Raw genomic sequence first — 70,537 nt, 5'->3', positions numbered from 1 at the left:
ATTCCTACGCGTTCCCTGGCCTGCAGGGACCCTATTTCTAAGACCATGTCCTTCCCACGAAGGACACCTCCATTTATACGCGTTGATTGGCCTCTCGATGACCATGAGACCTAGTGACTGTCATGAACGGTCACTCCACGCCTGCATCTACGCACTCCCTAGCCTGTAGGGAGTTTCCTTTTATATCTTTGTACTCTTACAACTATGTGTCCTTCCCACGAAGGACATCTTCGTTTACGCACGTCAATTGGCCTCTCGATGGCCATGCGATCTAGTGACTGTCTTGAACGGTCACCTCGTGCCTACATCTACGCATTCCCCTATAGGGATTCTAATTCCAAAATTGTGTCCTTCCCACGAAGGACATCTTCGTTTACGCACGTCACTTGGCCTCTCGATGGCCATGAGATCTAATGACTGTCTCGAACGGTCACCCCGTGCTTACGCCTACGTACTCCCTAGCTTATAGGGATTTTCTTTTGTTTTTACAACAACGTGTATTTCCCTTGAAGGACGTCCTCATTAACGCACGTCGATTGGCCTCTCGATGGCCACGAAACTTGGTGACTGTCTTGAACGGTCACCAGCCGCTACCTTCTGCATACTCCCGAATCTAAGTGATTTCCATTGGCATGTCATAACGTCTATCTTGCAAGGATTTCACTAGGGTCAAATGTCATCCCTAAACCCACATAGGCTATCCTTAAGGTTATATCTGTCACGCGTCTACATTGCATACAAGAAGTTATAATACAAGGAGTCTCTCGCATATCCATGCATTCACATTTTCATGCCGTCATACATTTTCATCTACATTTGCATCTTCGCCCGCATCCACACTTACCGTGCTAGCCGATTTCCCGAGACACACAAAAAAAATCAAAAGGATCGTAGACTATGGAGAAAGGACGATAAATTATCGAGAACGAACTTGGTCTCACAAGGAGGAAAAAGGATGCCTTTCGTCATGCCACATGTCCATGCCTTGTCGTAACAGGATCATAAATACAACAAAGGTTATCATCGAGCAAGGATTAGTTCAACAAAAGAGTTCCCTCATAGATGCACTCAAGGGGTATCTAGTCATAAAGGGGTTCGTTTTAGAACATATCAAATTTACAAGGATGCTCTACGATAACCTGGGGGCAAGGATTAGTCCAACTGGGGCAAAATCCTGAACAAAAATACATAACTACGATGGAGAGAAGGCGACGTGTGTTAACTCCACACCAAGGGGCAAAAGGGCCATAGGTTCTCTCTATCAATCTACAAATTCTGAAGGTTACGAATGGTGTGATACTATCCTTATGAAAAGCAAAAGAGGTTCAGTCAAAGGAAACTCATGAAGTTCCGATACGACGAAAACCCACCGCTAACAATTCATTCCCGACAAGGTTTGACGTGCCCAAGGAAAATTCGAGGTTACCCTTACTTCTACAAGTCCATGAACTAGGGAGTGAAACAAGGTCAATGGATCTACAAAGGAGATTGACCCTAGGATCAATAGGTGTTTATCACGCTCAGAATTTCAATCCCTACGATCGCTAAGTGTTACTCAAGATAAAAGTTGTACCTTCGGATTAACAATTTTAATGGGATGACTACACAGGTTTTGGAATCGATTCACTCGCACGCTTCTATTCTATTCTATTTCAAATTTAGGGTTATTAACAAACTTAAGGGAGAATGACGAATGCAAATAACTATATCCAGCTAAACATATGCTTTCAAGGTAAGACCGAACCGACGATGTACAAGCATTATTTCAAATCCCAAACAGTGGAGATATAAAGATGTTAATCCCTCGTCACCCCCTCGAGCCAGGAGTTGGAGTTTTGTTTCTACTTTTTCAAATCAACCTTGATTTCAACCAGGGGCAGGGTAGATTTCGACTAATTCAATGGTGTTTTTTGGTTGTATAGAGAATCAGTCAATCCAAGCAAGGTTCAAGCACATCTTCTTCTTCGCGTTCATCCAAGAATGAGGGAGCAGTGGAGATAACATTCTCAGCAATCTTCTTCCTCATTACATCATTCAAGATCGAGGAAGTGTCAAAGTTAAAAATCAACATGGCAGTCACAACATTCAATATCCAAGGATCAATATCTCAAAAAGAGCTTTCAAAAGAAAAACGCCCGCTAAGTCAAAATGGAAAATTTCATGAAAGAAAGCAAATGACTTAGGCAAAATTTAGGGCATCCCGATGGATCAAATTCGAAGGAATTGGTTCATGCAAAAATAAGGGATAAAGACAAAGGCGGAAAAATACGAAGGATAATCTTGTGAATGCCAAATCATCGAAGCTTCTCATCAATGCTTGGATCTTTACAACATTTTTCATCAGTGCTTGGATCTCTACTAAGGCTTCTGCTCAACATTAAAACTGGAGCGATTCTCTTGCAAACCAAGCACATTCATTGGATTAAGCGAATTTTTAGGATTTGGAGAACATCAAGGAGAAAGGGGTGGGTTAAATAAATTTTGAGCCTTATATCTGTTGTTTCTTAAACCCTGAACCAAGACCAAGTTACAACATTTAAAAGTCCTAATTGAGGCAAGGTTAACTACGAAGGCATATTAAGCAGGATTTTGTTATATTGACTCCTAAAGTTTGTTAAAACTATTTCTAACCACCGCGCTTCTTCAAACATCCATTTCTAATCATCCAGTCCTAATTCATAACGGACATCTATTCCAAAACTTGCATACGCATTGCGTTGGAGTTACTTCTCAAAGGGTACAACACCATCTACGAACATACACTTAGCATCAAGAAGATCTCGAAATTGGTTAATCAAAGGCGATCATTTCTAATAAAGACTCTGGAATAGGGGAACCACATCTAGGGGGTTCCCCTAAACAGGGGCAAAATTTCAAGGGTTACAGGGGCATACAAGCAAAAATCCTATTAACGGGGGCATTCTTCCTAAGTTTCAATCGACTTGGGGCACGTCTCAAAGAAACAGCAAGCAGGGGCATGTCAAACATGGGAAGAATTCAAAAGGATAGAACACTATGGATAGCCCTCCATATCCTGGAGATCAAGTGCACACCCTTCAACCTAAACGTCGAAGCATATGACAAGGTTATTCCTCGGGGCACCTCCTTCTAGCTTGGAGACCATAGGCACCTTTTTCCAATAAACATTGGGGCATTGGATATCAAATCCATAAGGTAAACAATTCAAAAGGTTAAAGGTGTGGAGAACCTCGAAAGGTTAAAAGCGTGGAGAACCTCGAAAGGTTAAAGGCGTGGAGAACCTCAAAAGGTTAAAGGCGTGGAGTAATTCAAAAGCCCAAACTGGGCAAGGCGCACAACATAAGGAAAAGGCGTTCTCACACTTTACAACATCGAACAAATATTCCTCCTAACTACGATCTTCAAAAACAGGTATCGGGGAATCGCACTAGCATCCAACAACCTTACAACACTAGCAAGATGTATACGCTTCGGTTATCAACAACCTATCATTGAAGCATCATGCAAATACACATAAGTCATGCATTACATACATTGGTTGATACATTACACCATACTTTTTTAATCTTTTCTAAGACATTCATCATCCTTTCTAGGAACCTCTTCGGGTAGTCTTCTTTAAGACAAATCTCACGATCCTTTCTAGGAGCCTCCTCAAGCAGTCTTATTCAAGACGAATTGTCATCCTTTCCAGGAACCTCTTCAGGTAGTCTTCTTTAAGATATTATTTTTCTAAAAACCTTTCTAGGTAGTCTTTTCTAAGACATACATCGATCTTTCCAAAAAAAACCTTTTTTAGGTAGTCTTTTTAAGACATCTTTCAGCCTTTTCAGGTAGTCTTCTCTAAGACAAATCGCACGATCCTTTCTAGGAATCTTCTCAGGTGGTCTTCTTTAAGACAAATTGCCATCCTTTTTAGGAACCTATTCAGGTAGTCTTCTTTAAGACATTCTAAGAACCTCTCTAGGTAGTCTTTTTAAGACATCTTTTCAACCTTTGCAGATAGTCTTCTCTAAGACAAATTTTATCCTTTCTAAGAACCTCTTCAGGTAGTCTTCTTTAAGACAAATGTTCGTATCCATTCCGGAAACCTTTTCAGGTAGTCTTATAGAAGACATCACTTCGTTCCACTCGTTACATCAATCAACATAAGCATAAGCATTACCCACATACATAAACATTGCCAAGCCAGCATAAGCATAGTCATGGTGTAGGTGCAAACATGGTTTAAACAAATTCAATAAGGAGATAAAACCTTGGGATTGACATCAGCATCAACATACATTCATACACATTAGCATATGCATATCATCTATTGCATTCACATATTACAAAAGCCTAGTTTCCGACCCTCGAGTCATGAGTTTCTAACTCTCGTGTTGTGATAGGTGTATTTTCCGACCCACGTGTCGTGAGTTTCCAACCCTCGTGTTGTGACAGGTGTGTTTTCCGACCCTCGAGTCGTGAATATTTGGCATGCTATTTTCTCCGACCCTCGAGTCGTGAGTTTCCAAACAGGTGAATCTTTTTCATGCAGGTACGCTTGTCAGAATCATGGCAGGCAACTCCTTTGATACAGGTAAGTTTGCTAGAACTATAGCAAATGATCTCTTCTTATGCAGGTACGCTTGTCAAAACCATGGCAGGTAATTCCTGTGGTGCAGGTAAACTTGTCCAAACAAGGGCAAGTGACTCCAAATGGTGCAGGTGAAATTTGTCTGAACCAGGACAAATGATCCAAACGGTGTAGGTGAAATTTGTCCGAACCAGGGCAAATGATCCAAATGGTGTAGGTGAAATTTGTCCGAACCAGGGCAAATGATCCAAATGGTGCAGGTGAAATTTGTCCAAACCAGGGCAAATGATCCAAATGGTGCAGGTGAAATTTGTCCGAACTAGGGCAAATGATCCAAATGGTGTAGGTGAAATTTGTCCGAGCCAAGGCAAATGATCCAAATGGTGCAGGTGAAATTTGTCCGAGCCAAGGCAAATGATCCGAATGGTGCAGGTGAAATTTGTCCGAGCCAGGGCAAATGATCCGAATGGTGCAGGTGAAATTTGTCCGAACCAGGGCAAATGATCCAAATGGTGCAGGTGAAATTTGTCCGAGCCAGGGCAAATGATCCGAATGGTGCAGGTGAAATTTGTCCGAACAAGGGCAGATGATCCAAATGGTGCAGGTGAGCTTGTCAGAGCTATGATAAGTAATTCTATTGGTGCAGGTAAGCTTGCTAGAGCTATAGCAAGTGATCCTTTTGGGGTTCACAAACTACGGAAACATACTAGAACTATAGTAAGTGGGATCACAAATTGCGAGTCGTCGCTACTGATCGTTACGTTTACCGATCATGTTAGTCCCTCGGCAATGATCAAAGGGTTTTACAAGGGTTCTTCAATGGGGTTTATCATGTTAGTCCCTCGGCAGTGATCTACTTTGAAAGAACAAAGGGGCTTTACAAAGGGGTTTTACAAAGGGTTTCTTCAATGGGTTTTATCACGTTAGTCCCTCGGCAGTGATCTACTTCGGAAAAACAAATGGGTTTTACAAAGGGTTTTACAACATGGTTTTACAAAGGGTTCCGCAATTGGGTTTATCACGTTAGTCCCTCGGCAGTGATCTTCTCCAGAACATCACCAATAACAAGCAAAGGTTTTATCTTTCTTTTTCAAAGTTACTAACATACTTCAACTAACAATCATGCATCATTCAACTAACATACCTCATTCATTCATAATGCATATACATACATCGCTCTCATTTATTTTGAGAAGCTCGCTGCATCATACATCGCATGAATCATAACATCGCATGAATCATACAACCAAAATAAGTGGTTCCTTTCGAAAGCGTCTGCTTAACATTTTAAAAAAAAGGAGGGGTATTTAGCTTAGGTGGCATCTGTAAGCCCATCTCCCGCAGAACTTCTTCCCGACAAATGCAAATTTCAGGGCATTCTCAGTGTTCAATCATCTTCTACCTTTAGATCACGATAGGCAGACGTGCCTATCTGACTCTTCAGGTTTAAAAAGATTGAACAGGGGCAGCTGTCATACCCCAAAATTTGTCCGTCTTATTTCATCTTCAAGGGTTCAAGGCTCAATGGTTAAATTCAAGCAACATTCTCCTAATCAAAGGTTCAAATCAGGGTTTTGTAACTAAAAAGTAAACTTAACTTTGACTGGTCATAACTCTCACATGGTTTGTCAGAAATTGTCCAACCAAAGCCTATTCTCAAGGAAATTTCATTCTCTACAACTTTGATGTTGGGCCCAAAATCAAGAAATGCACCATTTGGGAGATATGGACAAAAACATTACAGGTTCTTTTGAAAGTCAATGAAAAACACCTTTTAGGTCAAAGCTCATAACTTGAGCATGGAAGCTTCAATTGAGATGAAACCAAAAATGTCATTTAGAGGACTCTTTGAGCTTTCTAAAAAGTCCTAGAATGCATTCATATGATTAAAATGGAGGGAGATACGAGGCGTGCAAGTTTATCGATTTTCAAGAGAACCATAAAACCCTAATTGATGAAATTGGGGATTTTGAGTAATGGGCTTATGACTATGGATTAGGGACGTGATTACAAGCATAAAAGAGGCCCATAAACCAATTCTTATATATTTTATGATTTTTATTTTATTTAAATTTGATTTTAACCATTTAATTTCAAATAAAATCATGAAATAATTATGTGATTATTGTTCTAATTTTTTTTCCTTTTGATTTAATCAAATCCCAACTTGATCTAAGGGCCAAGAAAGAATTGGAAAAATGCATAAAATAGATTAAGCTCAAAATAGAAAGTTTTGAAGCAAAAATTCAAATCAAATGTTCTAATCAAGTCACTTGATTATTTCCCATGTTAGGAGACCTAATCTCACTCCATATATAAGGATAAAAATTCCTGCAGCAAATGGGGACGAATTTGGGACAAAAGAACTAGGGTTTGCAAGCTACCAAAACTTAAGGAATTAGGGCAATTGGAGAAAGAGATTTGCAGTCATTTTCAAGACATCCCAAGCACCCAGTCGAGTTTCTGAGTATTCTCAAAGCCCAGACAAGTATTTACGTGATCCCAAAATGTCGCAAGAATCTCCATCTCAAGGCCATCGGAGGTAAGGTTTGAACGATTCGAATTCATTAATTTAAGTGTTGATGATCAATTTGGGGTGCATAATCGTGTTCAGGGTGTTAAAAGGAACGAGTCCAACGTATCACATGCGAAGTTTTCGCCTTGAATCAATAAACACCATTGTTAGGGTTTACAAATGGTGAGGTCTCGTTATAATAGTTAGAGGCGTTATTAAGCAAAACTAACCGTACCAATGGATTCGTAGCACTCAGATTAGTGGATATGGGCTATTTGTTTGTCTTTTTTGGTTAATTTTCGCAGATTTCTGATTAGAGGTTCGCTGGAGAAGATGAGCAAATCTGGCGCCGGCGGTGAGTTCCAGAGTCGTGGCTGGGTCAGAGCTTGCGTGGCGCTTCTTGGGTTTCTGGTTGGACAGTCATTGACGGCAGTTCTCTCTCTTCGTGCGTGTCGCGACATCATTGGGAGTCAAAAAGTCTGAGCAATCTCCCCCAATTTCATTGGTTCTCTTTGCCAAGGGTGGGCCCCGAACGGACCACTCGGTTGACTCTTCCACATGGTTAGTTTGTTTTATATGTAATATTTTCGTTTGTGAACAAAATCAAAAAACGTGCATTGCTCCCTTGGTTAGGAGAATCATCTTGTAGCCTCATACACCTGGGTTCGATCCTCAGGATTGACAACTCTTTTTTTAGAAATAGTAAAACACAGATTCGGTACATACATCTGCACACGTATACGACGCACCCTCATTCAGGCACCACAGGATCATGCCATGTCCAGATCGAAGGCATCAAAGGCTTAGAGACCACCATAGACCTTCAAAAGCTCACCACACATGATCAGTATCCAGGTTTTATTATTCTTTTATCTTTATTTTATATATTATTTATATTAGTTAATAATTAAAACTTAATATTTTTAATATGATTTAATTTTAAAATTACATTAATAATATAATAAAATTAGGATTAGGGTTAGGATTATATTAAGTTTTAGGATTTATTTCCCCGATTATTTCAATCACTCGATTTAATTCATTTTAATCTAACCTTAATTATAAAAATCATTAAAACCCTAGAAAGATTATATGCATTAGGGTTTGCCCCCAATCCTACTATTCTTTGGCAAAAACATTAATCCCCAATCAATTCTCTCCTCGACCCGACTAAAGTTATTAGTCGCATTAGACGAGAGATAAAAAAATATATAATTTAAAATACATTTAATTTGCTGCCCGCGACGATCGAATCTATCGATCTGAGTAACCAGCAATGCCCTATTAATCCGTTAGCTATACTGATCAAATCTATTGATCATCGCATCTAACGGTGACATATCAAATTAAGGTTGTACGCCCATAACCTTCAAAACACACTAAACCACGACACTACAGATTTTCATCTCCTCAATACTGCGATGTTCAAACTACGATAAGGTAATTCAAAATACCTTGCGAACATTTGCATTTCAAAAAACTACGACAAGGTCATTCAAAAAGCCTTCAAACACCTCCATAATCAAATTCAAAGGCGTACAACCTTGTGCCCGAACTACGTTGACTCTGATTCTCCCCAAGGAGATACGTAGGCACTTGGATAACCAAGGCGAGTCCCCCTCCCTAAAATCTCAATTCACTTAAGATCTCAATTTTGCCCTTTTCACTTCTTTAGCTATTATCCTAAATATTTTTGCCATAAGCCTTAACCTTAGATTCAAAGTCATAGGAAAGGGTTGAGGGTGCCTATCACCTTCCCTCAACCTGATTATAATAACTTACCCCGAATCTCTTAACTGCGTAGGGTTTCCTATTCGCCCTTCAGAATAGGTGGCGACTCTAAAAAGCTTTATTTTTAAGGCAGGTTGCTACAGCTGGCGACTCTGCTGGGGATACACTTAATGGTGAACTATTATGCTCCTATAGGTTTTGGCAAGGTTTAGGTTTGGCAAATTATTTAGGTTTGTGGCTAGCTATTAGGGTTTGGCTAATTTGCCTAAATTAGAGTTTGGATTAGGATTTAGGTTTTTTATTATATTAAATATTTAAATTTTTATTTATCTATTTATTTACAATATCTTGGATTCAGGTTTTTTTTATATTTAAATATTTAAATTTTATTTATTTATTTATTTATCAGCAATTTCATTTATTTACAGCAATTTAACTAAATATTTGTTTGTTTGAATATTTGTTATTTTACTGTATTTTTATGGGTTGTATATAAATTGTTGTTAAACCTAAGCGTGGGAATTATATTTAAGACCAGAGAGGAATTACATCGCCTACGAGTCTTATTATAATTCCACCCAGAGTGGGTTAAATATCCAGAAAGGTCTGATATGAGGGTTGACCTTGTTGAGGGCTGGACTTGGTATTTGGCTGATCTCTCTTGGAACCTACCCCTAAAACTCGAACCTCATGGATAAATGAGTTGTTCTAAAATCCAAAGAGACAAAAAGTCTCGGCGGCTACGAACGACCCCATGAGACCTTCTAGAACATACCAATGGGAAGGGTGGGCACCCTAAGCCGTTACGTCGAACCTATGAACCTAGAGCTTATGTGCTTATATGCTTATTATGTGGTTGCAATTTATACTGCGAATGTCTTGCGTTTTGATGTTGCAGGTATTCCTACGTGTTCCCTAGCCTGCAGGGACCCTATTTCTAAGACCATGTCCTTCCCACGAAGGACACCTCCATTTATACGCGTTGATTGGCCTCTCGATGGCCATGAGACCTAGTGACTGTCATGAACGGTCACTCCACGCCTGCATCTACGCACTCCCTAGCCTGTAGGGAGTTTCCTTTTATATCTTTGTACTCTTACAACTATGTGTCCTTCCCACGAAGGACATCTTCGTTTACGTACGTCAATTGGCCTCTTGATGGCCATGCGATCTAGTGACTGTCTTGAACGGTCACCTCGTGCCTACATCTACGCATTCCCTAGCCTTGGTTAAAAGAAGGCGACAAAAATCTAGTTTTTTTCATAAGTCTTTGAAAGATAGGAGAAGGAGGAACGCTATCACAATTGTTGTCGATTCTAGGGGTAGTGTGGAGGGTGTTGATGAAGTTAAAGTTGCTGTGAAAACTCATTTTGAGGATTTTTTCAAGGAAAGGAACCGGCTCAGACCTATACCGGAAGGCTTGGATTTTAAGAATTAAAATGAGGAGGATAGAACCTGGTTAGAGAGACCGTTTGTGGAAGATGAAGTGAAGACAACAGTGTGGGCTTGTAACGGTAATAGAAGTGTGGGATTGGACGATTATTCATTAGAATTTTTTAAGCAATGCTGAATGTTTATAAAGAAGGATGTGATAAGGTTTATGGAGGACTTTATAAAGATGCAAAGTTAACTAAAGCGTGTAATTCTTCGTTTTTAACCTTAACTCCGAAGATCAAAAACCCGCAATTGTTGAGGGAGTATAAGCCAATATGTCTCGTAGGAAGCTTATACAAGATTTTATCTAAGCTGATGTCGGCCAGACTAAAAAGTGTGTTAGGAAAACTGGTTTCAAGCTGCAAAACAACCTTTGTTCCTGGCAAAAGTATATCAAATGGGGTGTTGCTGATAAATGAAGTTTTGGATATGGAAAATAAGGAGAAAAGGAGTTGTATGGCTTTGAAGTGGACTTTGAAAAGGCCTACGACTATGTTAGCTGGGACTTTTTGAGGATAATGTTACAATTATTCGTATTCGGGGACCGCTGGATAAAATGGATGGATGGCTGTATTTTCAATAGTCATTTTTCTATTCTCATAAATAGTAGTACTGCAAAGGATTTTAAGGCGGAAAGAGGCCTTCATAAATGATATCATATCTCTCCTTTCTTATTTGTTTTGGTGGCGGAAGCACTTTCGGGACTAATGAAGAAGGCAGTAGAAACGGGAGAATACGGAGACTTTAAGTTTAACGAAGACGTAGAAGTCAACCTTGTGTAGTTTGCGGATGATACTATCTTGGTGGCGGAGGGAAGCAATGATAATATTTGGGTGATGAAATCCATTCTTAGGGGGTTTGAGATGATGTCGGCCTGAGAATTAATTTTCATAAGATCAGAATTTATGGAATCCATATCGGTGATTGGATGTTGGAAGCGGCATCTAACTTTTTATCGTGTGATATTGATCATCTACCTTTTAAATACATTTGAGTAAAAGTAGGGAAGATTCCTAGAAAGCTATCTATGTGGAAAGATCTTATCAACCAATTGAAGTCAAAGTTAACAGTGGGGAAAGGTAGGTATCTCAACATGGCTGGTTGTGTGGTTTTGATTAACGCGATGCTAAACGCTATTCCTATATACACGTTATCTTTCTATAAAGCTATGTCCAAAGTGATAAAAGAGATTCGTCATATTCAAAGTACCTTTCTATGGCAATGCCAGGGAGATAGTCACACTACTCATTGGATTAGTTGGAATATTGTTTGTCTACCGAAGGAGAAGGGAGGCTTAGGAGTCAAATATGTGAAGATTATGAATTTGGCATTGTTTAAAAAATGGAAATGGAGGATAATTAATGAGAAAGAGGCAGTTTGGAGCAGCATTCTAAGACAAATATATGTTAATCCGTAGTTGAAAGTTCTTGTTGGAGATAGTAGTGTGCTGAGCAACAAGGATTCCATATGGTGGCATGATTTGATTCTGTCTGATAATTCTATTGATTCCAAAGATCGTTTTACAGGTGTTATTCTGAGAAAGGTGGCAAACGGTAGGGGAACCTCGTTCTGGAATTCAAAATGGTTAGGCCATCAATCTTTGAAGGATGCTTATCCGGAGGTTTTCGCCGAAGCAATAAACAAGGGTTGTACTGTTGATGATGCTGGTTTATGGCAGGGCAATGATTGGCATTGGAATATTGCAAGAATAATGGAGAATCATAATGTTGAAGTTTAGAATTATTGTGTTGAAATATCATAATTATTGGATGAAGTTAATATGAACAAGGAAGCAGAATATATATTCGTTTGGTTGAAGCAAGACGAAGGTTTGTTTATTGTCAAATCTTGTTACTCTTTGTTTGTTTCGGATAATGCAACAACTGTCATATCAAGTGGAGTTCTCAGTTCCATTAATCATTTGTGGAACTCTGAAGCTCCTAATAAATTGCAACACTTCGTGTGGAGACTGCTTCACGACAGGATACCTTCCAAAGATCAACTCTTCAAGCATGATATTTTAACGAATGTTACCTAACTCAGGTGCGTATTTTGTCCGAATGACGAGACCATTATGCATTTGTTTGAAACGTTCCCTTTTGCAGATAATATTTGGAGAAAAGTCTATGATTGGATTGGTACCCTCAGAGAGATGAGATTGGAGGAGTTCAAGTCATTCTTTTTTAACTATGAGAAAGTAATGAATAAGTTGAAGCGAAGAATGGTGTCTGTTATTTGGTTAGTTTCGGTTTGTGGTATTTAGTTAATGAGGAATAATGTTATTTTTAACAACGTCAATCCGAGATTTGATGAATGTATGTCAGCCATAGTGTATAGATCTTGGATTTAGCTTTCCTCTAGTTGTAAACTTGTTGATTGTAGTAACTTCTATACTTGGAACACTCTTCCTCTCTATTGTTTTGAGAAGTAAGAGCTATTTCCGCGTTGTATTGTCGGGCGGAGTACCCTTTTGCTCCCTTTAATAGATTTCTTGCTATCATACCCCAAAATTTTCCCACACATTTTGAGATAATTTACTTCAAGATCTTCTCAAACTCATAAGTTTATTGGTGGCTCAAGACTACACGTGAATTGGGCACACTTGCTTTTCTCCTAAACAAAGACCTCTGAGTTAGGGTTTTGTTTCTCATCAAGGATATGCAACTTCTAAGATCTCAAGTGGACTTCTTGGCTTCCTATATTCTTCAAAGAATCCCCATACCAAGTTTCAAGCTCTGATTCACACGATTGCCCAAACAACTGCTCAATTGATCAATAGTCGACTATGTTGACCTAAAAGTCAACTATGGTCAAATTATAGTTAAAACTCTTGATTTTTGGTCAACATTCACATTTTGAGGTGATATTCATCATTTGATCAAGGTTTGATAATGATTCATCAAGAGAAGTTCAGAAATCAACAAAACTCATAGTTTCTAAATTAGGGTTTTGTAGGTGAAAGTCAACTAAACTTTGACTGGGTATAACTCTCACATGGTTCATTAGAAATTGTCCAACCAAAAATCATTCTCAAGGAAATTAAATTCTCTACAACTTTGATGTTGTGCCCAAGACCAAGAAATGCATCATTTGAGAGATATGAGCCAAAACATTACAGGTCCTTTTAAAAGTTCACAAAAAGCTGTTTTTTGTCAAGGCAAATGTCATCAAGATAAAATCTCCAAATGCAAAAAAAGTTCCAAAGTGGGTTGTAAAGGACATCTTGAGCTTTCTAAAAAGTATAAGAACATTTTCATGGTATAAAAATTAAGTGAGTTATGATTGTCAGAAGTTGAGAAAAATTTGGAAAAGTACAAAAACCCTAAATGGCCAAATTTAAAGTTTTAAGTAATGGGCTTCTAATTTTGGACTTCCCACGTGATATTAAGCTTATAAGTGGCCCATAAATCATTTTTTATCTATTTTATGGTTTTTATTTCTTTTATTTTTTAATTTATCCATTTAAATTAAATAAAATCATAATTAAAATGGAAGAAGATTTTACGAATCATTCACCAATATTTAATTAGCTCATAATCATCATCCAATGGCCAAGAACCCTTGGAAAATATACAAGAAATAGAGTTGGACTTAAAAATAGAAAGATTTGGTGCAAGAATCAAATTTATTTTCCTCAATCAAAGACATGGTTTCTTTCCAAACTTATAAACCCTAATATGCTCTTCTATATATTCACACATATTGTAGCCTCTATGATCATGAAACCCTAGCCCTTGAAGTGCCTCTCAAATCTCAAAAAAACTAAAAAAAAGTCAATTTTCGTTTTCATACTTGGAGCCCTTCTCAAACCAAACAGATCGTTCTAAGTTACTCACCAAGTGCCAAAGAATAGGTAAGAACCAAAGAACTGGTCCCATGCCATGTAAATACACACATCTCATTACTCATACTATTTATGTTTTAATTTTCGTTTTGCATGTAATGTTATTTTTTAACGTGTTTTGATGTTTGGTTTAAGTTTATGGCTTATAATAGAAGAGATTTGAACCCTAAAATTGAAACTTGGACGTACATGTCGTGACCTACCATTGTTAGGGCAAAAGATACAAGAGCTTCGGTTCCATCGATGCAAGCTACTATAGCCTAAACTACTGCCACCATTGAGTTCGCAATGTCCCGTTCAGGGGATCTGGGTGGCCTTTGTGCGTGTTCATGACGTTTTTCGCAGGTTCTAAAGATGGCAGAATGAGCATAGTAAAATTCGCAGGTATAAGCGCAGCGAAATCCGTGGCTATTTCCGCATGTATAAAGGAAGGGGACGATGAATAGTAGTCGTGCCTTGTGGACTCCACGCGTTTCAACGTTAGTGGGTGGTCAACGAAAGTTGTCTCTCTCCCTCTTCACGATTGGCCAATCAAGGTGTTGGTGGGGCCCGCACGTGGAAAATTGAATTCAAATCACATTTAAATTTTGTCTTATTATATATTTGTTGGTTTTGATTCATTATCAACAAACGCACGCAGCACATATGGTGGGGGTGTTTTGCCAGCAACGCCCAGATCCTAAGTTCAACACCCAGCAGGACCATTCTCATGTTTTTTACCACTTTCTTTCTCTTCTTCATTTATTTTCTAACTTTTTTTTCTCTTCTTTTCTTAATTTATTAAATAGTATAATTAACATGACTAGTTAAGTTTAATTGTTTTAATTAGGTAATTAACTTAGAAAAACTAAGATTAACATTTTCACTTTATTTTCTTAAATAATTTAATTAAATTAATAATTAGGTTAAATAATTTACATTAATTCCTATTAGTTAATTAACTTAGTAATTATGGATCATATTAACTTTAAGTTAAAGTAATTAACTTCTTTGTTTTATTTTTCTTAATTATTTAATTTAGTTAGATTAATTAATTTAAATTAAATTTCTGTTTTAATTAATAATCATTAGAATTAGGGCTTTTAATTAGTTTCAAACTCAAATCTTTTTCCCGATTTTCTCCTTCTCTAAATTTTCTGTGATTGTCGCATGCGTGATCGCTTACTATTTTATTTTAAATTCTAGAGAATCATGTATAGGTCGCAAATGTTTGGTTGTAATATCATAGTTTATAATTTCCGCACTTTTATTTTTCGCACATCCCCCCATTTTGGATTATGTACCCCCCCTCCCCGAAGCCCTGTAATAGTTAGGTTTTTTTATTTCTGCTTTTATTTTCTACATGTATGAATGATTAACTGCTAGTAATTAGGTCTGTATGGTAAGACTAAGAACAACTGTAGTTCACCTTAATTCAAGATAAGATAATCGAATATAACTCATTCGCACACACACCCCCTAGGGTACGCCCCTCTTGGTTGCCTTACGAATAATGGTCGTGTCCCTCAAATATAGAGGTACCATTAGCAAAAGTCCTTACAATTTAAATCATCAAAGATCATGGTCCCTCGATGACCCCGATGTTGCCTACGAATACATGATCTTGTCCCTCGAATTGTTGCCTACGAAAAGATGATTGTCCCTTCGAAATTGTTAAAAGTACCTCTACCGTGTTGCCTTCAACGACCATCGATGACCCTTCGATTTCCCTTAAAACGTCCGATAGATAGAACTACCTACCCACAAATGGTATGGTTAGTCCTATCTCTCAAAATTAGAAAGTATAGGAAAGACTAAACATAAGGTAAGTAGCTCTTAGTTTGCTTGCTCAGTAAAAGAAACTTTCTTCTCATCACTTACTTTTTCAAACAAATTTAAAAAATACTTCACATACATCCTTGAGGACCGATACAAGGATCATTGCGAAGTCTTGCCTTACCATTGGCACCTTTTCTCAAAACACACACACACACACATAATGTTTTTCAAACAAAATAAAACGAGCTAAGCAAACTAAGAGTTTGTAGATAACTACGGATGAAAAGGGTGCTAACACCTTCCCTTTTCATAACTTACCCCCCGAACTCAAACTTTTTTTAGGTTTTTCCTGTTCTTTTTGCCTTTTCAAAATTGGATAAAATAAAAGTCGGTGGCGACTCTTGCTCACCGCAACATTTGTTTGCAAAATAAAAAATAAAAGTCAGTTCTCCCACCGAGTTACAGAACTGGCGACTCTGTTGGGGACTTTTTTTAGATGGGTTTACCTTAGGGCTTAGATCACAAATGTTTGTTTTGTTTGCTTTATTTTTAAAGGGTATTACTTGGGATTGTTCTTGTGTGAAAGATTTTAACCCGAATCTCGAGTTGCCTTAGGTATATGACAAGAGACCAAGGAGACTGTACGGCGTATACCGCTGTTTACTGTGGAAATTGGCGAACAACCGCTGGTCCTCCCAAAGCCTTAAAACTAAGGGTTACTTGCAAGATCGACCAGTTGATCTTAGGACAACGTGCTAAAGTTTTGGGATTGTACCTGTTCAGTCGAGAGTGTTCGCCTAAGAAACAGTTTTCTAAGGCTAGAAACAAATACAATGGTTTTCCACACTGAATGTTAGATCTGACCGACAGGTGACTCGTGACCGACGAAAACAAACCTAGACCTAAAGGATTTAGTAAAGTATGAATGTTTTAGCTTCGACCTACTGGGGTAACTCGTGACCATCAGACAATGTCGATTCAGGGGTTGTTTTTAGGCGTAACAATCGGTCTCAGACTCTTTGGTAGAAATAAAAATAAAGATACAAAGTAAATGCTGATTAAAGAACATAACACAAATGAAAGCTTCGAAACATGCAATTAAAAAGTAAAGGGTTTGCATTGAAAATAAAGATGGTGATTCACGTTAGGGGTGGCAAAACGGGCCGTGGCCCTCCGGCCCGACCCACGCACCCGCCAAAAAATGGCGGGTTGGGTTGGGATTTTAGGTCCGCCGCCCCGCCAAAACCCGCCACCTGCCATACCCGCCCCGCCAAAGCCCGCCGCCCGCCAAAACCCGCCCCTCCTCCAAAACTCAGTTTTTTTAGTTAATTCTAGTAGTTGCAATTCTTGATGGTTTATTTTATACATTTATTTATAAATATATGTAATTTTTTTTAAGTAAATTTGTTAAAAAGTTGCTTTTATAAAAAATTGTTTTAAAAAATAAGTGAAAAGTTTAATTAAAAGGTAAAAAAAGCCTGTGAATCTATTAAAAAAATATAAATAAAAATAGGCGGGTAAGTTCGCCAACCCGCCATCTTGGCGGGGCGGGCATGACTTTTATGCCCATTTTACTTGGCGGGCATGCCTGCCCCGCTCGTTTTTTAGCGGCCATAAGGCGGGGCGGGCGGCGGGCGGGGCGGGCAGGTAGGGGTGGGAATAGGCCAGACCGGCCTACAGGGGCCTATAGCCTAGCCTACTTAAGGCCAGACCTAATTGATAAAAAGGTCAGGCTTGGGCTTTTTTAAAAGCCTATTTAATAAAATAGGTCAGGCCTAGGCTATTAAAAAAGCATATAAAGCCTTGTAGGCCGGCCTATATTTTCATATATTAAAATTAGTCTAAATAGGTTGGCCTATATATGTATATGTATTAGAAAAAGTGTTAAATAGATTGGTCTATATATGCATATATATTAGAAAAAATGCTAAGTAGGTCGGTCTAAATGTTCATATATATGCGACATATAAGGCTTCTTAAGTAATATGAATGAATTGAAAACATTAATAAAAAAGAGGCTTTTAAATAGGCTTTAAGGCCAGGCCAAACTTTTAAAGAGGCCAGGCTAGGCTGAAAAAATGAGCCTATAGTAGGCCATAGGCCAGGCTCAGGCCTTGTAAGTTTATCGTAGGCCAGGCCAAGGCCTTATAAAGCCTAGCCTAGCCTATTCCCACCCCTACGGGCATCCCGTTTTGCCACCCCTAATTCACGTACATCAAGACTCTTAGCAACTCTTTTTTCCTTAAGGCGGAAATTGGGCAGAGTATCAGCAAGTAGTTTGATTGTAATAGTGAACACACCTTTTTTCTACATTATTGTAGCCTATTTATAGGATTTACAAAAGATAACTGCCTATCATGATCTACGGCTAAGATTTAAACTGAAAACAACTGCCTCGTGGGATCCTTTTCTGCATTTGGCGCCTTTGATACACGATCTAGCTTAATAACCACCCACTAACATTTCAAATCTTGGAACTTCCCGCCTGGCTCCCTTTAATAATCGTTTCCAGCCTTGACGCGTCCTTTCTGATCGAAGGTCCTGTCTAATAATTTCTTAAGTATGAAACTCTCATGTTCGACCTTCGCCATTTGCTTCAACCTCAGATGTCTTTGACATTCTTCAACTTCGACCTTTTACTCCAACTCTTGCTTGTGGGATTCTCTTCTTAAATGGAAGGGTCCCCAACTGAGGACACGTGTCCTTCCATCTCTTTGGAGTTCTTTAGGGTAACAACTCCCTAATCCACATCAATGTTCATTGCATTCCCTATAACAATAGCTTTATAAGAGACATTCTCTATTCTTCTTTCCACTTCTTCTTGTGACGTTATTGGATCTTTGAATTTCTTAGTGCTACAATTCTTCTGATCGTCTTCCTCCGCTTGGTTCACAACTCACAAGGTTTACTCAAGTTTGCCATAGCAGAGCCATTTTGAATTTGAATATTATTGATGATGGTGGTATGCTTTTCTTACCTATGCTTTTTTTATAAGATTTTAGTTTCTAGGTTTTCTTTTTTCATTAAGCTTTTAATACCGAACTAAAAAAGTTGGGTAAGATTACCCAATCGATGTATAACTATTTTCAGATAACTGTTTTTATCTTTTCGTAAGTAATTAATATATCAGTTAGATTACCCAACCAATGAATAGTGTTCTTGGGACCGGCACTTCGCGTCAGCTAAAGGCTCGATAACACGAGGCATATTATCACACGTGCTCCATCAGACCCAAGGTATAAATACCTTCGTAAAGGATTTTCAGGTACACAATCTCTAATATATACTTTCAATACCACTATATTGAACTTGGGCATTGGAGTGCAAACCATACAAGTACCCCTCTTAGGTGCACCATGTCGAAGATAACAAATGTTGACTCAAGATTGACATATGTAGTTCAAGAAGCACTGTAATCACAACCTTCGATCCACGGTGTTACATACTTATTGGGCTCAAGAAGCTTCACTCTGTCGTAGTTTCTACAATTCTTCCCATTTATGGTTCCACAATGCAACGGTGGCGCCGTTTTTGGGAATCGACTTCCAATTCCTACAATTTCCTTGATTTCACGTCCAATTTTCATATCTGAAATCCAAAAGTGTCTTAGGTGAAGAAACTACAGTCTCAAAAAGACAACATATCATATTTATGCCATTTGGGCCCGTCGAACTCTAATCTAACTCCGATCGGCTGTTCACGTCGATCTTGAGCCAGCGGGAAGAGATGCTAGTGGGCATTGATGGATCTATAGAGTTATAACTTATAAACGGCCATGATCAATTCAGATTCAGGTTGGTCAGAAACTTCAATCTTCTATCTCGTGCGAAGTTCGCAGATGAAAGTATGCAAACTCAGATCTAGATCCACCTCAAGTCAGGGTAATATTAATATAATTTATGTCAGAGGAAAAGAAGCCATGTGAATATCGCATTGACCGACCCCGACCAAATGTCTCATCATCATAAATATCCTATACCAACCATGATACCACCATGGAGAATGAAGTTATAGAGTTGACTGCCGAGTGGTACAAGGTGACGGAAAATTCGGGGCCAAATCGCACTCCAGGTCCATTAATTAGAGAAATAGAAGGTAGCTCCAAGTTTCAGACCACTAGCATACAAGCAACAACCCAATATTGTCCAAAATGGAAAAATGCATTGCACGACCTTAGAAACAACTTACAAAGATAAGAGGGCATAAAAAAAGATCTGCCTACTACCATTGGCCGAGTCTTCCCCATCAATCAGGCTAGTCCCATCAAGCCCTTCAGTTGGGCGAGGCATCAGGGACCATGTCCATGAGATTTCCAGTTAGAGTGGTCGGTGAAGATCCATATGGGAAAAGGGTCCTAGTCCCACAAACACACAAGCATCCTGGATGTATCGAAGCGGCCCCAAGTCCATAATCTGCCTCAATCTCAAAAGTAGACCCGAAAACATCCAACAACGCCTGAACACCTCACCAGCAAGGGACTCAGTCCTCCAGATCTAATGACCATCAAGCCACAATCACAAAGCATTTGAGGAAAACATGAATGCACGTAGCAGCGAACTGAGTAACAAAGTCCTTTCCTTACAAAGCAGAGACAAAGGCTTGAGGAGCAAGTGTTATGGACTATTCGCAAGGCCCATGTCGAGAGACCTAATAGTGGCACTAGGCAAAAAAGTACATGTAGCAGGTGGTCATTTATTCGACCAGGGACAAAAGATTCCACCTTTCAAATGCATCAATCACCGTCTAATTAAATCCAACAACCATCCGCATAGTGTGCATTTTGTCACGCAAATGATTTTAACCGTTCACACTATATAAGGAAAATGTTTTATTTTAGGTATTCAAATTCATTCTCACTCTCACATTACTTCTTATTCTCTCAGTGACCTAGATGTCTAAGTTCTAACCTTGCAGGTCATCCTCCTCTCGTCGCACCAAAAATTTGCTCCACCGATTCAAAATCTCGTCTTACCATCTCACTAATCATTTTTTATTTTCGAGTGAAACAATTTCTAAAAAGTAAAGAAATTATGCGAATAAACAACTTAATAAAACATCGGTTCTAAAATTTTTTTTGAAAAATTCCATAAAATTAAAGAATGAAAATATTTACAGTGTAAAATGATTTTTTATTTTATCTTATAAATGTAGTATGTGAGAACTAGGTGTGGGGTGTATCAAAAAATCACTAATTAACAAATCTACCTGAAAAAATAGCCCAACTACATGGCCCAAATCTCAAAAGAAATGAATCCAATAAAACCCCAAGAATCGCAATCGTTACACACAAACCCTAACCCTGTCACTGATTTCACCTCAACGCAGAGAGAGTTTGTGTAGCTGCTGCACCGCTCAGTTTCTCTGGTAAGATCTATTTCTCCACCATTCATGAATATGTGTTTTAGGGTTTCTTTCATTCGTTTTACAAGCAGCTTCAAAAATTGATTTTTTTTTCGAACTCTATTGCATTAGATTACCTAAAAATCAAAACTTTTGTATCATGTTGCCCCCTTCATTAGCGATCTCATCGAAATTCGTTAGTACAGTTTAAGATTTTTGACATATGGACCAGTTTGTGAACTATTTGATTAGAATTTTCCAATTGGTCTTCATATTATAGCATTGGTTTGTGTTAATTGTGATTGTTTTTGGTGTGATTTGTAACAGCAAATATGGTGAGGGTTAGTGTGTTGAATGATGCTCTCAAGAGCATGTACAATGCTGAGAAACGTGGGAAGCGTCAAGTTATGATTAGGCCGTCTTCAAAAGTGATTATAAAGTTCCTTATGGTCATGCAAAAGCATGGTACTTTTTTTTTGGCTCAGTGTGCGTATTGTTTTCGTTGTAGACCTTTAGTTTATGTGTTGATGTGGTTTGTTGTTGTAGGTTATATTGGGGAGTTTGAGTACGTTGATGACCACCGGTCTGGCAAAATTGTTGTGGAATTGAATGGAAGATTGAACAAGTGCGGTGTTATTAGTCCTCGCTTTGATGTTGGTGTTAAGGAGATTGAGGGATGGACTGCTAGGCTGCTTCCTTCAAGACAGGTCAGTTGTAGAGCCTTCACTTTTAACTCCGGCATAAAATACCACAAACTAATTTGATAATGTTTTTTGCAACTTTTTTTGCCACAATCTTTGAATCTGATCAATTATGGTCCAACTCATTGCTATGGTAATCTTGTCAAATATGAGCTTGGTTGGTTTTGTAGAGGGTTGATTAGAACTTTTAGAAATCACAATGGTATGAAAGCTTGGCTTGTTTTGTAGAGGGTTTGATTTGAACTCTTAGAACTCACAATGGTATTGATTTGTCCCTAAAGTCTCGCTATTTATATCAGATTAAATTATTATCATGAATCACGTCCTATGACAGGCCAATTTAAACTCAGACCCCCAGAGGTTGCGAATAAAAAGTTTTTGTCCCACTCAATTGATACTAGTGTCTGACTATTTGATTAGCAACTATCTAGTTTACTCCTCTTGTAATGCTCTTATGCAGTGGGGGATATAAATTTATTCGGTCTCATCCTACCTATAGTCATCGTCTATCTTTTAACTTTAGTACAGTAGTTTTGCTTTAATGGTTCTTGTCCATGTTTGTCAACTTTTTAAATAAGGGTGCCGTTTATTTTACAATATGTGTTATCCATCTCAACGTTTTCTTCTAGACTTTATTTGGATTCATGGAATTGGATGGAGTGGTATGGGATGGAATGGAATGGTATTGCGTTGTTTGGATCATTTAAATATGGAGTTATATGGATTCTATTCCATTCTATCACATACCACCATATTTCTTCCCCTCTGCTTTGGGCGGAATGAATAATTTGTCTTGTTCTGTCCTTAAATTTCCAAACAATGCAATGAAATCTTCATTCTGTTCCATTCCACTTCGCTCCATTTTGTTCATTATATGATATCCAAACATAGCCTTGAAGTTCTATCTTACCTTTTGCAACCATTCTTCTGCTGTCATGTTTATAATCAAGATATATAGACGGTGATAAGTTGCATAAAGTGAATAAATATATTAACATGAAAAATAACAAAGTAATAGTTAAACTTACTACAAATTATCCCAATATACTTTGTATTGAAAGAACATTTTATTTCTTAGGTAGTCATTGATGTTGGTTGTATCATGTGATTTTTCTACTGGTCCCTAACTATTGATGTCTAAAATCATGCAGTTTGGATATATTGTCTTGACTACCTCTGCTGGTATCATGGATCATGAAGAGGCAAGAAGAAAGAATGCTGGTGGTAAAGTGTTGGGTTTTTTCTACTAAGGATGAGGATTGCACTCAATTTCGGTTTCTGAGAAGTTCATAAGTTGCTATGAAAGAGTACTAGGTTTTTTTTTGTCTGTTAGGGATGAAATTCAGCTGTTTCTTTTTTGCATGGTTATTGTAATTTGGCTTACTTAGGACTGTAAGCTTTTAATTTCTACTTTTTTGTTATGTTAAATTGAATTTTGTCTAATCTTGGTTTGTTCTTGTATTGTGCTCTTGGTCCTGTGCTCTTCATCCCGTGCTTGTGTTCCAAAGTTGTGTCTGCTCATCTAGATTTTGATTACATCTGTTTTATTGGAGGACACCTTAGGTGTGCAGCGTAATTTTATGTACCACTTTCGACTCTATTGGTGCAGGACCCTATATAGAACATTGACATTTCAAATTTTTTTTATTAAATTTGAAATAAAAATAGATTTTAGAAATTAAAATATAGATAGTAGTGGGAAATAGAAATTTCATTTTTAGTATTTTACAAAATTTCAAGAATGAACTGAAAATGTTTAATAGACATGAAAAATTGAAGTAATCATCACAATGGGAAGATGTTTGGTTAAAATTTTTTTGAGCTAGACGAGTTCTTGGTGTGTAAATTGTTTTGAATCAAATCACATAATGTTTAGTTTAGTTTTCAATAATTGCTTTAATAAAAATACAGTTAGTCAATTGTCAAAATGGTTAAAACTAAATTTAAAATAGTATTTATGTTTATAAATCATTTGCAATTAAAATCAGTTTTAGATTTTGAATTCTATTAGATTCAATTTTTTTCAGTTTTTTAATTTATTTTAGAAATAAGCAAAAACATTTTAAAAAATTCATGAAAAAATATTTTAAAATTTTTATTTATTATTTTAAATAATGTTTTTAATAATGTTTTTAAAAATAATTACTTAACAATTTAAATAATTTTTAATTTCAGTTTGATTAATTAAATTGTTTATAATATGATTCAATTTATTAATCATTTAAATAATTTTATTTTTATTTTTTTTTCATACTCCTACCTAAAACATATCTTAAAACCATTACTACATGGATACCTTGAGTTGAAAAGACGCCAAAGATCTATGCGGTTTATTTGAAATTAAATAGTTGGGTTAATATCATTTTTGCCCCCTGCCATTTGACCTCTTTCTGGTTTACTCCCTGTAAATTTTTTTTTTTGCAAATGCCCCCTTGCCATTACAAGATTCCATCAATTTGGACCTTCGACAGATCTGGCACATGCCAAGTGCCTACGTGTCCAGCTGAGTGGCATTTTTTTTCTTCCATTTATTTTAAATGCCACATAAGTTTAATTACATGTCACATCAGTATTTGAGAGTTATAAGTGTTAATCATCTTCAACCTTGCACTTCGTCTTCTTCAACCAAGCAGTGAAAATTAGGGCACGAAAATGGACTCTACAAGGAGCTCGTCAGTTGGCAATTCAATCGGTAGATCAATACCCAGATGTGGATGCAACGAATCAATGAAGATGTTTGTCTCAAACACACACGAAAACCCTCGGGGGAAGTTTTGGAGATGCAAGAATCGTGGAAAGGTGATTTCTGTTCTGTTTCTTCGTTCTAAATAGACTATAGTACCAATTCTGATCCATGTGAAATGTGTATTTGGCTCTGTAGAGTGATGCAACATGCGATTTGTTTCTTTGGGATGATGAAGTCGTGGAACACATTATGAGAGGTGGGAAGAAAGAAGTTTTCAGAGGTGGAGAGTTGGTTATCAATAACAGTGAATTCACACTTGATCAAATGAAAGCTTTTGGATTACAGTTTGGGAAAGAGTTTGGAAAGGAGTTTTCCAAAGAATTTGGCCTAGAGGCATCTTCAAAGAAGGTTGAAAAGTTGAAGAAGTTGCTGAATGAAGAAAGGAAAAAAAACTTCAGGTTGATGGTGGCCTTGGTAGCATCTTGGATGTTGTTGTTTGTGGTATACAAGATGTGTTAACTGTTGTGTACTTTTTTTGCAATGTAATGGTATAATGGCCTTGGTGTAATATAATGGATTTTGCTGTAACGATTTTGTTTGCAACTGTTGTGTACTTTTGTTTCTTTAACATGTATCATTTCAGTTGAATGGTGTAATGATTTTGGTGTAATAGAATGGATTTTAGCATGTACAATCTACTTTTGGTGCAATGTAATGGTGTTTCTAAACCATATCTTATAGCATTTCAAATTCATAATCATAACTTCATAATAAAAAAAGCACCATAAATGCATATGTCATAATTGTTACATATTCAAAACACAACCAAATACATAATCAAAAAAGCACATAGTATTGTTCATCTATTATAGTTGCAACAAACATAAACTTAACATAGCCAATACAAGTCAAACAGAGTTCTTATTTTTTAGAGATATCACTCCAAGACTTCACAGCCCTTAGACAAGTCCCTAGCTTTGGGTCTGAGCCAACTTCAATATGCTCCTGAGTTAATGTACCCTGTTCATCCTCTTGAATGACAAGATGGTTATCACTACTTCCAGGTCCCTGTTGAGTCAAAGTTTTCAACACCCTCAGCCTGCTACTTGATCTCTTCTGTCCAGCAAGAATCAATTTTTTCTTGATCTTGAGCTTCTTGACCACCTTTGGGGCAGCAGTAGTGATTATTTGTGGACCTTGGGCTTCATTTGGCATCTCATCTTTCTCGACCACAGGTTCTTCTTCCTCCATTTGATCAGCATCATTGTTGACTGCAGGTTCTGCAACAGGGTCTGCAACTTCATCAACAGGGTCTGCAACTTCTTCAACAGGGTCTGCAACCTCAGCATCAACAGGGTCTGCAACTTCTTCATCAACAGGGTCTGCAACCTCAGCATCATTGTTGACTGCAGGTTTCTTCCTAGGAGCCTTCATCTGAAAATGAAAACAAGTTAATAACAGGATTATTTCAAAAACATTACAACCAAAAATTCAAATGGAATGGAATGGTACCTTTCTTTTCAAGGCAGTCGGATTTTGACTTGTAGCCTTACACTTTCTTGAGTTATGACCAATTTTGTCACACTTTGTACACCTATATGTTACTCCAACCCTCCTCATTCTTGTACCTCCTTCACCAAGCTCCCTGAATCGAAGCTTCTTAGGCCTACCAGGTCCTTTCTTATACAATGGAGGAAGTCAGTCATCTGCTTCAACTGGTGGCCACATATCCATCCCATTAATTGGGCTAATTGCAACACTATATGCCTCTCCATATTTCTCCCTAGAATACCAATTATCTACATAGTCTCCAGGTTTAAATTGCCTATAGGCCAATGCTGCACAAGCATGCCTGCAAGGAATACCTACTAAATCCCAAAACCTACAAGAACATGTTCTTTTACCCACATCAACAACAAATTGTTGACCATTGTAGGCATGCTTGACCTCCCATTGGTCATTCATACACCAATTTGGATTCCACTGTCCACTCATAAATACCTCCTTATCTAGTCTCTTCCTAGGAATAGGCATAATCCCATGTGCCCACTTTTCTAGCTTAGTAACAGTAGATGCAATCCTATTCATGAGATGGTTCCTAATCCATTCACACATAGTTAAAATTGGCTTATCTCTAACACATAGTATTGTTGCATTAAAGGATTCAGAAATGTTATTCATTAACACATCACATTTAGGGTAAATGTTAAAGGCATGCTTACACCATGTCTTTGTAGGCACCTTCATCAGCCATTCACAAGCTTTTGGATCAACTTTCTTTAGTTCAGCCATCTTCTCTTCCCAAGCCTGATAATAGGTTGCCTTAGCTGCCCCCATCATTAGGTCTCTAATCAGAGTACCTCCACCAAATTTCTTCTTGAAATTTGCATACAGATGTCTAAGACATAACCTGTGCTCAATTCTTTCAAACATTTCTTCAAAAACACTTACCAAACCCTGCATATATTCAGATTTCACAAATCAAATATACAAAGTCATTCTAAAACAAGTATACAAATAGATTTAGAAATACCTTTTGTTGGTCTGAGATGAAGACATATCTTCTATCTTGACCAATGTCCTCCATCAACAGTTGTAAGAACCACCTCCAGCTTTCTTTAGTCTCAGTCTCAACAACCCCAAATGCCAGTGGAAAATACTGGTAATTTGGATCCCTACCCACTGCTATCAACAATTGACCCCCAAAATCAGTTTTCAAGTGACATCCATCCACACCAATAAATGGTCTGCAGCCTTGAATGAAACCCCTTTTACAGCCATCCAAACAGAAATAGAAAGCCCCAAATCTTGGCTGAATAGATGGAATGGGTCTTTCTACATTGATCTTCACTGTGTTTCCTGCACATGCTCTTTTTAATTCTGCAGCATACCTCCAAACCATTGCATATTGTCTAACATCACCCCCCTCAACAATTCCTTTTGCAATCTCCTTTGCCTTCCATGCCCTACTTGGGGTAATCCCTATTGAATATGTCTTCCTAATGTCTTGAATGATATCATCTATCTTCACTTTCTCACTTGACTGCATCTTGTTTACAACAGACTTTGCTACCCACTTGGACTTAGCACACCCATTGTTTAAAACCCTAGCACAACTGTAGGTCCCAACCCATGTTTTAATTTGATATGTCTTGCTGGAACCCACTTTGGAACATAGAGCCAAAAACCCACATTTTCCCTTACATTCTACCCTTACCCGATCTCTTTCATTCTTCACAAAGGTAATTTCCCTCCCATTCAAAACTGACCATTCAATTATGACATCTTTGAAATCAACCAATGAATTAAATTCCATCCCCAATTTAAACTCATAACCCCTCCCAAGCTGCTCCTTCATAAACTTCTCATACTTTGGCATTTTTTTCATCTTCAGATGCATCTGGATCAGAGCTACCCAAGTGATCACTTTCATATTTGTCTTCTTCCATCTGTTCAGATTCCTTTTTCTTAATTTCCTTGGCTATTAATCCAGGTGCTCCAACTAGAATCTTCTGCTTTTTCTTTGGTGTCATCTTCTTTGAGGCACACCTCTTCTACCTGTAGGACTTCCCAGCAACTTCAATTCGAGGTGAACAATTTTTGGGTTTTTCTACTTCAAAACATTCAAAGCCATCGTCCACTGCAGTTGTTCTATCATCTTCAGAGTCATCAAACCTAACATGTTCTGCTTCATCATCACTTTCAGCATCACTAGAATCCCTACCCAGACCCATCTCAACACACTTAGGCTCCACAACATGGACTCCTATGTCCCTCACATTATGTTCCACAAATATGTGTGCTTCAGTGTTGTTACCTACAGCAAATGTAGCAACATCCAATGCTCCATCATCACTCTTAAGTTCAACAAAGTGTTCATCTATACCTTCAAGTTTGGTCCAAACCCTAAATTCATCTCTAATGTATCCCCATTCGATTACCATTTCCGTCACTTCTTCTATACCCCAATGTTCTATATCTTGATTCAACACAGTTGACTCAACCCCACCCTTGTAAAACGCAGTATTCTCCTTAACAAACTCCCCACCATGATGAATAACAACAGCGAACTTACCCAGAATCTGTAACGAGCACTCTAACATTAGCCTAAACCTAAAGAACGAAATACGAAAGGATAAAGGGAAAAAAAATCAACATACCTTTGGACGCGAATCCATTTCGAGACTAGGGATGACCGTCACTTCAGTTGCTATCTTCTTCTGGGCACGAAATGCTTCACTTAGCAAGCTTGAGCAGCTCCAATGGTGATTATCAGCTAGGTCAAATTGGAAGGACCAAAATGAACCACATTTGTGTAATATATTATAAGTGATAAGTGATGGAATACTGATGTGGCGTGTAATTAAATTATTTGGCATTTAAAATAAATGAAAAAAAATACCACTCAGCTGGACACGTAGGCACTTGGCATGTGCCAGATCTGTCGAAGGTCCAAATTGATGGAATCTTGTAATGGCAAGGAGGCATTTGCAAAAAAAAAAAAATTACAGGGGGGTCAACCAGAAAGAGGTCAAATGGCAGGGGGCAAAAATGGTATTAACCCTAAATAGTTTAGAAAAAATAGCAAAATCAATTTTCATTGACATCAAATGTTTGATGTTGAAAATTGTGTGATGTAGTTATCTAATCAAATTCAAATTTAATATATTATGATGTAACCGGTCATGCTAATTCAAAGATGAACAAAACTTAGTATAAGGATCATCAAGGTAATTATGTAAAATCTCATTCACAATTATATGACTTCAATCAAATAATTAGACTCAAATAATTAATGAACTCTACTTAAGAACGAATGAATCAATTTTAGGTAAAATCATCAAGTTCAAATTCTAGGTAAAACAATTTTTTCTTCCAATATGGTATGTATCAATGCATGCAACTATGCAAGAAAGAGACTTAAGAACAGCTGTTCTTAAAACCAAACTTATATCTGACACTGAAACATGGCCTAAAAACTAAAAACATTGTAATTTCTTACCGTTGCAATGTCTTCCTCAATGTCAGTATGATGTCTATTGCATCTACCTTCTGCTACAAGTAACAGAAAATCACCCAACACAAGCAAACATAGGTTACACCAACATATACAATACAAAGCTATCAAGTGTTTTATGTTGTAGAACGCTCTTCCTCTAAGCACCACCATCACAATTCTTGTTCTTTCTGACATAACTCATCGGCAAAAAATGGTGTTGCTACCCAAATCCTCTCTGATTTTGTGGATTCTCCTTTCTTCATATGTTATTCTCTTGATAAATCATCCAGTCAAATGTGGTGATGGTAAGTACTTACTCATCTTAAATTTTGCCATGATTTAACGTTTGCTTTATGTTGAACCATATTTTGAATTGGTTTAGAAACTAAAGAATACAAGATCAAAATCAAGAATTTAGATTCACTGCACTCACAAGTCACAATATGATGTCGTCACTGTAGCTATGAGATCAAAATCGTGTGTTGTTAGATCTTCAAACAAACTTGATCTTGATCTCCTTACTGCAACGAGCGCATCATATTTTAACAATCTCATAATGAAGTTGACATCTTGATTTTTGACCCCGCCCTTGTTAATTTTTTTCTGCAGATGAGAAAGGTGATCTTTATCAGGGTATCAACAAGTATCGAGCATCGTTAAACTTGAAATCTCTTACGAAAAACAAAAATGCAGATTGCCTTGCTGATAAAATAGCAGATCAATTCAAGAACCAACCATGTACAAATACCACAGGTGCTAATACAGTACCAGGCACAGAACCTCAATTCTCAAACTACCCAGATCTTTTAGCTAAGTGTCACTTGGCTATTTCTGATACAAAGGATGGAACTGTAATGCCTGCTTGTGTTCCTGGCCTGACTTCAAGCCTTGTCCTCGCGAATTTCACAAAATCTCTCTACTCGGAGAATCTCAACGACACAGAGTTTACAGGAATCGGTATTGGTTCAGAAGATAATTGGATTGTCGTTGTCTTGACCACAGACACTCCTACAGGAAACTTTGCTCCCTATAGTTCTAATGCTGGAAATTTGATTTCCAAAGTCGGAATGATTTATTCCTCATTGCTCTTGTTAGCTGCCAACATTTTCCTGTTGTGAAACCTAGAAGATAATTGGCAATGCTTCATCATTACAGTTTTGTTACCGGTCAGAAAGAAAGTTGTGCTACCTCCACAAAGATTTAACTTGAATGTTAAAATGGAAACAATGAAGATAACTGTTTTTCTATTGTTTAATAACATAATTTGTCTGTTGAATGCGAGAGTAAGAAAAGTAGAGAATGTTGTTTCCAAAGGGTTGTTATTTGTTGTTGTTGTTATCAATAATACAATTTCTGAGTTTGCAAGTGCACAACACAATACTAAACTAAAAAATCTTGACGGGAGAAAATCATAGTTGAAAAGAAAGAAACTATTATCTGAATTTTCATTTTATTTTGTATTCCTATTTTAGAAACATGATCTTAACAGCTAGCAACACTCACATTCCATGCACCTGTCAATACTTACCTCCATAATAAACAAAGCTAACTTTAGCACATCTTTAAATGAGAAATTGTTTGTAGTATATTGAGCGCAAATTCAAGATGATTTCAATTTGGGGGGATTGGCAGAAAAGTATCTTCCAATCATGAGCATCAGAATCCATGTCGACTTTGTGATCTTCTCCTTTACCATCAGAAGTAAAGCAGAGCTGAGAACAGTTTTCAATATCTGCGCCTGCAATCCGTTGTAAAATCCCAAGAGGCCTTCTTTTTTCCAAATTGTATAGAGTGCTCCAGAGATTGTCTTCTGTGCCTTCTTCTCAGAGTCAGTACTCTTGTTATCGTATGAATCAGCAGCCTGAATCGTGACTTTACACCTATTGCCAATTCAAAACATCTTTCTTTAGCAAGTCCATAATATAGCATAAACAAAGGAAAAGACAAATGAAAAATCTGTATATTAACACAAATGAGAAATCTCGGGGAAAATAAGGTAAATTGATCATCCACCTGATAGCCGGGTATGTCAAGCATGTAGCAGCGCATTTTGAAACTGCACCCAGCAAGAAAGCATTAAATGCAGACAGCGATTCTGGGGACGACTTTGCATCTGTTTTCTTGCTCCCTTTTCCCTTTAGTAGTCTGTTTTTCAGCTGATCGAATGCAGTATACTGTTGGAGGATAAAATCTCTGTCTAAGTATGGGTAGTCTTAATCTTATAGTACAAAATCTAGAATAACATATGCTCTTTAGGTTTCATTGAGCTCAGAGTAGTCAATCCCGGATAGCGCGATGACCGCTATTTGATCATATTTTGGACAAATTACATGAATAATAATTATAAACATATGAAGTGCAGAGGCAAGAACGCCGTGCAGAGAGAGGTGAGAGAGGAACTTGTAATTTTTCCATGGAACAACTAAAGTGCAAAAACATCGGTGAAGGAAGGTTAGGGTTGAGTCTCTATTCAAATTTGATTGAAAAACCCAAAATGACCCTTATAACGTTTTAAATTTAAAGGGAAATTTTGGTTTTTTAGAGGGGAAAAGGATAGCAGAAACCGCTCCAGGCCGGGAACCGCTCCGCCCCGGCTACCCGCTATTTACCCTATAGCAGCGGCTATAGTGTTCTGTACCACTAAGGCTCTTCCCATAGCAGCCGGCCTCCGCTCCGCTATAGCGGGATAGAGCCACTATTGGCTGCTATGGACTACTCTGATTGAGCCATTGGTATAAATATTCAGAGTGTGTTAGATTGATACCTGAATAGATGGGTTTGTTGTTAAAAGAATAGATATAGCCAGACCATCATATGCCTCACTCCAAGTACCCTCTGATAAGGTCTGCCATAGTCCCTTGGATTTTCCAAATTCACTTGTCTGCATCCTTGAGGATGCTGTATCTAAGGGCTGCAAAATAGAAGATAATAGTATATTTTATATTACTGAAGATCTAGCAGATATTATTAAAAATGTACTTAACATACTGCATTATTTAATCGTGTTATTTTTTTGGTAGATAAGAATGTTGTGCTATGAGAAGAACCTAGAAACTACAATGAATCCCCTGCTAAGCTCAGGTATACAAGAAATGCCAAATAGTAAACAATTCTAGGATCCTTTTGGATAACACCTTAATTTGTAACTTATAGCATAAGTGTTTATCAAGGTAAGTGTTAATGTATAAGCAATTTCTATAAAAAATGTTAAAATAAAATAATTATGATTTTTTTTTTCTATATAAGCTATTATCATAAACTATCTCGGAGATCTTATTAAAATAAGCTAACAGCTTATGAACATGTCATAAGTTCATAATCACACAAATGCTTATATCAGTAGATAAATTTAAATAAGTCAACTCAAACAGACCCTAAATGATGTCATGTTTGTAGGATGGTAATTATTCTCTGATAAAGTTAAATTTTCTTTGAAACAAAACAATTAAAATTTTGACTTGCCTGTGTTATTAGTATAGTACAAACGCCAGACATAGTAGCGGCAATCAAGTTTGCTGTTGTTCCAATGTTCTTGTTTCCAGTTTTTTTCAAATATAGTCTCTTAAAGTAGCTGTATCCATAGAAATAAATAAACGATGAAATGAAGGATTGGACATTTTTCGTCCCAAGGCCTTGGTACAACGAAAGCACCTGACGTTTAGAAACTGCTTCCCATAGAACATCAGAAATTCTCCTGCATGGGTTAGAGCAACAAAATCAAATAAGCATAACTTAACAAGTTACTATCAAGTAAAATCTTGCCACAATAAAAGCATCATGATAAAAGCAAACAAAAACTAAAACATCAGCTATTTGAATATAAATATTACTATTTGCCATTGGATGCATTTGGATAAACAACATTCCTAAATGCTTAATGAATACATACTTATGTAAAAGTTATTTCTATAATCAAAGAGAAAACATGGTTAATTTCTGTTCATATATATAGCAAGTTGTTTTCATAAGCTATTTTGAAAAGCTTATTGAGATAAGCTGAAAACAACTCATTGACAAAACAGAGTAGTCAATAGCAGAGCTATTCCGCTATAGCGGAGCGGAGTGGAGACCGGCCACTATGGAAAGAGCCTTAGCGGTGCAGAACACTATAGTGGCCACTATTTGGTAAATAATGGGTAGCGGGGGTGGAGTGATTCCCGACCTAGAGCGATTTTTGTCTCGCTATCCGTTTCCCCTCTGAAAAACCGAAATTACCCCTAAAATTTAATACATTTTAAGGGTAACTTTGGGTTTTTCAATCAAATTTGAGTTGAGGCTACCTTCTTTCATCGATGTTTTTGCACTTCAGCCATTCCAAACAAAGTTCCTCCCTCACCTCTCTCTACACTTCGTTCTTCCCTCTACACTTCATATGTTTATAATTATTATTCATGTAATTTATCCAAAAAATGATCAAATAGGTGCCATTCCGTTATATACTATCCCATTTTTGAGGTCTCCCACTTTGTGCCGCTATCCGGGATCGACTACTATGTGAGAAATCATAAGCTATTTTTACAAGTTCTCCCATACATTCTGACAAGTGTTGATGCCAATCCAAAACACTAACATACATTATCATCTGGTTTCCTCTTCATAACAATATTTCATTATGTATTGAAGAACTATCACGTATCAATGATACACGGCACACATAATATGCTTGTTTGCTCAATTTTTTCCAAGCACAAAAAGGACTCTTGAATCCAAACACACACTAAAACCCAAACTGTTTAATTTTGGATCATCATTGGTGAAGACTTGAGACTCGAGAGTGTGCTAATCTTAAGGTTCAAGGTTTGAATCCCGCTAGGTGTAAACAATCCCTGTATTGGACCTCTCCATACATAGCTATGTTATAGCCTTGGCTTTAAATGACCTCCCACTAGTGGACGGTGGGACTAATTCCCTTGGATTACTTCGTTATCATCATGATCATAGATCAGTGCCGTTAAATAGTGGAATTTATTTGGACAAATATTGTGAAATTGCGGCTATAACGGACGGAGAATTTGAACAAATAACTATTTTTCAGGATCAGCATTGTCAGAGATAAACACATATCTCCGCAAACCTTTTGAAAATAAAGTCAACTATGATATAGAACAAAATAGTTTACATGAAACATTGACAAAAAAATCAGATGATGGTATTATAATTATGAGACCAAAGTAATTATCAAATAATCAAATTGGGGTCATGGTGAAAAATAGTGATAATAACCTATATTTTCTTTGATGACGAGCTTGAACTTCAGCTTGATATTTGGTCTTACAAGTATCAAGTGGGTACAAGACGGTGGTGCTGACAAGGGATCCAATTGCTCCAGAAGTAGCTTCAGACAATGATTCGAGATCAAGTTGCATCTTGTTCTGTTAAGAGAAAGAAATAGTGAAATGAATGAATAGAGAGAGAGTGGCTTGGGAATTATCGGTGAGATGGGTATTGTGATTTGAAGGAAATGAAACGAAATTGGTGTCGTTGAGAGGTTTAAGGATTTAATAAGGAAAGTTGTTGAGGGGAAGAGATGGTAGTTGCTAAGTGCTGAGTGAAACACCGAAGTCGGCACGATTGAGTTAGAGTGTTTTTTATTTTTTTTTCACGATGTGGGGAGAAAAGAAACAAAATCAATCAAAACCAAAACGTGTTTTAAGTAGTGGTCTTATTGTGGCGTTGTGTTGTGTCTCCGAATTCCTAATTTTTTTTTTAAAAGTTTTTTTAGTTTCTTCTGGATTTTGGCAACAGTTTTAATTGGTTTTGGCAACAGTTTTTTTTTTTTAAAAATCGTTGCCTAAAGGCAGAGAGAGGCTAAAAATGAAAACGATAATATTTATAAGGATCAAAAACTTATTTAACCTTTTTTTAATGAATATGTACTCGCATTGTAAAATAATTTTATAATATTATCTAATAGAAAATCACAAATTTATCATGTCATTAAATTTTTTTAAAATAAAAGAGTAATTTAATTGATAAGAAATTTCATCATTTAGAATGTGAATAGATAGGAGAAATTTATTTTATTTTTATAAGCAAAATTGTATTAAGAAAAGCGAGTACTTAGTCCTTAATACAAGAAAAACAAACAAACTTTAAAGAGCAACAACCAAAACCCAACAACAAGGAATAAAAAATGCTTCTAGTTGGATCTAACATCCAATCTTTCCTGCCCAACAAAGGAGACATTCTAAAATTTACATTCTAAAATTTACTTGATACCACTCCCAACTAAGTCTTTTGATTCTATCTAAGCAGGCGCAATCAACCGTCTCCTCCCTCTTGAAGATTATAATGTTCCTATCGAACCAAAGCACCAAAACACATACGACTAGAATTTTTGTGTGCAAACTGCTTCTTATAAGATTTGCTCACACTAACTATGAACTTGGAAAAGTGTTCAGCTAGGTTCCCAACATTTTCAAGTGAATCAATATCAAGCTAGCGACACTCTTGCTTCCAAATATCAACACTAAAAGAACAAAAGCAAAACAAATGAACAACATCTTCATCTTAAGTAGCACACAATAGACAATCGGAACTGTTTGTTCCGGTTAGGATTCCATGCTTTTGCAATTAATCTTTAATTGGAAAACGATTAAAAAGCAGCCTCTAGCAAAGAACTTGAATCTTACTAGGGATTTTAACCCTCCATATTTTAGCAAGAAACTGGATATTTGTCACAACTCCTGGCCCAGGTTGTGCATAAGATGAAGATATCACAACATAAGCACTTTTGACAGAAAATCTTCCTTTGTCTTTCCACCAAATAAACTTATCTTCAATGTTATAATCTGGTGCAACCTGTAAAAGAATTTGGTTCGGTTAAAACAATCGGATGGTTTCTTCCGTGTCCGAATTTTCCTTGTCAAGAGGAATAAGCCACTGCCACACTCCAGTACAAAAAGCTCTCATTGACTACCTTCGTTTCAGGATTGAATGAGAGTTGAAAATTGAATGAAAATGCAATTGAGAGAGATTCATTTCCTAACCATTTGAAATTCCAAAAATCCTATCAGTTTCTCATTTCCCAATTTGCAATTAATATGATGAGAGAACCAGTTACAAGCCGTGTGACTGTGTGAGGAATGATCATAAGTGTCAATAAATCTCTCCATCAAATTGAATCTTTATTGTTCCAAGCCTTTAGAGAGTGGTTCAGAATTTTGGTATGCACCGTCACCATATCTAAATGACAATAATTCTTTCCAAAGAGGAGAGTATCAGAGATAACCCGACCCATAACCATTTACTAAGAAGAGACTTGTGAGATATTGGATCGAACTCTAGTATGGCCGAAGGGTAGCTTCTTGGTTCGACAGGGTTAAGCATGAAGTCGAGGGTTGTTCACATGCTTGTGTCGAAGATGCTAGGGTTGTTAGCATGTTAAATTAGGTTTTAGTGTTTAAACCCTAATTTGTTAAGTTAGCTTGTTTATTAAGTTGGCTTGTGTAATGGGCCTTGTGGAAAAAGCCCATTAGTTAGTATGTTAGGTTTTATTATAAATAGCATACTAGCCTCTCATCATTGCTAAGCTGCAAATCCTAATTTAGGGTGAGAGAGGTTATTTGTTATTCTTGTAAACTTGTATTCTTGTTCTAAGAGAAAGTGAAAGAGTAGCAGTTATAACCAATTATTGTGTTCCTCTTCTTCCTTGTCATTTATTCTTCCTTGTTTTATACTTTGTTCGTGGCATTGAATTCACAACAAATTGGTGCGGTGAGCATGGAGAAGATGCCTTCAACAAAGGATGAGATTGAAAAGTTCACCGGAGTGAATGATTTCGGTCTGTAGCGCTTGAAGATGAAAGCCCTACTGGTTCAGCAGGTTTGTTTGGAAGCGTTGAAGGGAGAGACAGCCATGAATGCAGAATTGAAGGCAGTGGAGAAGACGAATATGATCGAGAAAGCACACAGCGCAATTTTGTTGAGCCTTGGTGATAAGGTTCTCCGGCAGGTATCAAAGGAGACGACGACATCAGGGTTATGGGTGAAACTTGAAAGTTTGTATGACCAAATCGCTGGTAAATCGACTCTAGCTGAAGCAAGCTTTGTATTCATTCAAGATGATTGAAGACAAAGTATTAGCTGAGCAGTTGGATATGTTCAACAAGCTGATTCTTGATCTTTAAAATATTGATGTGAAGATCGATGATGAAGATCAAGCGCTGTTACTATTGTGTTTTTTGCCTCGATCACATGCTCACTTCAAAGAAACTCTCTTGTATGGAAGGGAGTCCCTGACGTTTGAAGAAGTTCAATCAGCCTTGTACTCTAAGGACTTGAATGAACGAAAGGAGCATAAACCTTCGACTGTTGGCGAAGGTTTAGCCGTTAAAGGAAAACTCTTACGAAAGGATGGTAAGTTCGACAAGAAGAAAGGCAAAAGCCAGTCGAAGTCTTACAGTGGCGAAGCATCTGGCATTCGATGCTACCATTGTAAGGAGGAGGGTCACACAAGAAAGGTGTGCCCTGAACGCCTGAAATATCATGGAGGTAAGGATAATGGCAACGCTGCCATTGTTCAAGATGATTTCGAATCATCTGATGTTCTTGTGGTTTCAAGCAGTGACTCTAAGAAGGAGTGGATTATGGATTCAGGTTGCACTTGGCACATGACTCTAAACAAAGACTTGTTCGAGGAATTATGTGATCAAGATGGTGGATCAGTATTGCTGGGAAACAACAAGGCTTGCAAGATTGCAGGTGTTGGATCTGTGAGATTCAAGCTCCATGATGAGTCAATAAGGTTGTTGACTGAAGTCAGGTATGTTCCTGATTTGAAGAGAAATCTGCTTTCTCTTGGTGAATTCGACAAGAAAGGATATGTTTTCCAAGGAGATAAAAGTATCCTAAGAGTCATGAAGGGTTCGAAGGAAGTCTTGAGAGGCGTGAAGAAACAAGGCTTGTATACCCTTGAGGCTGAAGTTGTAAGTGGTTCGACAAATGTTGCATCCACAAAACCTTTGTCGAAAACAGAAATCTGGCACATGAGATTGGGCCATGTCAGTGAAAGGGGTCTGGTCGAATTAGGGAAACAAAATCTGCTTGGTGGAGACAAAGTCGAAAAGCTGAAGTTTTGTGAACCTTGTGTACTTGGAAAATCTTGCAGAGTGAAGTTCAACAAAGGCAAACAAAGAACACATGGATCCCTTGATTACATCCATGCTGATCTTTGGGGGCCTGCAAGGTGTCCATCACATTCAGGAGCAAGGTATTTTCTATCCATAGTAGATGATTATTCCAGAAAATTATGGGTATTCATCCAGAAGACTAAGGATGAAACTTTTGAGAATTTCAAAAGTTGGAAGACTCTGGTTGAAAATTAGACTGGCAGAAAGGTCAAGAGGTTGAGAACCGACAATGACCTTGAATTTTGCAATGAGGCATTCGACAGTTTTTGTGCTGCCTCTGGTATTGCAAGGCATAGAACTACTGCAGGTACTCCACAGCAAAATGGTTTGGCTGAAAGGTTTAATCGAACTATTTTGGAGAGAGTCAGATGCATGTTGACTAGTGCGGGGTTAACGAAGGTGTTCTGGGATGAGGTTGTTTCGACAGCAACATATTTGATAAACAGATGTCCTTCGACAACGTTAGATATGAAGACACCTGAAAAATTTTGGTCGGGACATCCACCAGATCTCGACAAACTTAGAGTATTTGGCTGCGTAGCCTATGCTCACATTAGGCAAGACTAGGTCGAACCTAGAATTCTGAAATGCATGTTCATGGGATACCCAGAAGGAGTCAAAGCTTATAGGCTATGGTGCCTAGAGCCAGGTCACAGGAGGTGTATCACCAGTCGAGATGTAGTTTTCAATGAAGCTGAAATGGCTTTTAAGAAAACTGATGATGTTGATCGAAGTACAGAAACATCTGACGAAGTACAGAAACATTTGTGAGATATTGGATTGAACTCTAGTATGGCCGAAGGGTAGCTTCTTGGTTCGACAGGGTTAAGCATGAAGTCGAAAGTTGTTCACATGCTTGTGTCGAAGATGCTAGGGTTGTTAGCATGTTAAATTAGGTTTTAGTGTTTAAACCCTAATTTGTTAAGTTAGCTTGTTTATTAAGTTGGCTTGTGTAATGGGCTTTGTGGAAAAAGCCCATTAGTTAGTATGTTAGGTTTTATTATAAATAGCATACTAGCCTCTCATCATTGCTAAGCTGCAAATCCTAATTTAGGGTGAGAGTGTTGCACCCCAAAATTTGCCCTCTTTATTTGAGCTATAAGTTAATAATGACGTTTATTTCGTCATTCAAATTGGAGAAAAAATAATAAAGAGATTTAAGAAGATACGGTGTGAAATGTGGTTTATATAGTGAAATACGAGAAAATTCATAAGTCCTATCTGGAAGATGATATGAGCTGAGTTCCCGCGTATCCCCGACTGTTTCGACGATATCTACAACTTTCGTGTTTGGTTCGAAAGCCAATTCTTTGAGGAAGGTTGTCAGATTTATAAATTTCTGGAGATTTCACAGTGAAAAATGGTGCTGAACCGCAGGTTTTCGGACAATAAAAAATTCATATCTCACAATCCGCTCATCCGATTCCCTCGAAAATTTAACTAGAGCTCCGTGTCATCATTACCGAGATTTCATATGTTCGGACCGAAGACCGATTATGCACTGAAAACTCCCAGCATTTTGAAGAACATTGTAATCTTTCGGTAAAAAGTGCATTTTCGGGTATGTCGCGCCAAGTTTGAAAATTCATAACTTCTTCGATTTTTATCGTATGAAGTCCATTCCGGCGGCATTTTTTCAGAAATTTCGTTAGCTTCGATTCTTTGTCACACGTGCTTGTTCAGATTTCGAGCCGAAGGATGAGTTTTATCGAGTTCTTTGAGCGGTACGCACAAAATTCTGCACAGTCGCACCAGATGAACCGATTTTTCTCGTCATTCAAACGCGCATAATTTCCTCACCGTTTGTCGGATTGAGACGATTCTCGCGGCTACGAGTCACAAATTTAGTCATCTTCGAGATGACGTTGGTCCCGTTTCCGGATTTTGCACCGAGTCACATTTCCCCGAAAATAAGCAAAAAGAGATACGTCGGGGGCATTTTTGACATTTCACCACTTACCCTATATAAACAATTTTCCCTCCTTTTTTCTCATAACTTCAATTCACCCAAAAATCTCATAAACTCTTCTCTTAATTCTCTCTCAAATTCTTAGAATCAAAACTACAAAATTACTCAAAAACTCCAACAATTTTCATCAATTTCTCAAGAACATAACAACACAAAATGGATTGAAGCACAAGAACTTTTATCCCTCCCTCTCAATCAAAACGCTGCACTCTCTTCCTTCTCCCTCCGTACGCGTCGCTACCAGAGCATCCTCCGGCCACCGCATCGCCGTTGCCGCTCTCCCTCATCTCGCTGGAAAACCAACGCTGTTCTCTCACTGTTTTGCGTGATCTCAGCAACTTTCAATTCCTCTTCAATTCTTAATCCAATTCTTGAGGTAATCCTTTGAATTCTCATAGTGTTGTAGTCAATGATGCAACGTAATTTTGATTGGAGGAATTGGATGTGAATGGTTGTATAACATAGCTTAGATCTAATCATGATTGCAAATTGGTAGAACTTAACTTCTAAGCTAACATAGAATCCTCGCACAAAATGTTTGTACTCTATGTGTTTGTGATAAATCTCCATAGAAGTGACATAGGTTAGAATTCTATTATTTAGTGATACTTGTTTTATCTTGCTGTTGTTTCTTGAATTAAAGGTGATAAAGCTTGGCATAGGTTGATATGTTTTGCTAATTGGTTGCGACTTTGTACTTATGTGTTGATATTTGAAGGTTTGTTGCTTATGGAAATTAAGGATTGAAATGATAACTGAGGCATATGGTTCTCGATTGGAGTTTGTTGTTCATGAATGTTATGGATTGCATGCTCAAAATGTGAATTGAGCCTTGGAAATAGAAATGATATGGTGCAGAATTTTTGTTGTTGTTAATGGTGTGTTCTTGAATTGTCATTGATGCAGAATTTTCGAGGTTCAATTATTGTGTTGAAAAATAAGAACGCTGGAAATTTGGTGATGTTTTAGTGTTGTTTGAATGATATTTTAATGCTAATTCAATACATGAACAATGCTGGAAATTATTGGTTTTAAAGTGTTGTTGTTGGACACAATATTTGCATAGAAATCATGTTAATTCAAGTGCCTATGTGCTGGAAATTTTTGTGGTGTTATTTGATATTGTTAGCATGATATTTGTTTGAAATGGTGGATTAAAGAGAGGGTTTAATATTGGAAGTTTACTTGGTTCTTCTTTACTTGAGTTGTTGAGCACTAATTGTTGAATTTGATGGATAACACTTGATAACATGTGGTGCTAATTGTTGAAACTTTTGAAACAATGTTGAGTCTACTTGTTGAAATGTTCATTTTCATGTTGTTTCTATTGATTGATGTGCATTGATAGAAAATTAGAGATTTAATGGTGAGCTATAAAATGATGTGGTAACTTGTTGATTCATGAGGATTAAAGCTTGCTAACACTTGAGTTTTTTTTTACTATTTGAAATGCTTGGAAATGTATGAATAAATATGTTTGAGTTTCTATGTGTTGTTGCTAGTATTTGGCTAAATTTGTGATTTGCTTGGGACTGTTTTGTCACTCTTATTATGCAGCATTTTAACTGGTTCCATTACACTACATTTCCATTCCCATAACTCCTAAAATTTGCCATTTTCTTACATTTTTGACATGAAAATTGATATGTTTGGTTGTTGGTTGATTTCGAGTGATTATATGGTTTGATTAAGTGCTAATAGATGTGTTAGAGGTGCTGGAATTTTTCTGTTTCACTTGTTTGGTGTGTTTCTACTTGTTTTTGAGCTTACGCGCGCGGTATGTCGGCTTTATCAAATTGGTCATAACTTTTGATTTAGGAAGAGTTTTTGAGCATGTGAATATTGTTTTTCATACGTAATAATATTTTCGGAGCTGTTTGTACAGTTTATTTTCGGTTTCGACTGACTTTTTTTACCGTTTTTGCTACTGCCCCTGTTTCGAAAGTCGCGCTTCCGGGCCGATTTTGTAAATTCTGACTTCATATTTGAGTTCCTTGACATATTTTTAGCTTACCATAAAATTTTGGTTTAATTCTGACGAGTTTAGTTTTCACTGTTTTTACCCGGTTTTGCCGTTTCGGTGTACCGTTGTGCATGTAAATACTTGTGTTGGCTTCCGTAGTTTTAGTGTACATATTTGATTTGTTTTTGAATACTATCTCATGTTTCTTATTCGCTTTTGTTATGTTTTCACTTTCTATTCCGTTATCCATTTCCGGTTCAGCTTATAATTCAATAACGCAATTCCGATTGCGGTGCTTTGTTATCTCTAACGTGTGTGCTAGTATGCAAGGCAACACGGAGGCTCTGGTCGATGCCCGCTCTCGTGTTCCGCTTTATTTGCGGGACACGACATTTATCCTCTCTCTGATTCGCGTTTCTACACGCATCCTTTATCATTATACTTGCTTGTCCGGATTTCTGTTTCCCTTGCAGGTGTATGGTATTCGTTGTGCCCGATGCACACGTTGGCGCGTGATTTACTTTCATCGTACCGATTCTTGATTGCTTATGCGGATTTTAATCGGAGTGCTGACATGTTTGCTGTTGCTTTTGCTAGCTCGCTCGCGGGATCCTAGTTTACTCACTCTCCTCGCTTTAGCTTACGGATCATCATCCGTTTGGTATTGATTCCGTTTCATTTTACTTCTTTCTGTACTTTATCGCTTTCTCGCATCATCCTTTAACATGAGAAGTAGGACCTAGACATGCATCTGGCCAAGCCCTCGAAAGAGGCTCTGTTTTTGTTGGTGTGTTTATATTTGTGCTTTGCGGCAGGGAGTCACGGTGTAATAAGTCCTATATGGCACTCCGTTAAGTCCTCATGGAAGGCATGCGGTCAAGGGTTCGTAATCAACCCCCGCCTAGTCTCATCGAGTCTGTTTGGTATGCGCACGCCTCGCGTTGCTCGCTTCCGAACGTGCAAAAGATCTTGTTATCGAGTATGTCAGGAAAAGGGTTCATGCAATCGGACCCCCGTCTTTCCTATAGCTCGCGTCGCTCGACGTTGATGCTCGGTGTACGCACGCACCGTTTTCCTTTACGATCCGTGACGGCTTGGTTGCTGAGAGGGGACCGCCCTCTTGTCTATGGCCCGATCATTTTCACGAGGTCTAATGCTTGGTTGACTTGGGTTGAGCTGCTCCCCTTGGCTATGGCGGGACCTTTTTTCTACCATTCGGTCAGTACCGTTGGTTTTGTTTGCTTTACGAGTGGATGCTCGTTTGTGTGCTATTTGTTTGCTTTTGCCCTTTTCCCTCGTAGGTTGTTAGTTTAGTTATATTTGCACCCTTTGTATGATAACATTAGGTATCAAGCTTTCCCCCTTAGCTTAGGTCTTTCTCATGCATTCTTTAAAACACAAACCACACTCTTTGATTTTCTTTTCTTAAGAACTTGTTATTTCCGCTCCATTCCCAAGCATAAGTCTCCAAAGGTCGAGCAGCGGAGTGTGAATGTAACTCGTTCACCTAAAAAATACAAAACAAACAGAAACTAGTTAGCCGAGCTACGGTAGCTCTGATTCTGCAAAACAGATACGTAGGCAGCGGGGTAGGGCCCGTGCGAGCACAATCCTTTCTTTTCCCTACATTTTGCATTCATTTTAGTCCAGATTAGCGTAGATTTATTACACACCCATAGATTTAGACACAAGCGTGGATACCATCGAGTACGATGGGCGCGAGGGGTGCTAATACCTTCCCCTCGCGTAACCGACTCCCTTACCCTTTTTCTCTGGTCGTGAGACCGTTGTTTTGTTTTGTGGTTTGCTGGCATTCCCTTCCTTTTCAGGATAAATATGTTAGTGGCGACTCTGTTAATTTTCGCGGTAGCGACAGCTGGCGACTCTGCTGGGGACGTCTTGACCTGTCGCTGGTCCGGACCTAGCGAGTCGATCCTAGCGCTTGTGTGTTTATCTTTGGGTGTTTTTACTGCTTTGCATATTTACCTGTTTGCATTGCATTCTATGTGCGCTTTTACTTTTCTGCATCATATTCTGGACTGTCTGGATTTCTATCTGTGGGTGGGTGTTTCAAGAGGTAAAAGGCCCAATACCCAGGCTATGAGTGATACCATAGGAACTAGGAATAGAGTGGCCGTGACGGACAGAAGGCGTATGCCTGATTGATCTGATCACGTATCCACGGGCAGAGCTTGGTGGAATGAGGCAATATCGTATGATAGCGCCTACATTCGATCCTCTGTTGGCTTTTCGACCTACCTTGGCCTAGATTTACCCGTGAGTGGGGCGGGAATCAATCATTGCTTAACAGGTACATTGATGGTGACTTTGGTTCTTGTTCGAGGGTTACCGCTGTTCTTGTTCGTGGGTTACCGTGGTTCTTGTTCGAGGGTTACTTTGGTTCTCGTTCGAGTGGTTCCATTTCCGTGATGGTGACTATGGTTTTGATTCTATTGGTTATGTCCCGTGATCTACGGGGAGTTCTGAATTGGTGCCGAACCTTTGAACCTGTGCCATGTGATTTATCGGTACCCCAGATATATCCAGTATTGTGGTTCCCACCACTTTGCATCATTGCATATTTACTTTTCCAAAAAATGATGTACAAAAAAAAAATAACTAGCATACTAGCATACGTGTTCCTTCCATTTCCAAGGAATCGTTTCTTTAAGCCTCGTGTCGAGCTCTTCTATCTTTTGTTATCTAAAAAATAAAGTATGAGGATTCCTTGGAAATCGAATGAACATGGCATTGCATTTATATCATACATCTCATACATCTCATGCATAACAGGTGTTCAAGATCAAGGAATTCTTATTCAAACTTGGTTCTTTCACCAGACTCAGAGACTTGAGTTGTTCTTATTGTGTGCTAAAAGATCAGTCATGAAACAACTTTGTGGGGATTTTACCGAGAAGAAAGCTCAGTCGGGGTTCTTTTTGAAGACTTGTCTTATGCTCATCTGCTTCCATGCTTGCTTTATTTGCAACTGGTTAAGCTCCGTACTGTGTGGATGTCTACTGATTCTATGCTTGATGACGATGACACTAGGTGTGAGTTCTATTCTGGGGCACCTGGTCGTGATGTTATGATCTGCAAGTATTTGAAATTGCTTGGGGCTCCCGCACGAGGGATAAGCAAGACACTGTCTATCTTGAGCATTGCACCATTTGCATTGCTCGAATCCCTAAAGCATTACAAATTCCGTGTGACTTCACCAGAATTTTCTGCCAGACAGTAATTAAGAGTGATCTGCAAGGGCACACCTCTCATTCTCAAGGTTCTGCTTCACATCCTGAGTCATCTCCTCCTAGAGTTTCCTTTTCAGCAACCTTTACTTGTCAACAGAGACGGAAGGTGTATAAGAAATAAGCTGATGTGATCCTAGTGCCATTATGTTCAGTTGCTTCTGTGCTTGATGGAATTTCAATCGGTTAAGACTCGTGCTTTGGGTGTTTCTCACCACAAATAGCTCTCTTGATTTCAATGACAATACTTGGTGTTTTCCATTCTGGGGGCACCTGATCATAATGTCAAGCCTTACAAGGTTTTGAGGTACAAAGAGTCCAGGACTTGCTCGATACAGAGATGTTTGAGTTTATGGTTTCTACTGGTCAATCCTATTTCATCCGCTGGAAGTAGAATGTTTGATCCTCCTCGAGGAAGTAATTCATGAGAATCACTTGCAACTTGTACTGCCAGAGGTTTGTTTCACAACAACTATTGTGTGTTCCAAGTAATGACTTCGATAGCCAAACGTTAGAGGTTGTTGTTGTTCGCCAATAGTAATACAAGTTTCCTCCATTCATGATGGTGTTTTCTGTTTCAGCAGTTATATTTAGGGCTCCCGACCGAGGGATAAGCAAGACTCTGTGTTCTTGAGTTCGCATCATTGGCAGCTCAAATCCCTAAAGCATTCTACAAACTCCAGTCGCGATATTTAGGGCTCCCGACCGAGGGATAAGCAAGACTCCGTGTTCTTGAGTTCGCATCATTGGCTGCTCAAATCCCTAAAGCTGAGCACTTGCAACTTCTGTATGACTTTGCCGAAATCTTCTTCCAGGAAGTAATTCAAAGTGTTCTACAGGAACATATGTTGTTGTTGGGTGTGCTTTCCACTCTAGGGGCACTTGGTTATCTGATTGAAGGCTGTCAGCCATTCAAAGACAAGGTTCAAGACCTGATTTACTCAAAGGCTATCACATTCACACTTGAGGGCCAGAATTGAAGTTCTCCTCCGACTCAGTGGATCTTCTGAAGCAATAAGTCCATATGGAGAGAATCTCCTCAACATTGGCAGTTCTTGAATCATCATGCATGTTCATGTTTAAGCTTTCTTGCTTTGTTCAATACTGTTGCATGCAAAACTTGTTTATTTTTGAACTATAATCATAATGCATTGGATATGTTTGTCTTAAAAAAAATCCATTCGCTTTTGCTCTTATATGTTTTTATGCTTTTTGTGATACTTAACTCTTGCTACATAAAGCATGATAACTCCGTAGGGAGAATGATGAACATAATACCAATAACCTCAAATGGTATGCTTTTGAATAGAACCTTGTTGATGATGTACAGGCATTGTTTCAAATTCCCAAACACTGGAGATATAAGGGAGTGAAACCCTCGTTAACCCGTCTGAGCCTTCGAAGTAGGAGTTTCTTTTCTATTCACGAAAAAACCCTAACATTCAACCCAGGGCCGGGTAGTGTTCAGTTAACCTGATCAAGCATTCAAAATTCATCAGGAGCACACATCTAAGGATACAATAATGGCTGTCTTTCGAAAGGTTGAGGAAAGTCAAATCCACAACAGTTATCCCTCGTCTCAAGAGGTCGAGACATCAAGATTATCCCTTACATCAGGAGGACGAACGATGACGATACCACAATGGTAATTCTTCATCTACCAAGAATTTAGGCAGTCACGATCACTTCCAATAAAGCAAAGGTAGTGCGGGATCACACGACTTGTCAAAAAAAAAAAGGGGAAAGAAAGAAAGAAAAAAAAAGAAAAAAAGAGAAAGAAAAAAAAGAAAAAAAAGAAAAGAAAAAAGAGAAAGAAAAAAAAAGAAAAAAGGAAATGATAATGAAATTGTTAATCAAGGACAAAGTCGTGTGATGTTAAATCAGGGGATCAAGAAAGGTGAAGTGACTGTCGTGTCCGAATGCCTCATTGGCTCCTCAGTCATCTCAAACTCCTCTTGAAAGACGAATCCTCGTGTCAAGTTAACTGAACTTAGGACTGGAGAACATCACGAAGGGGGTGGACACCAAATAATTTGAGCCTAAAAATCCTTTTTCTAAAACCGTGAACCTGGCCACGTTACAACCCTGAAAAGTCCTAACTGAAGCAGGGGTTAATTCGAAAGCAGACTATAAACGAGAATACGGTAAGCTGACTCCTAGGAGATCCGCTAAATGCTTGGGTTGGTATCACACCATCTTTCTTTCCTAAAAAATCGATGTTACGACATCCCTTCATAAAGTTTCTTTAAACTTCAAGACAAACATACTCTTTGCATTAGAATTATATTTCTCATAATAAACATTCTTTGCATATGAACAAGTGCTTGACATCAAGAAAGTTTCCATCATGAACTTCAGATGAAAAGTTTTATCCTCCCGAAGGACAAGTTGTCTTCCGAACTCCGTTGAGTAGAGGCAACAATATTTCAAAGTCTGATCACCCTCATGGGCACAAAAGCATTTGATTACTCTATCGAGTAAGTTTTCAATCAATCTGAGGCAATCAGGTCAAGATTCGAAGAATCTCTCTAAGTGCTAGGCAATCAGGGGCATTCACCCAAGTGCAGTTGAAGTTACCTCCAACACTGATCAATCAAGGCGTGGTTCTAACATTCATGATACTGGGGCAAGTTGGCTATGATTGCATGAATATCAAGAAGTCCTTACGAGACGAATTTCTTTAAAGTCCCTACAGGCTGGGGCAAGACACTATGCATTGGCATTCTTTCCTCATCAGGAGGTGTTCAATTGAAAGTTCAGGTGTTAGCTAAACAACTTATGAACTCGAAGGCTGTTGAAAGTCAGGATCGTCATCCTTAACATTGATCTGAGATTGAAAGCCCAATACTTGTTGGCATCCTCATAATCAATGCATATTTGCAGAACCCTATGAAAGCCAATGCCTGTTAGGTCCCTTTGAAGTCAACACTTGCTTGACCCATTAATCCCACTTGTTGGTGGTGTTCCCTTGAAGGACTAATTCTTGTTTGATGCTCCGGCCGATACTTGTTTGGTGTTCTAATCATTGCTTGCCTATCAGCTCATTGAATCCAGTGCCTGTATGGAAAGTTTCAAAGCCAAGATGGCTGACAATCTATTTGCTCTTGCATTTTCCCATTGTGGGTGAGCATTACCGTTCTCTGCCATGTGAGGAGACCCTGTAAAGATGTTATGCTATATCTTGGGGCATTTCCATCTGTTTATCTCGTAGGTGCATCCTTTCGAGTGCATCACATTAGCTTATTGGTGGATCTAGCCAAGTGAGAGATTCTCATTCCCCAACTGAGTGCGTCTAGATGAGGTTTTCTTTGTTCCAAGATTCTCATCTCCCCAGCAAAGCACATATCAATGCAATTTCCGTGCTTCAGAAGTCTTATTCCCGGTGGAATGTCTTATCCCCAGTTGAGTCATGATCGAATGGTATTTGATTCCCCAACAAGCTCTTAATGAGGTTCCTTGCCCGAGTCCCCCATTCTCCCCAGTAGAGCGTTTCTCTCCCCAACAAATTGACCTGTTGTCCCCAAGAGAGTTATCTTATTCCCCAGTGGAGTTGTCTTAACAAGAGGTTCTTATGTCAAGTTCCTTATCCCCAGCGGATCTCTCATATCCTCAGCAGCTCGCTTTGAAGAAGTATTCATCTTCCCCACTGATTCTTTCCTCAACAGAATCTGTGTCCTTCAAGGATTTCCCCAGCGGAATGCATTCTACACAAGCAAGTCGGTTACTCCCCATCAGAGTTATCTCCATGACTTGCTCTTATCTCCACATCCCCAGAATGTCGAGAATTTGCTTCTCATATGAAGTTTCTAGGGTATTCCCCAAGCAGTCAATTGGGATGTTCTTATCTTCAGGCAAGATTTATTCCCCAAACAGAGCTCGCATCCAGATTTGATCGTCTCCAGCAGATTTCTGATCCATCTTTGCCAGCTCATAGTTGTGACCCTTGGTCACTCATCTTGTCCTCCCCGCAGAGTTCCATAATCTCTCAAGGATTTCTTCAGCAATTCAGTGCTCCTCCGTTGTCTCCCCAAGCAACGTTCGAATCATGCATCATTTGCATTGCATTCTAAAAAGCATATAGCGTCTTCCTTCTCGGAAACGTTATTCCGTACACATTCATACATGCATCATGCATAAATCATATCATATCTGTTTCTTTCTGCAGGACAGTTATCCAGATTCAAATGCTCCCTAGAGAGCAATATTCGCCTAGTCATTACAGGCGCTTATCCTGATGTTTTGAATCAGAAGAGGATTGTTCTACTTATTTTCTGGCATAGCTCAGATCAGTTCCAAGACATTCCTATTCCCGATGCCCCCAGATCGGTGGAAGATATTTGTTCCTATCCTGATATCCAGCTCAGTTGAAGGAACCGCCTCCGGATCTCTATAGATCTTCCGAAGGAGCAAGCCCTCTGATACATCAGATCAGTCGGAAATATCTACTCCCTGACGATTTAGTTCGTTCAGAAGAAGAAACTCGCCTGCCCAGTCCTGATGCCTAACCATCAGTTGAAGACGCTTTCTTTACCCGGCGTACACAGTTCGGAAGAAACATCTGTTCCTATCCTAATATTCAGATTCAGATTAGTTGAAGGAACCGCCTCCGGATCTCCCAAGATCTTACGAAGGAGCAAGCCACTGATATCATCAGATCAGATGGAGATGTCTGCCTGATCGACTTTGTCTTTCAGATGAAGATTGTCCTACTTATTTTCTAGCATCATGTCTAGATCAGTTTAAAGGCATTCTTTCCCCGGCGTACACAGTTCGGAAGAGATATTGTTCCTATCCTGATTACCAGTTCAGTTGAAGGAACCGCCTCCGGATCCCCGTGGTCTTACGAAGGAGCTAGCCGCTAATTCCCAGATTAGTTGGAATATCTACCTGATGATTTAATTGCATCAGAAGAGATGTCTGCCCAGATTCCCAGATCAGAGATACTTATTACCCGTTGATATTCAGATCAACCGATGTATCTCCTTCGATTCCCAGATCGACTTAAGACATCTATCCCGATGCATGTTCGGAGACATCTGCTACGTCTGATACTCAGATCAGTCGAGATGTTCCTTCTCTTGATGCCCAGATCATCTGAAGTGTTTTCCCCTTCCTGTGGGTGCCCGTTCCTCCTTTTTCACAAGGTGGAGCATATTTATTATCCGGATCAATCGAAGTTTTTCTCCTCGCCTGCGGGGTGGTACATTCCTTCTTGTTACAAGACGGAATCTTCTATTGATCAAGAGCGCAAATTTTCGAGTTCATTCTGGTATTCAATCTCCTTCCACCTCAACGATTCGAAACTTTCGTTTCTCACTCGTCAGGTTCAAGAAGTTTGAATAGGGGCAGCTGTTGCACCCCAAAATTTGCCCTCTTTATTTGAGCTATAAGTTAATAATGACGTTTATTTCGTCATTCAAATTGGAGAAAAAATAATAAAGAGATTTAAGAAGATACGGTGTGAAATGTGGTTTATATAGTGAAATACGAGAAAATTCATAAGTCCTATCTGGAAGATGATATGAGCTGAGTTCCCGCGTATCCCCGACTGTTTCGACGATATCTACAACTTTCGTGTTTGGTTCGAAAGCCAATTCTTTGAGGAAGGTTGTCAGATTTATAAATTTCTGGAGATTTCACAGTGAAAAATGGTGCTGAACCGCAGGTTTTCGGACAATAAAAAATTCATATCTCACAATCCGCTCATCCGATTCCCTCGAAAATTTAACTAGAGCTCCGTGTCATCATTACCGAGATTTCATATGTTCGGACCGAAGACCGATTATGCACTGAAAACTCCCAGCATTTTGAAGAACATTGTAATCTTTCGGTAAAAAGTGCATTTTCGGGTATGTCGCGCCAAGTTTGAAAATTCATAACTTCTTCGATTTTTATCGTATGAAGTCCATTCCGGCGGCATTTTTTCAGAAATTTCGTTAGCTTCGATTCTTTGTCACACGTGCTTGTTCAGATTTCGAGCCGAAGGATGAGTTTTATCGAGTTCTTTGAGCGGTACGCACAAAATTCTGCACAGTCGCACCAGATGAACCGATTTTTCTCGTCATTCAAACGCGCATAATTTCCTCACCGTTTGTCGGATTGAGACGATTCTCGCGGCTACGAGTCACAAATTTAGTCATCTTCGAGATGACGTTGGTCCCGTTTCCGGATTTTGCACCGAGTCACATTTCCCCGAAAATAAGCAAAAAGAGATACGTCGGGGGCATTTTTGACATTTCACCACTTACCCTATATAAACAATTTTCCCTCCTTTTTTCTCATAACTTCAATTCACCCAAAAATCTCATAAACTCTTCTCTTAATTCTCTCTCAAATTCTTAGAATCAAAACTACAAAATTACTCAAAAACTCCAACAATTTTCATCAATTTCTCAAGAACATAACAACACAAAATGGATTGAAGCACAAGAACTTTTATCCCTCCCTCTCAATCAAAACGCTGCACTCTCTTCCTTCTCCCTCCGTACGCGTCGCTACCAGAGCATCCTCCGGCCACCGCATCGCCGTTGCCGCTCTCCCTCATCTCGCTGGAAAACCAACGCTGTTCTCTCACTGTTTTGCGTGATCTCAGCAACTTTCAATTCCTCTTCAATTCTTAATCCAATTCTTGAGGTAATCCTTTGAATTCTCATAGTGTTGTAGTCAATGATGCAACGTAATTTTGATTGGAGGAATTGGATGTGAATGGTTGTATAACATAGCTTAGATCTAATCATGATTGCAAATTGGTAGAACTTAACTTCTAAGCTAACATAGAATCCTCGCACAAAATGTTTGTACTCTATGTGTTTGTGATAAATCTCCATAGAAGTGACATAGGTTAGAATTCTATTATTTAGTGATACTTGTTTTATCTTGCTGTTGTTTCTTGAATTAAAGGTGATAAAGCTTGGCATAGGTTGATATGTTTTGCTAATTGGTTGCGACTTTGTACTTATGTGTTGATATTTGAAGGTTTGTTGCTTATGGAAATTAAGGATTGAAATGATAACTGAGGCATATGGTTCTCGATTGGAGTTTGTTGTTCATGAATGTTATGGATTGCATGCTCAAAATGTGAATTGAGCCTTGGAAATAGAAATGATATGGTGCAGAATTTTTGTTGTTGTTAATGGTGTGTTCTTGAATTGTCATTGATGCAGAATTTTCGAGGTTCAATTATTGTGTTGAAAAATAAGAACGCTGGAAATTTGGTGATGTTTTAGTGTTGTTTGAATGATATTTTAATGCTAATTCAATACATGAACAATGCTGGAAATTATTGGTTTTAAAGTGTTGTTGTTGGACACAATATTTGCATAGAAATCATGTTAATTCAAGTGCCTATGTGCTGGAAATTTTTGTGGTGTTATTTGATATTGTTAGCATGATATTTGTTTGAAATGGTGGATTAAAGAGAGGGTTTAATATTGGAAGTTTACTTGGTTCTTCTTTACTTGAGTTGTTGAGCACTAATTGTTGAATTTGATGGATAACACTTGATAACATGTGGTGCTAATTGTTGAAACTTTTGAAACAATGTTGAGTCTACTTGTTGAAATGTTCATTTTCATGTTGTTTCTATTGATTGATGTGCATTGATAGAAAATTAGAGATTTAATGGTGAGCTATAAAATGATGTGGTAACTTGTTGATTCATGAGGATTAAAGCTTGCTAACACTTGAGTTTTTTTTTACTATTTGAAATGCTTGGAAATGTATGAATAAATATGTTTGAGTTTCTATGTGTTGTTGCTAGTATTTGGCTAAATTTGTGATTTGCTTGGGACTGTTTTGTCACTCTTATTATGCAGCATTTTAACTGGTTCCATTACACTACATTTCCATTCCCATAACTCCTAAAATTTGCCATTTTCTTACATTTTTGACATGAAAATTGATATGTTTGGTTGTTGGTTGATTTCGAGTGATTATATGGTTTGATTAAGTGCTAATAGATGTGTTAGAGGTGCTGGAATTTTTCTGTTTCACTTGTTTGGTGTGTTTCTACTTGTTTTTGAGCTTACGCGCGCGGTATGTCGGCTTTATCAAATTGGTCATAACTTTTGATTTAGGAAGAGTTTTTGAGCATGTGAATATTGTTTTTCATACGTAATAATATTTTCGGAGCTGTTTGTACAGTTTATTTTCGGTTTCGACTGACTTTTTTTACCGTTTTTGCTACTGCCCCTGTTTCGAAAGTCGCGCTTCCGGGCCGATTTTGTAAATTCTGACTTCATATTTGAGTTCCTTGACATATTTTTAGCTTACCATAAAATTTTGGTTTAATTCTGACGAGTTTAGTTTTCACTGTTTTTACCCGGTTTTGCCGTTTCGGTGTACCGTTGTGCATGTAAATACTTGTGTTGGCTTCCGTAGTTTTAGTGTACATATTTGATTTGTTTTTGAATACTATCTCATGTTTCTTATTCGCTTTTGTTATGTTTTCACTTTCTATTCCGTTATCCATTTCCGGTTCAGCTTATAATTCAATAACGCAATTCCGATTGCGGTGCTTTGTTATCTCTAACGTGTGTGCTAGTATGCAAGGCAACACGGAGGCTCTGGTCGATGCCCGCTCTCGTGTTCCGCTTTATTTGCGGGACACGACATTTATCCTCTCTCTGATTCGCGTTTCTACACGCATCCTTTATCATTATACTTGCTTGTCCGGATTTCTGTTTCCCTTGCAGGTGTATGGTATTCGTTGTGCCCGATGCACACGTTGGCGCGTGATTTACTTTCATCGCACCGATTCTTGATTGCTTATGCGGATTTTAATCGGAGTGCTGACATGTTTGCTGTTGCTTTTGCTAGCTCGCTCGCGGGATCCTAGTTTACTCACTCTCCTCGCTTTAGCTTACGGATCATCATCCGTTTGGTATTGATTCCGTTTCATTTTACTTCTTTCTGTACTTTATCGCTTTCTCGCATCATCCTTTAACATGAGAAGTAGGACCTAGACATGCATCTGGCCAAGCCCTCGAAAGAGGCTCTGTTTTTGTTGGTGTGTTTATATTTGTGCTTTGCGGCAGGGAGTCACGGTGTAATAAGTCCTATATGGCACTCCGTTAAGTCCTCATGGAAGGCATGCGGTCAAGGGTTCGTAATCAACCCCCGCCTAGTCTCATCGAGTCTGTTTGGTATGCGCACGCCTCGCGTTGCTCGCTTCCGAACGTGCAAAAGATCTTGTTATCGAGTATGTCAGGAAAAGGGTTCATGCAATCGGACCCCCGTCTTTCCTATAGCTCGCGTCGCTCGACGTTGATGCTCGGTGTACGCACGCACCGTTTTCCTTTACGATCCGTGACGGCTTGGTTGCTGAGAGGGGACCGCCCTCTTGTCTATGGCCCGATCATTTTCACGAGGTCTAATGCTTGGTTGACTTGGGTTGAGCTGCTCCCCTTGGCTATGGCGGGACCTTTTTTCTACCATTCGGTCAGTACCGTTGGTTTTGTTTGCTTTACGAGTGGATGCTCGTTTGTGTGCTATTTGTTTGCTTTTGCCCTTTTCCCTCGTAGGTTGTTAGTTTAGTTATATTTGCACCCTTTGTATGATAACATTAGGTATCAAGCTTTCCCCCTTAGCTTAGGTCTTTCTCATGCATTCTTTAAAACACAAACCACACTCTTTGATTTTCTTTTCTTAAGAACTTGTTATTTCCGCTCCATTCCCAAGCATAAGTCTCCAAAGGTCGAGCAGCGGAGTGTGAATGTAACTCGTTCACCTAAAAAATACAAAACAAACAGAAACTAGTTAGCCGAGCTACGGTAGCTCTGATTCTGCAAAACAGATACGTAGGCAGCGGGGTAGGGCCCGTGCGAGCACAATCCTTTCTTTTCCCTACATTTTGCATTCATTTTAGTCCAGATTAGCGTAGATTTATTACACACCCATAGATTTAGACACAAGCGTGGATACCATCGAGTACGATGGGCGCGAGGGGTGCTAATACCTTCCCCTCGCGTAACCGACTCCCTTACCCTTTTTCTCTGGTCGTGAGACCGTTGTTTTGTTTTGTGGTTTGCTGGCATTCCCTTCCTTTTCAGGATAAATATGTTAGTGGCGACTCTGTTAATTTTCGCGGTAGCGACAGAGAGGTTATTTGTTATTATTGTAAACTTGTAATCTTGTTCTAAGAGAAAGTGAAAGAATAACAGTTATAACCAATTATTGTGTTCCTCTTCTTCGTTGTCCTTTATTCTTCCTTGTTTTATAATTTGTTCGTGGCATTGAATTCACAACAAGACTGATCGAAGAAACCATAATACTTTATTCCTAAGTATCCTTCCTTTTTGTTCCTGCAAACCGAATCTCAATTAACCTAACACATTTTTCTTTTATCTTCCTGTCCACCTCAAAGAAATGATCGTTGAATATTTATGATCTCCTTTATTATTTCTTTAGGGGTCTAGTAAAAGGAAAAATGATAAATAGGAAGATTACTTAGGACAACAATCGTCATTGTAATTCTTCCTCCTTGAGATATGAACTTCCCTTTTCAAGAAGAAAGCCTTCTTTGAAGCTTGTTAACTGTATTTTTCCAAGCTGACTTCTTCCTTGGATTAATTCCCACCTCCAAACCTAAAAAGTGAAAGGTAGAGATCCTACATCACAAGACAAGAAGGTTGAGTCTGATGAAATAAATTCACCTTTCAAGTTCAATCCGAAAATCCAGCTCCAAAAATCCAGCTCTTAGAAAGGTTCACCCTGCGGCCCTAAAACATTTTAAAGCCCCTTAGAATGGCTTTAATGCTCCACAAATTGTTCCAAGATCCATTACAAAAGATTATTGTATCATCTGCAAATTGTAAGAGTTCAAAGTTGACATCACTCTTAAATTGGAATCCTTAAAATTCTTTAAGTCTGGTTGCTTGAGACATCAATCTTGACAACCCTTCTGCCACCAACAAAAATAAAAAATGGAAAGGGGTCCCCTTGTCTCAAACCTCTCTTCACTTAAAATTTTAAAGTTGGACTTCCATTCATTAAGATGGGCATAGAGTTAATAAAAACCAGGGCTTCCATCCATTGTAACAATCTTGGGCAAAGTTCGTCCTCTTCAAAATATACCTCAAGAAATATGAGGAAACACAACCGTATGCTTTCTAGAAATCCACCTTTACCACTAAACACTCCTGATTGGTTCTAGAAAAATGTCTTTTGCATAGAAAAGAAGATTGACTACTAGAAACCCAATCCATTCGTAACTTTCTTCATTCTTGAAGCTAAGAGTTTTAAGAGAATCCTATAAAGACTTGTGATCAAACAAATTGACATGTAATCTCCTAAAGATTGGGGGTTCTCTATTTTTGGAATTAAAGTCAATAAAGATGTTGTTACTGCTATAGGAAGCTTGAAGCTATAGAATAAGTCCTTTACAAAGTTCAAGATATCTTTCTTGAGAATCTCCCAACACGCTTTGAAGAAATTCATGTTAAAACCATCAGGCCCTGGACTTTTATTGTAACACCCTAAAACCTTAACTCTTATAATACATATTTAAAACAACTATTCACATAAGGCATCACACAGAACCTGCATCGTAACATGGGTTAAGTAAAACACAATATAATATTAACTCTTGTCATCACATGCTCGCCTCTACTAAGGCTCAACATAGCGGAATTAATCCACAAAACACAACACATCAATTAATCGAGTTCATTATAAATCTTTATTAGAAATTAAACGCAATTATGACAAAAGCCTTAAACATCAAAACAACTAAAAAATATCAAGAGTTATAACATCTACTCTTGTAACAACAACTCAAAAATAGTAATAAACAATAAACATAATGCCCGCCCGCCCAATATTATAGATTAGAACAACATAATCTAAATGTCGCATAAAAATGGAAAAAGAAGAATAACTTCAACGCCATCCTTAAACTCTAACGCATCTACTTATTTACCTGTTTATGTGTACTTCAAGAAGGAGCACAGAACACCACAAACAACAAAAAGGTGAGAATACGCTCAAAATATATAATGGTGCAAAAGTATGTAAGGGTAGCCTAAAACAAACATCAACATTCATACATTTTATTTACATCGATTCAACATCATTCATTCACATCAATCACGAAAACTCAATTTCATACTCAACAATTCATCCACAAACATCTTTATATAAATGCAATGCAGACAACGACTCAACTCATGCATATGCAGTGGCGGAGCCAGAAAAATTATAAAGCCTGGGCAAAAATTTAAAAACTGCAAATTCACGTTGTATATAATATATAAATAATTATCTATCAAAATAAAATAGACTCGTCATTTTGTTAACAAAAATATAATTTAAAATAAAGGAGATAAACATAATCTTATAATATCATGTTATATAAAATTACGAGGCAAGTGTCTTTTCCGAGACTTCTTTGCGCTGAATTTTCTCTATCAACAAAAATCTCCTCATCTCTGAACAAAAGATAAAATAGTTAATAAATTTATTTATAAATAACCTAAAAAGTAAAAAAAAAACCTATAATGAAAAGATATCAACAAAGAAAACTAATTTATTAATAACCTAAATAACAACAAAATCTATAAATCAAATTATAATGAAAAGCTATTTAGGTATCTACAACTAATTTATAAACCAATTTTACATCAATAATTAGTAACCTAACCAAGCTATTTTGACAAACTCAAAGCATTGTAACTGAATTTTTCCTAAAGCTAAGAAGATTACATTCTTTTCAATTTTCCAGTTAAGAAGATTACATCTTTTTCAATTTTCCAGCCCTTGCCCCCTAGCACTGTAACTGAATTTTTCCGGAAACATTTTCTTAACTATAACATTTGCTGTAAACCCTAAATAACAACAAAATCTCCTTATCAAATCAAAACAGTGCTATATATCATAAACAACGAAAAATAAAAAACAGTATTATACCGAAAGCCAAAAGCGTGTAATTTGTGAGATTTGCGATTGTGACGGCGACGAAGTCGAAGAGACAGATGAAGGGACAGGGAGGCGACTAAGGGAGGGAGTCGGTGAAGGGAGAGAGTCGACGGAGGGAGGGAGATGACGGAAGGAGGGAGACGACGAAGTGATGAGGACGGCGGAGGGGGAAGCGATTTTTTCTTCTCCTTTTGAAACGTGTTTCTGACTTTGTATTCCTTATCCTTTCCTATTTTTCTTTCTTTTTTTTTTAATTTTCTTACTTAGTTTTAATAATATAATATAATTTAAAAAAATATTTGGGCCAGGTGGAGCCCGGGCAACGGCCCACCCTGGCCGTACGGTAGATTCGCCCATGTGCATATGGTAACAATCAACGAAGGTTCTTCATACGAACCAGGTCCACCCTTTTAAACCCCGAACCCACCCTTCTAGGTTTGGGAAAATTCACCAGTACACCTTTCTAGACTTACAACTTGCCCCTTTCAACAACAGTGACATAATGAATGCATGTCATACAACTTAATGCAACAATAATGATTAAGACCCCCTTCTGACCATAAACAATCATGCATTGACAACACAATAAAAGTCACATCTGATCTATTATCCAACACTCACAATAACAACAATCACTTAATTCAATTATTATCCAGCCTTGATAATAATCCATCACCACATAACAACCATAGTTATGCATACAAAACATAATAATTCATTAATCACTTAACAACACCAAATAGCATAACCGATTTAATTAAAAAAATTAAATAATTTTAAATCAATTATTAATACTCAACAACACAATTTAATCATGTATTTAATTAATTAAAGTCACCAAAATATGCTCAACAACAATTAACATGAACCGCATGATAAAACAACACTGAAAATCCAACTCAGCAGCCATTGACATTACATCTTAAGTAAGATAGTATATTCACATCCTTAAGTGCATATCCGGCCTCTTATAGCATTACGCATTAGTTTTCCGACACTTCGATTCGCGTCTCAATCGTAGTCACGGAACTCAAGTTACGACGTTTTCAAATAATGTTGTATTGTCAGCGTCACCAGGCGAGAATGTTGCTCGCCGGGTGAGGTTTCGAACCCAAAACCTTTTTTTCTCTGCATAGCTTGTCAGACGAGCCTCTGGTCTCGCCGGGCGAAAATGCTTAACCTGCATAACTCAAAATATGATTTTTCACCATTGGAGGCCGTTTGGACCCCGATTTCGATTTCGTAAAATGCCCCAATCTCAAAATTCGACATACAACAATTATCCAATGATTAAAACATCAAATTCACACTTTAGCACAAATTGGTATCAACAAAATCATGTAATTTTATCATAATCATATCACTCATATGAACACATACTCAATCAATATTCACTAACAGACACACAAAATTCATGTTAAAATCAGTGCACAAAAATCTTAGCATTTGCCTAAATTACATCATGTTTTCATACCGATTTCATTCATCCAACAATAAAGAAAACGAAAGAAAAATCTAATAAGGATTAAAGACTTCCCTTACCCAACAATGCAATCAACACCATATTTAGATTTTATAAGGGTTTAACTTTTATTTTAATCTTATTTGAAATTTATGATTGATCACACAAAAAGCTATTTTAACATAAAATAAAAGAACAGAAAAAATATATGCATCATTGTAAAATTGTATGCCGAGTTATCGTGATATTTTAAAGTTAATTGTATGATATGATTAATTGAAATTTTTTTATTACATGACAGTATAAAATAAACTGTCAAAATTCTAAATAAAAATAATTTAAACAAATAAAAAACAATACATCATTTAATTATATTTCTTTTTAGGCTTAATTGTAACTTTAGTCTTACTATTTTGTCTTTTTCTTGATTTTGATCCCTCTATTATAAAAACTATTATTTTAGTATCTTTTTTAAGTTTTCCATGCAATTTTCGTCCTCCTATTTTGTTTTTTGTTTTTTGCAAAATTAATATCTATTTTTGTTTCAATTTTTTAAAAAAAACTCATAAAAAAGACCAAAATCATGATTTAAAAAATAGGAGGACCAAAATAAAATAAAAAAAGAAAAATGAAAAAACCAAAGTTACAACTTACAACTAAGGGTCTGTTTGATAAAAATAGCGATTGACTGATAAGATAGCTGATAACTTATAGCTTATGACTGATGGCTGATGACTTATAGCTTATAGCGGATGGTTGAGACTGATAGCTTATAAGCTCATTGAAGTGTTTGGTAAAATTAGCGGTTCAATTAACTTATAAATGTAAAATGACATAAAAGATATTTAATATATAATTATTTTATTTTAAATTAAAATAAATTATAAGGGTTAAAAATGGATTTTAATTGAAATAATAAGGATAAAAAAGGAAGAAAAAGTAATAAGCTATAAGACATAAGCTAAAACGCTATTTGAAATAGCGTCTGAAAAATAAGTTATAAGCTAGTAAAATAAGCTATAAGCTCGTGATGAAAAGACCGTTATCAAACGGGTCTAAATTACCATATGAGTTTATAAGACATAAGACATAAGCTCGAAAAAATGTCTTACCAAACAGAGTCTAAGCCTTCATTTTATTTATTTATGTGTGAATGGTGGAATTTTTTAAACCAACTAGTTTACCGACACCTATTTATTTATTTCTAAAAATAACCTTATTGCGCCACCGATAATGACATAAAAAGTGAAAATAAGGTAACCGTTATAGAACTCGTACTCAAACAGTAACACCATTTTGAATCACTTCACTTTTCCCTCTTCAACTCGTCTTTCCCATCACCAAACCCTAGACATCCATTTCTTCAAACAGATGCAATGCAAGACTTCCTCGGCTCCATTCGCCGATCCATAGTTTTCTCATCTCCACCCGCACACGACGACGATGGACGCTTCACCGGATTCGCCAACAAGATCGGCTCCGCCATTCGTAAATCCAGAATCGGCCTCAAGTCTCCTCCTCCACCTCCGCCGCCAATTAGGTGGCGGAAAGGTGAGTTGATTGGTTCCGGTGCTTTCGGTCGAGTTTATATGGGTATGAACCTCGACTCCGGGGAGCTTATTGCCGTTAAACAGGTCAATTTCATTTTCATCATATTTTCTTTCATTTTTGTATGTGTGTGGAAATTAGTTATTTATTGATCCTTTTTACTTGTTGTTTTCTTTAGGTTTTGATCGAGCCTGGTATCGCTTTCAAGGCGAATACACAGGTACGGGTTTCAATTCTTTGTTTTGAGCTTCATATAAGTGGAATTGGAAATGCATTAGTTACTATATTGGTGTTTTATGTAAGATGGCGGATTTCAGTGTGGATGTTGAACTCTGATCTGAAAAATCTGTTTCTTTTGTGTTGAATCAGGCTAATATTCGGGAGCTTGAAGAAGAAGTGAAGCTTCTCAAGAATCTTAAGCATTCAAATATTGTTGTGAGTGTAGTTTTATTATGTTAGTATGAGTGAGTGATTTTGATTGCTTGGTGTTGATTATAGTAATTTTATTTTATCCTTTTTGGTTGTTCTTTATTACATAGAGATACTTGGGAACGGCTAGAGAGGAAGATTCCTTGAATATTCTGCTGGAGTTTGTACCTGGTGGATCTATCTCGTCACTGTTGGGGAAATTCGGATCCTTTCCTGAGTCAGTGAGTGGTTTTAACTTTATCTAGTGCATGAAGAATATGATGGGTTGTGCTATTTTTGTTGTTCATGTTCAATTTCTTTTAACAGGTTATAAGAACGTATACAAAACAGCTTTTAGAGGGGCTTGAATACCTTCACAATAACAGAATTATTCACAGGGACATTAAGGTACAATACTCTTGCTTTTTTAATTTGGCTTTTAGACGACTCTGTTTTGTTCTCTCTCTCATATTTTAATTTGATGTGTTGTTGGATGTAGGGTGCAAACATTCTAGTTGATAACAAAGGGTGTATTAAACTCGCAGACTTTGGTGCATCCAGGAAAGTCGTGGAATTGGTATGGAAGTGTTGATGCTATTAATTCATTATGCTATTACAAGCTTCTTGCGTAATTTTGTTTGTGGCTAATATCTAATGTTTGCGGATTTGATATAGGCTACCATAAATGGAGCAAAGTCTATGAAGGGTACCCCACACTGGATGTCACCTGAAGTTGTTTTACAGACAGGATATACAACGTAAGTGGACTAAATATTTGAAAAGGAAAATTTAATAACTGCCAAATCTACTAATTCGGCTTCTGAAGGTTTATTTGTCAGAAGTAATGAAAATCAAAAGGCAATAAGGATTTTGTATGACATGGAATGAAATGAAATTTGTATCGGTTGTGTGACATGTTGAGGTGTACTGTTGTCTCACCCTAACTACAGAATTCAATTCATCAATTCATTATAAGGGTACTAGAAACAATTAGACAAATTAATTACTGTCAGTTCTTTAGCATTTTCTACCTTCCTTGTCCTACTTTGGTTCCTGGCAATAGAAATATAGACTTTTGGGGGGTTGATGAGGAGTGTAAGTTGCTTGAACAGTTCATGATTCTATTTCTTTTTTCCTTCAATTCTAGGGAAACTTTTAGATAGTTAAGCCATCACAATAATAAATTCCGAAAAACTGCAGTCCACTCCTAAAGCTAATAAATATCACTGAAGAATTGTTCAATGTGCATAGTCTTATTTTTATCCTTTCTAAATAAATATTCATCTGCAAACACTTTTTCTTCTCTTATGAGCTTTCAAGAGGTAAAGTTTTATTAGGATACAACTTCACTAATAATTTTATTGATATAGTTTCTTACATTGTTATAGTTTTAGGCTTGACTTTTGAGGTTTTGGCTACCTGTGAGGTTACAGTATGTACTCTTGTAGCTATAATTATAGAAGTTCACGATGTGTAAGTGTTTGGTACATTACTGGAACCATGTAGGGGTTGTATTTCCTCTTTGGTTCTGTCTTGTAAATCTCTATTCCCTCATGTCATAACCCGTAAATAAACAAAAACATGTTTAGAGGTTCATTTGTATTGGTTGGAAATGGACTGATGGGGGAGGAAATTGAGTTAAAAATTTAAGAGAATAATATCGGTGATAGAGTAAGTAATGTCATTACTAATAAAACATGTGGGTTTCAACCTTTGATCCTTTGCCAAGACTTGTGTGCTTGACACCTGTTCACATCCTGACTCTGATTTACAAAATTGTAGTAGACATGGTAAAAATCTTGTAGACAGATAAGATTCAAACATGTAAATGCAGATTATAGGAACAAGTTTTTGTAAAAAAATAAGCAACATAGAAAATAATAATTAGTAATTTCTCATAAATCCTTTTTGTTTTTTGTTACTTTTGTTATAGACCTTTTGAACCTATTATTTAAGAGTGAACACAGTGATGAACTTATATTCTGTGTTTTCAGTCACATTATAGTATTACAACCCATTCTTGGGATGGCACCTGACTTTTGATTTATTAGCTCTGCTGATATATGGAGTGTTGCATGCACTGTGATAGAGATGGCCACAGGAAAGCCTCCATGGAGTCAACAGTATCCCCAGGAGGTACATGCTTTTAAGTTCAAGCCTTACTAAGGAATCTAATTTTATCAATGACTTTCTTAAGTTGATCTCTTTTTTTTATCTATCGCTCTGCAACTTTGTTTTTTGTAGTGTTTTTGCTTAAGCTTATTTTTCTTTTAGGTTTCAGCTCTTTTCTACATTGGGACAACTAGATCTCATCCACCAATACCTGAACATCTGTCTGCTGAGGCAAAGGACTTTTTGCTGAAATGCTTTCACAAGTACATATAAAATGCTTTTACCATTTTTATTTTATTAAAACTGCACAATTTTATTCCGACTGCATTCGTTTTAAAAAGGCTAGTGATACAGTTTGACATTTAGCTCTTAAGTTGTAATCATTACACATCAATTTGTGGTGGCAGGGAACCAGATTTAAGACCTTCTGCATCAGACTTGTTACTGGTATTTTGCAAATCTTCCTCCTCTTCAGCCAACTTACGTAATATTCAGTTATAAAATTAAAAATGTTTAAAATTATTTGTTTTTTTAACTCAGCTTTCCTTCAATATAATGATTTTGCCGAATATCTGCAGCATCCATTCATCACTTGCGAGTATCAGGAATCTCATTCAATGTCACGCAGTTCGGTCAGGGTTAGTGTCCCGGTGCGAGTTTATACAACATAAACTAAGACCATTTTTGATAACTTACTTTTTATCAACTGTTTACTTTTCCAATATCTAGGACTCTTGCAATCGGATGGCAACACATGGGATGAACACTAGGAACTTGTAAGTATACTAGATAACACTTGTTTTTTGTGGAACTTCTCATGGTCATGGAGCATCCGACATCAGTTTCTCTTCTATTCTGCAGTTTGGATTCCATCCAAGGATCAACCTGTACTGGCCTAAAGGATGTTTGTCAGATGGATAGTTTAAGGTTCTCAAATGCAAATCTTCTAAAACCAGGTTCCTACCAGGGAGCAGACAACTATGATGATGACATGTGTCGGATGGATGATGAAGATGATATTTTGGTTGCGTCATCAGTAAAAGCTAACTTCCTACTTGCTGCTGACGACATAAAGGTGCCAAGTTTGAATGTCATTCTTTTGCTGTTTTTGATGTTTCATGATTAGTGTTTATTGAACATTTGACTGAGTGGATGATATTATCACTGGAATAGAGTTTCAATCCAATGTGCGAACCTGTGGAGGATGGCTGGGCTTGCATGTCTGATGAAACACTAAATTTGAAGAAAAGCAGACTGAACTTGTCCCCAGATCAAACTATTAGGAAAACTATGAGTACCAAACCATCTCCTAATGCAGAGAAGGAGTTTTCATTTTCAAGTGAACCTCTTGGTGTTGAAGATGATGATGAAGTGACAGAGTGCAAAATTAGAGCTTTCTTGGATGATAAGGTTTTATTTTAGTATGAGACCAGATAACATATATTTTGACTTTCAATATATTAGTACTTAATGGCCAATACTTTTTATTTTTGCTTGTATTTCTCTTTAATTTTAACATGGTTGGAATTACAAACTGATTTTTTTCCCTTTGATGAATTACAATAGGCCTTTGAACTGAATAAGCTCCAAACACCTCTTTATGAAGAATTCTTTGGCAAATCAATTGCAGCCATTCCTCCTGTACCTGTTGCAGTTTCAAAGAGTAAAGTTATTTCAGATGTCTCAAATGTAACATCGAAAAGCGGGTCTCCTTGTCGAGATAGACGGCGATTCTCAATGGCTAGCATTACCAATGTAACAAGCCCTGAGAGTCATAGAAAATATCTTACGAAACCTGTGACTGCTCGTAGTAAACCTTTGCAGGAAATTCAGCCTTCTGAGCTTTATGAGTCAAAGGAGACTCTTCATGATGCTGAGCTGGGATCAAGTGTCAGGTTTGTATTTGGTGCTTGATAGTGGCTAGTGGACCTGTGTTTAAATATACCTGCATACTGAAATTAAAATTGTTTTCATATGCAGCCCAAGCTTCTCCGAGAGGCAAAGGAAATGGAAAGAAGAACTTGCAGAAGAGCTTGAGCGGACGCGAGGTAAGCTACGAAAAAATTGCAGTTTCTTTTTTTTTTTCCTCCTGTAGGTATGGGTAGGGATTTCCATATCTTCTCTTTCGTAGCCTTTTGGGCAATACGAATGCCAGTTCTCTTTGCATATTAAATAGTTATGGAAATAGTAAAATCACCTTTAAAAGAGTCTGGATGATTTATTTTTGAGGCCAGGCAAATAATGGGACAGGTATTAGAAATGTTGGAAAGAACTTGAAAGAGATTACAAGCATTACAAAGTACAACTGGACTCAGTCTTATGAAATTCTCATTGAGAGTTTGACTTCCTTATTATAGGGATCTTTTATCTTTTAGCCTTAAGTCTACACCTAACTCTAAAATGCCAGTTTGAATTGAGTACACATACTTGGAAAATTCTGCATAACATGCTTAGAAGATTCTGCATAACATGCTTAGAAGATTCTGCATAACATGCTTAGAAGATTCTGCATAGTTGACCGACCTTGAACGGAAATATTATTCAAAGTATATGAAAGTATGTTCCGTTTCTTTTATTTCTCAAAAATATCTTATATCCTTTCTTTGATTTGCTAGAGTATGAGAGTATGCTTTATTCAGCATTTTTGTCGGTAGTATTTTCTGGAAACATGACGAGTGCAAGTTTGTATTGCAGAGGTTATGCGTCAAACAGGTGGAGGGAAGATAACATCCCCAAAGGATCGCAATTTTCTCAGAGACTGATTGCTTGTTCATTGCTTCTTCGGGCTATTTTCAATTCATCTTTTGACATTTTCCTGCAAGGAGGAAAACTAGTCTTATCTTTTGGAGGATTTGCAAGTATATAACAGCATTTACCATGCCAAGTAACCTTGCAATGAAGAATTCGAAATTTTGGCTCGGCAGGAAAATTTAAAATTAGTAGTACATTGATATTGATTTTTTTTCTTCTTTTTCAATATCTTCCCGATTCTCTCTGTATTTTAGCTAGATATGCATATAGTGTATTAAGTTATTATGTATAAAAATATCATCCAAATAGAAAAGAAGTGAAGAAAGTTTAATATGTTTATGGAGTTCTGAGGAAATTATAAATGGAGTGACATGGCTACACAGTCTTTGATCTATGATTGGCTATGTGCTTACAAAGTTAAGCACAGTTGTGGTATTTTACCGGGCTTGCCTTTAAATTCCATTAATTCTTTGGGTTGCTCTTCCTATATTTAGGAAAATTTTACCTATCGTTTATTCTCTTATCCCTATATTATATATATTTATTCTAGAACTCTTTGGCTAAGTCTTTCGGTATGCAAAATAAAAGTTAAAATTGACTATTAAAACTCTTTTGTGAAGTTTTTCGATAAACAAAATAAAAAATTGATTATCAAATTTTTTTTGCAAAGTCATTCCGTAACATAAAGTAAAACTTAAAAATATAAAAGAAAATGACTACCTGAACTTTTTGCAAAGTCTTTTGGTATGCAAAATAAAAGTTAAAAATGACTATTAGAACTCTTTTACAAAGTCTTCCGGAACACAATAAAACATGAAAATTGTTTAAAAAAAAATACTGAAACTCTTTTGTAAAGGCTTCTGGCACACAAAATAAATATTAAAAAAGTAAAATGATAAATTAATTAAAAATACGCAAGAGCGAAATTGACATTTTTCATAAAATGTAGGGGTACGGGGTAAATTTTTGTATATTTAGTAGTGAAGATTCACTCTTATAAAACTCGAAAATGTCATTTTGGACGCGCATACTAAAATACTTTGCAACTGAGTCACCCTCATTTTAACAAAAGATTGATGGAAGGATGAATTCGGAAATGAACTTTGCGACTAACTCTTAGACATTTTAAACTCATGATAAACTAATGATAGTGTGTTTATTTCACAACTCAGTGGAGAATTTGAATGTTAAGTTTTGGACATTAAGTTTCCCTCTTGGACAATAAGTTTGCTATGAATATGACATATTTTAATAAACCTTATATTTCAAACCATTTATACAAAATATGCATATTGTTAAAGTAGTGAGGTGTTTGAGGGGCCTACTAAAAAAACATATGGAACGACTCCAACAGGTTAGACTTCTAGGGCTTTTGGGCAGCAGCAGGGGACACATACCTTAAGAAAGACAATGTCGAGGACACATGTACTCGGGAAGATAATGCTTCTCCATCAAATAAAATGGCACCAACATGCATGCTGAACCACTATACCATGTCTCAATCTTTCTTGGTTGTCATGTATTTTACCTTTAATAAAACTACAAAAATCATTTCATAATTAAAGAAGTCAAACACAGGGGACATAACAAATAAAATCAAACAAACTATACATATCAGGAAACTCTGGAAGTTGACTTCTATAATCTGGAAATTAACTTACGTAATTCGGAAGTTAACTTCCATACTAGACAAAACCAAAAAAACACATAATTAGTTATATTTTGGGTGCGTCATGAGTTTAAGTTCTGAATTTTAAGATCATTATTGATTATTTAATAGAGTGGGTGAGCACAAGTAAAGGTGCAAAGAGTAATGAAGGGGATCCTTGGGGGCTATAAATTTCATAGTTGAGGACAAAATATCAAAATCACATCAAAATCACTTGTTTTCAGTTAGTATTTTCTAGGCCTAATGCATTATTTGGTCCTTTAATTTCATTTCAGGTTTCAATTTAGTTTCTTAACCAATAAACGTTACATATTGGTCCTTTAACAATAGTTCTGTTAGCCAACTTAATTCTTTATGTTAAATGCTAGGGAAAAAACGTTAACTTTGGCATATGTGGTAATCTAGGTGGTCCTTTAACTTTTGAATATTTTAAATTTAGTTGTTTTTGCGTTGAAACCTTTTGCATGTGTTGAAACCTTCATTGTCATTTCATTGTATTTGGCAAAGTTGAAAGACGCAGAGAAACCCTACATCTGAGAACACAAAGTTTCCTAGAATTCGAATAAGATACAAAGACGATCGCGGTTCAAGAGCTACAAATACTAACATCCATTACTCATCTCTATTATTGAAGAGAAGAAAAAATTGAAGAAAGAACTTCAAGTACTAACATCCATTACTCATCTCTATTATTGAAGAGAAGAGAAAATTGAAGATTCAGTGGCTTCAGTTTTGAAATAAGCTAAAGAGCTTCAAGATTCCGACGCCGATCACATCTCTAAATCATTAAGTGATGAACATCCACTTCGCCAATGAGCACTTGCTCTTGACTCCAAAATCCTTTTACTTCCCTCCTCTTTCAATTCTACTCTTGTTGTTAATTTTGAATTTCTTCAATTTTATACGAACTTTAGTTGATTGATCCGTTTTGTTTTGTTGTAGTTAGATGAAGATTCACAGAGAGCGGATGAAGAAGACAATGCAATTTAGGTTTTTTTGTCGCACAATTAATTTTTAGATTCTACAAGTTTGTTGAACCTAGACCTTTAAATTTTAGAGGGTGGTAAACTCTGACTCAATAAATTTACTTTCCTTTTGTTACATGTGTTTAGTTTGAGGTGTATGGTTTAGTGAATCGGATACCCATTTTGATGTACTTGCAATTTTCTTTTATGGAAGTACTTCCCTAATGAGTTTCCGCATCCTGTTGCATACAAGACTCATCAGGTAGCACTGGAATTAGTAAAAGACTTAACAGTTGCACGATGATTTATAATGCAAAAGCTAATTGTTGGCATGTTGAACATCGTTGACCAGTTTCATCTTAATGTATGTGATGGTGATGCTGCTTCCTTTTCTCAACTTCCTATTCTCTGTCTCCATATCTATTTTGATTTTTAGTGGGAGATTTCTACAACACATGCATGCTTTAACAAAAACATTGATATTACTCTTGGGATGTCTATGATCCATGTACATTTGTCACCATTCCGTGTTTGATAATGTTTGTTTTGAGATGTTTAGATATATTTTGGATCCACTTTTGTAATCATGTTTAGATATATTCTGGATCAACTTTTGTAATTCTCGTGTTTGAATATATTTTGGATTCAGTTTTGTTTATCTATATTTTGAACCACTCCAACAATCTAATATATTCAGAACTATGTTTTGTAACCCTATGTGAACAAGGTTGAATGAATGTTGGACAATTTTATTGTCATTTTACTGGTATACTGCAATTTGATATATTTTGTCAACTTAAACCAACATTATGAAGCATAATGTTGATATACTGGTAT

The 70,537-nt window shown here is 37.4% G+C and overlaps 6 protein-coding genes across 8 annotated transcripts; 4 read left to right on the top strand and 2 right to left on the bottom strand.

The window, feature by feature from the left end:
- Positions 1 to 21,053: 21,053 nt before the first annotated feature.
- LOC131611470 (small ribosomal subunit protein uS8z/uS8w-like) lies at positions 21,054 to 23,321 on the top strand. The gene is made up of 4 exons (XM_058883488.1): positions 21,054 to 21,201; positions 21,505 to 21,642; positions 21,724 to 21,884; positions 23,030 to 23,321. Exons 2-4 carry the CDS (start codon positions 21,510 to 21,512, stop codon positions 23,126 to 23,128), a joined length of 393 nt encoding a protein of 130 aa, XP_058739471.1. The 5' UTR covers positions 21,054 to 21,201; positions 21,505 to 21,509; the 3' UTR covers positions 23,129 to 23,321.
- A 1,209-nt stretch (positions 23,322 to 24,530) lies between these two features.
- LOC131648507 (uncharacterized protein At4g04775-like) lies at positions 24,531 to 25,234 on the top strand. Its single transcript, XM_058918262.1, has 3 exons — positions 24,531 to 24,677; positions 24,760 to 25,065; positions 25,208 to 25,234. The coding sequence occupies exons 1-3, from the start codon at positions 24,531 to 24,533 to the stop codon at positions 25,232 to 25,234; spliced, it is 480 nt and encodes a 159-aa protein (XP_058774245.1).
- A 115-nt stretch (positions 25,235 to 25,349) lies between these two features.
- On the bottom strand, positions 25,350 to 29,543 carry LOC131643444 (uncharacterized). Of its 2 annotated transcripts, XR_009296217.1 has the most exons (4): positions 28,725 to 29,543; positions 27,098 to 28,646; positions 26,077 to 27,021; positions 25,350 to 25,998 (listed from the first exon to the last, which is right to left on the bottom strand). XR_009296217.1 is itself a non-coding variant. In XM_058913658.1 (3 exons), the coding sequence occupies exons 2-3, from the start codon at positions 27,995 to 27,997 to the stop codon at positions 26,263 to 26,265; spliced, it is 1,659 nt and encodes a 552-aa protein (XP_058769641.1). In that variant the 5' UTR covers positions 27,998 to 28,646; positions 28,725 to 29,543; the 3' UTR covers positions 25,350 to 26,262. The 2 variants fall into 2 exon arrangements, 1 of the variants encoding a protein (XP_058769641.1); XM_058913658.1 differs by having other exon boundaries at positions 25,350 to 27,021.
- A 93-nt stretch (positions 29,544 to 29,636) lies between these two features.
- LOC131643446 (uncharacterized GPI-anchored protein At3g06035-like) lies at positions 29,637 to 30,928 on the top strand. Its single transcript, XM_058913660.1, has 2 exons — positions 29,637 to 29,868; positions 30,173 to 30,928. Exons 1-2 carry the CDS (start codon positions 29,775 to 29,777, stop codon positions 30,679 to 30,681), a joined length of 603 nt encoding a protein of 200 aa, XP_058769643.1. The 5' UTR covers positions 29,637 to 29,774; the 3' UTR covers positions 30,682 to 30,928.
- Positions 30,929 to 30,994: 66 nt separating this feature from the next.
- On the bottom strand, positions 30,995 to 35,190 carry LOC131643445 (peroxisomal adenine nucleotide carrier 1-like). Its single transcript, XM_058913659.1, has 5 exons — positions 34,787 to 35,190; positions 33,026 to 33,257; positions 32,328 to 32,474; positions 31,577 to 31,737; positions 30,995 to 31,443 (listed from the first exon to the last, which is right to left on the bottom strand). The coding sequence occupies exons 1-5, from the start codon at positions 34,927 to 34,929 to the stop codon at positions 31,164 to 31,166; spliced, it is 963 nt and encodes a 320-aa protein (XP_058769642.1). The 5' UTR covers positions 34,930 to 35,190; the 3' UTR covers positions 30,995 to 31,163.
- Positions 35,191 to 39,775: 4,585 nt separating this feature from the next.
- On the top strand, positions 39,776 to 67,553 carry LOC131643443 (mitogen-activated protein kinase kinase kinase NPK1-like). Of its 2 annotated transcripts, XM_058913657.1 has the most exons (19): positions 39,776 to 52,506; positions 54,691 to 54,754; positions 61,619 to 61,881; positions 61,974 to 62,015; positions 62,165 to 62,230; positions 62,335 to 62,445; positions 62,531 to 62,611; positions 62,703 to 62,780; positions 62,879 to 62,961; positions 64,255 to 64,339; positions 64,478 to 64,578; positions 64,723 to 64,762; positions 64,894 to 64,953; positions 65,045 to 65,091; positions 65,177 to 65,390; positions 65,489 to 65,725; positions 65,882 to 66,210; positions 66,296 to 66,363; positions 67,010 to 67,553. In XM_058913657.1, the coding sequence occupies exons 3-19, from the start codon at positions 61,624 to 61,626 to the stop codon at positions 67,075 to 67,077; spliced, it is 1,968 nt and encodes a 655-aa protein (XP_058769640.1). In that variant the 5' UTR covers positions 39,776 to 52,506; positions 54,691 to 54,754; positions 61,619 to 61,623; the 3' UTR covers positions 67,078 to 67,553. The 2 variants fall into 2 exon arrangements, with proteins under 2 accessions (XP_058769640.1, XP_058769639.1); XM_058913656.1 differs by lacking the exons at positions 39,776 to 52,506; positions 54,691 to 54,754 and having other exon boundaries at positions 58,905 to 61,881.
- The last annotated feature ends 2,984 nt before the right edge of the window (positions 67,554 to 70,537 follow it).

The sequence above is a fragment of the Vicia villosa genome, linkage group LG1, assembly GCF_029867415.1.
Source record: "Vicia villosa cultivar HV-30 ecotype Madison, WI linkage group LG1, Vvil1.0, whole genome shotgun sequence".
In the NCBI taxonomy this organism is placed as follows: domain Eukaryota; kingdom Viridiplantae; phylum Streptophyta; class Magnoliopsida; order Fabales; family Fabaceae; genus Vicia; species Vicia villosa.
Note: the sequence above shows the minus strand (reverse complement) of the source record. Positions and strands in the feature narration are given on the sequence as shown.

Bases quoted from the DNA above. Each gene is read 5' to 3' on its own strand.
- LOC131643444 (XM_058913658.1), bottom strand. From the start codon at position 27,997: ATGAAAGTGATCACTTGGGTAGCTCTGATCCAGATGCATCTGAAGATG. The intron at 27,022-27,097 runs GTATTTCTAAAT...GAATATATGCAG, and splicing joins TCATCTCAGACCAACAAAAG to GGTTTGGTAAGTGTTTTTGA.
- LOC131648507 (XM_058918262.1), top strand. From the start codon at position 24,531: ATGGACTCTACAAGGAGCTCGTCAGTTGGCAATTCAATCGGTAGATCA. The intron at 24,678-24,759 runs GTGATTTCTGTT...TTGGCTCTGTAG, and splicing joins GATGCAAGAATCGTGGAAAG to AGTGATGCAACATGCGATTT. The intron at 25,066-25,207 runs GTATACAAGATG...GTATCATTTCAG, and splicing joins CTTGGATGTTGTTGTTTGTG to TTGAATGGTGTAATGATTTT.
- LOC131643446 (XM_058913660.1), top strand. From the start codon at position 29,775: ATGGTGTTGCTACCCAAATCCTCTCTGATTTTGTGGATTCTCCTTTCT. The intron at 29,869-30,172 runs GTAAGTACTTAC...TTTTTTCTGCAG, and splicing joins TCCAGTCAAATGTGGTGATG to ATGAGAAAGGTGATCTTTAT.
- LOC131643445 (XM_058913659.1), bottom strand. From the start codon at position 34,929: ATGCAACTTGATCTCGAATCATTGTCTGAAGCTACTTCTGGAGCAATT. The intron at 33,258-34,786 runs GTTATTATCACT...TAACCCATGCAG, and splicing joins CGTCATCAAAGAAAATATAG to GAGAATTTCTGATGTTCTAT. The intron at 31,738-32,327 runs GTATCAATCTAA...ATCCTCCAACAG, and splicing joins CAACAAACCCATCTATTCAG to TATACTGCATTCGATCAGCT.
- LOC131643443 (XM_058913657.1), top strand. From the start codon at position 61,624: ATGCAAGACTTCCTCGGCTCCATTCGCCGATCCATAGTTTTCTCATCT. The intron at 61,882-61,973 runs GTCAATTTCATT...TGTTTTCTTTAG, and splicing joins AGCTTATTGCCGTTAAACAG to GTTTTGATCGAGCCTGGTAT. The intron at 65,092-65,176 runs GTAAGTATACTA...TCTATTCTGCAG, and splicing joins GGGATGAACACTAGGAACTT to TTTGGATTCCATCCAAGGAT.
- LOC131611470 (XM_058883488.1), top strand. From the start codon at position 21,510: ATGGTGAGGGTTAGTGTGTTGAATGATGCTCTCAAGAGCATGTACAAT. The intron at 21,643-21,723 runs GTACTTTTTTTT...TTGTTGTTGTAG, and splicing joins TATGGTCATGCAAAAGCATG to GTTATATTGGGGAGTTTGAG. The intron at 21,885-23,029 runs GTCAGTTGTAGA...AAAATCATGCAG, and splicing joins GGCTGCTTCCTTCAAGACAG to TTTGGATATATTGTCTTGAC.